At 37.9% G+C, this 72,089-nt stretch overlaps 1 protein-coding gene across 2 annotated transcripts; it reads right to left on the bottom strand.

Annotated features, from left to right (window-relative positions):
* Positions 1 to 23,325: 23,325 nt before the first annotated feature.
* On the bottom strand, positions 23,326 to 39,257 carry DIO2 (iodothyronine deiodinase 2; the record flags this gene model as incomplete). Of its 2 annotated transcripts, none has more annotated exons than XM_081939132.1 (2): positions 38,412 to 39,257; positions 23,326 to 24,762 (listed from the first exon to the last, which is right to left on the bottom strand). In XM_081939132.1, the coding sequence occupies exons 1-2, from the start codon at positions 38,631 to 38,633 to the stop codon at positions 24,142 to 24,144; spliced, it is 843 nt and encodes a 280-aa protein (XP_081795258.1). In that variant the 5' UTR covers positions 38,634 to 39,257. The 2 variants fall into 2 exon arrangements, with proteins under 2 accessions (XP_081795258.1, XP_081795259.1); XM_081939133.1 differs by having other exon boundaries at positions 24,187 to 24,762.
* Between the last annotated feature and the right edge of the window lie 32,832 nt (positions 39,258 to 72,089).

Below are 72,089 nucleotides of genomic sequence, written 5' to 3'. Positions count from 1 at the left end.
TATGGACTTGACTTGAGGGACCTTTACTTTTTTAATCCCTAGCCACCAGTTCAGTGGGCTCCAGTGTAGGTGAAATCCAGCATACCTGGAAGTTATCAGGTTGAGTAAGGCAACCCAGAGCCAGAATTTTTGATTAAATGGATGAAATGATTATAGTTTCTGCATTTGTGCATGCCTCATTTTGGGGGTCCCTCACCCCACTAAGTGTAACCAAGCAATTACAGTCTGAAGCACTATCAAGTTTTCCTTAATATTTTTAATGGATTGTGTGACCTTTATGCATCCCCCTTGTGTAATATGATCTCATTTTTGCCAGAGGAGGAAAAGCTTGTGTTCCTATGGAAACAGTTGCTTTTATACAAAAATAATACAAAGTTTAGTGTGATGCTATTGAATTTAGAGTAAGAATCGTAGCATACAGTACGTATGACATATAAGTGTTTCGTTTCTAAGTAGATGTTTTCCAGCTACCAGAATACAAAAGATGTTTTTGATCGTATGGATGTGAAGTAATTTGTTTTTTGTACTTACAAAGACATTTAAGAACATAATGGCAAGTCCAAGGTAGATGACACCAACTGAGTGGTGGGGCAGGGGGCAGGGGGCAGAGCTGAATGTAAGGTCTAGTGTTAATGTACTAAAGAAGAGGGTACAGAGGTCTGACCAGAACCTTGAACAGAAATCCAGCAAATGAAAAAGCCTATTCACTCAGGATGATCAATGAAAAAGGAAAAAGAAAGAAAGATTTCATTAGCAACCTATTTCACATCTGAGACAGATAGGCAACTTATTCACAGATTGCAATTTGAGCTCTAGAAAATACAAAATAAGTCCCACTTGTAAAAAGAGCTTATTGCTCAGGGAAGACAAACCAACTTTAATCCTAACCCTAATCATAGCCTTAGCCCTAACTAACCTTAATTGTTACCTTGGAAAGTATTTAGTTAGTTAGTTAATTAGTTAGTTAGTTAGTTAGTTAGCTTGTCAAACATGTATAAGATAGCAGGTATAAGTATAAACATAGACATGAACACAGGAAATGGTACAAATAAATGGGGACAGTAGGACAGGGATGGTAGGCACGCTGATGTGCTTATGCACACCCCCTTACGGATCTCTTAGGAAAGGAGTGAGGTCCACGCTAGACAGTTTAAGGTTAAATTTATGGGGGTTTGAGGATGTAACCACAGAACTGGATAGTACATTCAGGGCATTGACCACTTTGTTGCTGAAGTCCTATTTTCTACAATCGAGTTTGGAGTGGTTTACCTTGAGTTTGTATCTATTGTTTGCCCATGTATTATTGTATATGAAGCTGAAGTAGTCATTGACAGGTAGACATTGTAGCAGACAATTTTGTGTACTATGCTTAGGTCAGACCGTAGGCAGCATAGTTCTAGGTTGTCCAAGGCCAAAATTTCAAGACTGGTGGCATAAGGTATTCTATTGTGAGCAGAGGAGTGGAGGACTCTTCTCATGAAATACCTCTGAACTCGCTCAATTCTATTAATGTCAGATATATACAGCATGGATTCCAGGCAGATGAGCTGCATTAAGAATTGGTCTGTCAAAGGTTTTGTATGCCCTAGTTTGCAGTACAATGTTACTGGATAAGAAGTTTCACAAAATTAGGTTAACAATTCTTAATGCCTTTTCAGCAGCGCTGCTACTGTGAGCTCTGGGGCTTAGATCATTTGAAATGAGTACTCCTAGGTCCTTGACAGAGTGAAGGTTGTCTATGAGGTTGTATCCACCCAGCTTGTATTTGGTGTTCTGATTTTTGTTGCGAATGTGTAAGACAGAGCATTTGTTGGTTGAGATTTGGAGTTGACAATTGTATGACCATTTTGATACATAGTCAAGTTCGCTTTGTAGGACTGCAGTATTGTCGGTGATGTTAAATAGTTTTGCGTCATCAGTGAAGAGCTACTAAGAAAGTAAAGTTTCAAAATAATACATATACAAGTTAATTGATCAATTTGTTAATATATAACTGTCTAGTGGTGGGTTCAGCCTTTAAAGACACCTCATGTACAGCAGTCAAATATTCAGTTCACAATGTCTGTTGCTGTTATTTAAATCAGGAAATGTAGGAAGGAAACCTGCCCTGTTTCTATCTCAGATATGCATTATGCTCTGTAATAATTTTGTAGTTTTAAAATTAAATGCCTTTCATATGGGAGGCCAGTTTGCTTTTTCCCATGATTACATTGTACAATCTTGTCTTTTGATTGCTCCGGAAGGCATTGTGGGCCCTTTTTTGACTGAAATTAGAGAAGTAGAAAGATAAAAATAAATAAATGAATAAAAAAGGAATGGGAAATTTTTCAGACTTGAACAAATGTTTAACAGCTGTATTTTTAAAATGTTTATTCTTTTAAAAGTGTGATGCAACCTTCTATGAAACAAGTGTTAATCCCATCAAATTTGATTGGGGAAAAAAATCCAGGGCAGTGTTGTAAGGACACTGAATGTTCCCCTATGGGTGTGCCTTCGATGAATAATCAAGCATTTCTATCACAAAGACAACTGTTTTGATTATTACCAGAATTCAGGAATTATCATACATAAGAAATAACCAATGGTCAAATTACTATGGTTACCTGTGATGATCACATTCCATTTTCTGAATGTCAGAAACATTTCTGTAAAACACAAGGTCACATTATTTGTTTTATTCCAGGATGATACAATTGGCCATTAATAAGATCACTAATCTATGTTGTTGTTGTTACAGGAAATGCTCTGCTGATTTCACAGTCAAAAATGGTCCCAAAAGATTCTGGAGCCACTGCCCAAAAGGTTAATTAAAAGCAATGTATGAAGGAACAAGGAGAGAACAAAATATTAACCAAAAACTTGTATAGAAATAGTATCTCATAAAATATGTCGACAACAGAAAGACAGCCAATTATTTATGAAACAGAAAGAATTGGACTGGTATATATTTTTTGTGAATGGAGATCTCTAGGGAACAGTTCCATTGCTGAAATCAAATGAAAATAAGAATGAAAATTACTTTAAGTAGTACTGCTCAAGAATGAGACAGTGTGGTGTGGTGTGGCTGGGCTGTAGACTTTGGTGGTGAATAAAAATGATTTATCCCCTCCCTAGATAACTCTTCAATTTTTAAAATAGTATATAATTTATCAATTTCTTTTTAAGATATATTTTATTTGTTCCTTGGAGTGAAGGTAGCAGTGGGATTCTCACATTTTAAAATAAGGTTTTGCACACTGCATAAATCCACTCATTTCTTTCCTGTATCTTAATCTGTCCATGTCTGTTTGCATTGGTTCACTCCTTGTGGCACCTAGAAACAGGAAGATTTTATTTTCTCTATATCATTCTTTCTTTCCTGGTGCATTTGCCTATCTTCTTACTATACAATTTCTTAATTCCTCAGTGACATTAATGTATGACTTCTTAATAACTTAGCGACACTGAAAGAAGAATTGGAAAGCTGGGTGTGTTTGTGTTTTTTCCACTTGCATCACTACTATGTAGCAGTTATATGTTTGTTTTAGAAAGAAGGAGAATCCTCCATCATTCCTGTAATAAGAAAATCAGATACTTTAAGCACCAGATTTATATTCAAAGGGAGAACATTTAAAAATCAATCAATCAATCAGAATAGAACAGGAAGGGACCTTGGAAATCTTCAAGTCCAACCCTCTGCTTAAGCAGGACATCCTGTACAATTTAAGACTAGTAGCTGTCCAATCTCTTCTTAAAAAACCTCCAGTGAAGAAGCATCCACAACTTCTGAAGGCAAGCAGTTCCACTGGCTAATTGTTCTCATTCTTAGGAAATTTCTCCTTAATTGCTTCTTGCTTTGATTATTTCCATCCATTGTTTCTTGTCTTGCCTTCTTGTGCTTTAGAAAATAAGTTGACCCCTTCTTCTCAAATACTAGCATACTGCCATCATGCCACCCCTAGCCCTTCTTTTTTCTAAACTAGCCATACCCAATTCCTGCAACCATTATACGTTTTATTTTTACAGGCCTTTAATTATCTCAGTTGCTCTTTTTTGCACTTCAAAAGATTAGAGCACACATCCCAAAAAAAGAGAATTAAACAGCCTGTGCGCTTCAAGATGATGCAGGGAGCAGGATCATCATACATAGCCACAACGCTGCAATGAAACTGAGTCTAATGAAATATTTAGGGATGCATGATAAATAATCCATACAAGGCACTCTAAAAGAAGAACAGAAAGGAAACATAGGTAAAGGTAAAGGTTCCCCTCACACATATGTGCTAGTTGTTCCTGACTCTAGGGGGAGATGCTCATCTCTGCTTCAAAGCCGAAGAGCCAGTGCTATCTGAAGGTTTTCCTGGTCATGTGGCCATCATGACTAAACACCAATTGCACACAGAATTCCTTACCTTCCCACCAAAGATGGTTTCTATTTTTTCTACTTGCGTTTTTACATACTTTCAAACTGCTAGGTTGGCAGAAGCTAGGACAAGTAACAGGAGCTCCCTCCGTTAGGCAGGGCTAGGGATATGAACCACCGAACTGCTGACCTTTCTGATCTACAAGCTCAGCATCTTAGCCACTGAGCCACCACATCCTTAGGAAACATAGAGGAAGACAAATGAATACCCTGTTTAGAAATGCCTGATCATAATCTTAAGGGAAAAAAAGAAAACAGAATTGGTTCTGTAATGCAGTATTTTAAAAAGTTGCTAATTTTCTGGGTGCTATACCTGCCTTTCACTTTCAGAAATATTGATCTGAAACTATGACAAAGGTGAGTGACCTTTTTCAGATGAAGGTTGCTGAATAGTTTATAGGGAACGCCAATCCAAAAAAAGCATATACAAATACATATGTAACACATAAGCACACATAAGCATGCTACCCACATGCATCAGACCTAAAAAGGATGCCGCAACCCTTATAACAAGTTTCAGTGGCTCTAAGAAGAGAGGACTCTTCAAGCTACACAATGGTATTTGTGGTTTCTATTTAGACCTGGAGTGTAGTTTGCTCAGCTCTATTAGCATTTAGATCACTACCAAACACGCTTGTAGAAATAGCAAACAACATTGTGATCCTAGATACAGGCAGAATCACTGCTGACATTCCGCAAGCAGCCAAGTCTCCTTACAGTGAAAATGCCTTTGTTTACACAGGGAAGCAATATTTTGAAGCAAACACTGTACAACCTGATAGTCGCAGAGCCAAGATGTTACTGCCTTTTGATGCTCATGGGAAACTCTGCACACCATCTGCCTTAACCAGGCTCCCCAGCTCACCCTGTTGCTTTTTCAATGCAGCAATGCCTGTTTTAACAACTTTTGTTCATCTATTGTGCCCACATGGAGGGAATATACAGTGATGTACTTCCCTTAAATAGTCTACTTCTTCTCTCCTTGTACCTGTCTGTTTGCTTGTTCCAGACAAAATTTTAGTTCTACTTAAAAAAAAGGATTAGGGTTAGAGTTAGGGTTATGGCACGCTAGAAAAACAAAACTCTGGCCTAGCATCATCTTAATTTACAAAAATGACCCAAGGCCATGAATAGCTCCCCATAAGCAGTTTTAGCAATTGAAGGGGGAGAAATCAATAAAGCTTAAGGGGGTGGATTGTTTAGAAAGCATTCTGGGGAAATGAAGGAGTAGAAAATAGATTCATTTTTCAAGGGGCAAGATGTTGATGGATAGAAGTGGAAAAGAAAGACCTGAACAAAAAGCTAGGGGAAATAGAATAAGGACTATTAGAAGAATGAAGATAAGAAATGTAATAAGAATATTTATTATCCAATTAGATAAGGAACATAATGCAGGAATATCGAGGGGTGCAGATAACTAACAATCTGAACTGGTCTCTCCAGAAGTTGTCCTTAGTGAAGTGTGCAAACCAGTGTTTGCATTTCTTGCATTGGATGAGAACAGCACATCTTTCTCCTTCTGTCCTTTAGTCCTTTTTACAGAGGCACAATTGAGAGCATTTTGAACAAACTGCATCACTGTTTGGTTTAGTGGTAGCAGTGCCTCAGATAGAAAGTCCATACAGAGAGTGGTGAGGACAGCCGAGAAGATTAGAGGAAGCTTGCTTCATATTATTCAGAATATTGCTTATTAGTGCATTGTGCTTAGAGCTCAAAGCATCGTTAGAGACCCTACACACCCACTTTGCAATCTGTTTCTGTTGCTCTCCTTCTGGGAGGAGGTTTTGAAGTATTTCTAGCAGGATTACCAGTTTCAGCAACAGCTTTGTTCCCTATGCCATAAGTTTGGTAAACTCACAAGATTCGTTTTTCTTGTATGAATCTGAGCCAGTCTGTGCTGTTATTTATTTTGAGAGCTGTATGCAATGAAATTTCATTTTAATATAAACTGATTAGTGTATATTTAAAAGGGACAATAAAGTTATTCTAAGTCTAGGTCTAATTTCTAAATCCTTTCTTTCTTTGACTCCAGCAAAGAAATTCAAACGTTACTGCCCAATTGAGACAATTTGCAAACCCCAACAATCTGAATGTATCAAAATGTAATATAAAGCTCAGCATCTATCCCCATAGATTGGAGAGTCCCCACAAAACTCTTCGTTGTAATTAAGAGCCCTGTCAATCACTACAATTTCTTCTGGCGTGTCCTGTTTTCAAAGCATATCTTGCTTTGAAGACATGAGAAAGCTTTCAAAAATATAAGCTGTTACTTGTTTGTTCCCATATTTAAATGGCTAGCAAGAGAAACTTGCTTCCAGACATCTGCAAATAACTTTCTGATGCTACTGCTCATTGGCAGCTTTAAGTTTGTCTGTTTGTTTTTGCTTTGTGAGAGATTTGCATTCTGAGGAGCCAAAAAGGAAAAGAAAGAAAGAAAAGAAGAAACCCCTTGGGCTTCCTCTCATTTTTGTTATCCATGTTATTTTGAGAACTGTTAATATGTTTATGCTGTAATAAACAGGAAAGACAAAAGATTTAAGTTTGAAACTCTGAGATCAAATCATCCCGGAGAGCATGTCTTTTGTCTACAACATGCTGTAACATGTCAATTAACTGATCGCACAGTCTTCTATGGCACATTTTCCTTAGCCATGCTGAAATAAACATTCTTTCAATCTGCTGTGGATATATACAACTGACCATAAAGCTCTTCTGAAAGGTGTCATTAATTCCAGTGCTCTTCTCCCTGCAGGCAGTGAGTCTCTCTTCTTCAAGGATTCAGAAGTAGTGGAATTGAGAAGTGTCACACTATCATTCAGACCAGTGGTGGGATTTTTTAAGTTTTTACTACAGGTTCTGTGGGTGTGGCTTGGTGGGCGTGGCATGGCTTAGTGGGCATGGCTTGGTTGAGTATGGCAGGGGAAGGATACTGTAAAAGCGCCATTCCCACCCCACTCCAGGGGAAGGTTACTGCAAAATCCCCATTTCCTCCCGATCAGCTGGGACATGGGAGGCAGAGAATAGATGGGTGTGGGACCAGTCAGAGGTGTTATTTACCGGTTCTATGAACTATTCAAATTTCCTGTTTCCATACCTGATCTGAACCTGCTGAATACCACCTCTGGATGCAGTGGCTCAGTGGCTTAGACACTTAGCTTGTCAATCAGAAAGATTCGGAATGCAGTTCTGGGTCAGCTGAACAAATGGTTGAATGAGTGGATGGATCTTTATAGGTTTCTGTGACTTTGAAGTTTTAACTATTCTGGGGTGTGTGTGCAATGAAGGGGCTTATGTTCTGAATGGGTGTTGGGCAATTCCTACTGTGGCTGTCTTTCGTCCTGTGTTGGATCTTGGCTGCTTTTTAGTCCCACCATTCGTCTAAGGAGTTTTGAAATACCCTGTCTTGAATGGATTTCTGCCTGCTTTGCTTTGTATTTGCTTTGCTTATGAATAGAGCTATCTAGATATGTGTCTTCCTCTTTCAATAAGCTCCTTATGTCTTAAGTGCTGGCATCTGCTGTGGGCTATTAAGAAAAAATCGGCAGCTACTTTCTGTCTTTAAGAACATGTTTCTCCATTTCCCCTTTAGGGAAATACAATATTCTGCCTTTTTAATATTTCCCAAAATATTTCATTATTCTAGGAATGGGGGCTTCCCACACTGGTTTACCTGGGAGGGCTGACAATGGGTCACTCCCAGGGAATTAAGAACTGGGGTCTTTCTTTGGTATTGTGTTCTGCCCCCCTAAGTTCAACCTCATTTTCTGGTCAGTAGATCCTCAGAGGCCTGGGCTTTCACTTGCTACTGTCAATGTTTGTAATAAGGCTCAGCCATAAGTCATCATAAATGAGAAGTCTGGTCTATGTGAATCTATCTGCTGCTGATTTGGGAGTATTTGCTCTCAATGAAAGTTAATGTAAAAATAAATCAGTTGAGAAATGGTGATTATATAGACTGCAGACCTTGGTTAATTTATTGATTTCTGGGAGATGATAATTTAGACCAGACTACAATAAATATTGTTTATGATGCAAGTGAATATGTGCAAAGATCAAAACAGCATTTCTTCAAATGTTTTCCAAAAGTACTTTGATTTTTATTATTCAACGTAATACTAGAGTGATGTTTTCTAACGTTCTTTAAGCAATTTTAATAATGTGATCACCACCAGACAATTTGGCAAATAAATCCTCTCCAGAAGCCATGGGATGGGGTGGGGAGTAGAACTGTAGTCATCTGTCTCCAATTGTTGAGAAGTTTGGATAGTGAAGTTTGAATGGAAAAAGATCTAGCAATATATATGTATACTTATAATATATACATATCCATTTCCTTTTTCTATTACTGAGACAAATTGTACAAAAAATATATAAAAGAGACTTCAAAAAAAAAGACAATAGCAATAAAAATGAAGGAAGGAAAACTTTCATTTTTATACACATAAATAGTTTTATCAATTTCTGCTATTTCAATGTTGTAAATGGTAACAATAATATATTTAAATTATGCCTGTAATGGATTCTTCTTTAGAACAAGCACTAAGATTATGACATTTAAGTTACAATTTCATGGTTATTTGATTAAGAAAGAATTGTAGACACCAGGACTTTTGAGATGATTAAGTGTTACAAGGAAATCAATACAGGGGGTTATGGAACTATGAAGAGTAACAAATATAATTATACCTTAAATCAGTCTTGCCTACTCTGGTATTTTTGAGATGCCCTAGGTCACGTTAATTGGGATTGTAGGGCTTGTTGTCCGACTATATCCTACATAATTTTGAAGTTTATATTATTAAAAAATGTCTTCATTCATTTCCTTTATGTTGCCTTATTTATTAAAACTAATAATATAGTTTTAAAATATGAAGTATATTAAAACTAACCCCAAAGAAGAATGCAATCGAACAAACAAATAGGGCTACACAGCAATAATAGGAATTTGTCATGTTCATCAAAGTGATGAAAGTAATGCCATAGCATGATTTCTCAAGCTCTGTCCCTTTTGTATACTTGTTATGTCATGGCCTACATAGAAAAGGAGTAGAGCTTTCATTGTGAGTAACAAACTTCAAACAGAACCATAACAATAACAACATGCTACTCAAATGACCAAGCTCAAATTATTATACTTTAGATACATGCAGTATGCAAAGAGCTAACTCTCTAAAGAAGGCTATAATGATAGGTAAAGTGAATGGAAAAAGACAATAATTACCAGCAAGGCATATGGTCTTGATTACCTGTGGGTAGGGGTGGTGGTGGTGGTGAATGCACCAATGAAAACCTGAAGGGACAGATTGGGACAGATCATCCTGGAGAACGTCTGTCTATGTAGTTGCTAAAAAGTTGGTGTCCATTTGATATTTTTTTTAAAAAATCACAATGTTTTGCTTTCAGCAGTCTAGATGTATGATTTTCCATTAGCTACTGTTTCTAGACTGGAAGATTGCTGTAGTTCAACCTTGAGATTATGAGTTTATGCATCTCTATGCCTAGACTGTCCTGTACAAGGAGGAAATATTGTAGCTGGCAACCAAGACTGGCTTTGAGAAAGACATACAATAAATGTAGAAGTTTAAGCTTAAGCACCCCTGGGACTCTTTTGCTTTCTCTACAGGATTGCATTCTCATCGGCCAATCCTATACATGTCTGCTGAGGAATAAGTTGCAAGGTTCATTCCTTTTGTCCCTTTAACATTGAACGAATTCTCTGTGAGATGCCATCAATCTGGAGTGAGTAAATATGCTGATGATGATGGGAGGTGGTAGCCAAAAGAAATATTTCTTTATTAATGCTCTGACTTTCTGGAATGTGTTTCCCCAAGATCCAGGTAACCCCTGTTATAGTCACCTTTCAGAGTTATGAATTACATTAAAAATGCAATTTATTTTATTTAAAATATTTCTAGGTTATCTTTCAGAACTATTGTTTGTCAGGGCAGATTCACTTCATAATCTAGACCAAACAAATGTAAATGAAGGATACGCTTTAAAAAGATGTAACCCAGTATCTGCAAGGGAGAGATCAAAAAACATGAATCGACAGTTATAATGGCAGTGCAGTTAAAACATAGCAGATAAAGTTGACATAAGTACAACAAGGCAGGGCTTTGAACTTACTGTGGTGCCTGCTGATGACCATTTTGACACATGCTGCCTTAATAAATATGGAAGTTGCCACTGCAGCATAGGAAAGTTAGGGATAAAGAACAAAAAGTCCCAGGAGAACAAAAACATCTTTGCCTGGTGCCAAAAAGATAATTGAGACGGTGTCCACCCATGACAGATTTTCTGCTGGAGGATCTCTACAAGCCTCTGGAGGCACCTTTTCAGACTAACAAATAGCAAAACAATGGGCATTGTCTGATGAAGTGAACTGTAGCTCATGAAAGTTTATGACTTTTAATAAAATGTGTTAGTTTGTAGAGGTGCTACATGACTTCGCCTAATTTGGGAGAACCATAAACTCAGACAGCTCTTCTCAAACAATGCCCACAAGTAGGGTTACCCGTTTAGAATGGGGGCAGAGTAGAAAACCTGATGACTATGATGACTAGATTCTTCTCCCTTCCTGACAGCACTGATGAGTCCAGGCAACATAGCATTCATTATTTATATCTGTCAGAGACATATCAACTCTCACCAGCTGTCATTGCCTCTTTCTCATTGTCCTTTTCCTCCCATCTTCTCCAGCCATTGGTAAGACAATTTGTCTTAAAAGGTAACAAGGCCATTTCAATAGAGCTCATTTCTGGTGATTATATTTAATTAAAGGCTTATTGTTGATTTAATAGATTGTGAGTGATATCTGATTGTAGCTGAGACAATTTAAAAAGGGGTACCTGACTTTCTACATATCTGTCAAGTGGACTGATTTATCTCAACCATAAGTGAGCATCTGAGGCAATTTAATGACAGCTTAATAAGATGAGGCTTGATAAAACAACAGCAGATGGTATTATGGGTAATGATCCAGCCCATAATGATTTTAGTAATGGCTTGTCTTATCTACTTACCTGGCCTGGAACAAAGCACACTAACAAAGGAAAAATTAAAGAATTCAATTGAATTAGGTTGTCCCAGAGACAGAAGAATTTAAATCACTGAAGCACTCCATTTGCTTCTGCTACAAAATAAAATGTGAAATTGATTAAAACCCTTAAAGTGTTACCCTTGAGGGGCCAGCCAGCTGCTTTTGCAGCCCAGAAGGGAAGTAGGTTTTTCATTTTCTCTACTATGGATATCTTAAAGCCCCACAGCCTTAATGAGGTAGGGACTGTGGGAGAAATAGTTAAGCAACTAAGCGCAAAGCTATGAAGTGGCCACTGAATGGGTGAGGCACAAATCTTTCAGAGAAACATAGTCTAGTTATCTGACTTTTGCTTTGCCCAGTTCCATTTTTTTTTTTAAAAAAATTGAGAAATTCTAGCTGGCTGCTACTATTAAAAGTATATATGGCACTGTATTTAAAAATCCAATTGCTGGATTCTATCTTGCTTGGTACTGCATATCCATTTAAAAACTAAAAACAAGGATATTGGTCAGTTAATCTTACTACCTGAACCTCTGGAAACTGTTCTATGCGAAGTTACCTTCAGAGACAACCTGGAAGCTACAGCTGGGATAAATATGGCAGCCAGTATCCTGGTGGAATAACCTACCAGTAAATTATACATCTGGGTTTCTAGACACAGTTCAAAAAGCTGGCTATTATCCAGACAACTCTAAAAAGTACGGCATTAGGATATATCAGAGAATACTTCATCAATGCCAAATCTGCTCTTCTGGAGCAGTCATTCACAGAGGGCTTTTGTGACCCCCCCCTCTCCTATTGTAGTACCTAGATATGGCTGAGATGGCAAGATTTAGAGAGTATCATCTCCCAGAACTGAATGCCCACTATTTGCTAATGATTTGGACATAACTCAATGTAATTCTATTCCAATGAGTCTTTGGCCTGGTTGACCAACTGTGGGGCACCGATCTTGAGTTTTGTCTTGTGAAGGATGTTTGTATTGTATTTGTAATTGTTAGGAGGATTGCATATGCTTTGTATGTATTTATTGTATATGACAAGAGACCAGTTTATACATATTTGGAATAGTTTATACATATTGTGAATACATGTTGGTGTTTGAACTAGCTCAGTGCAGCTGAACAGAGAACTTGAGGAAGTGAGCACCTGCCCCATTTTTCTTATTCTGCTCCTCAGGGTGCAAACTTGAGTTGGGGACTCTGCAATCCATTGGCAGTTATGTGAAAAAAAAGAAGAAGCTGGAGACACTAAAAGAGATGCTGAAATGCTACCTGGTAACATTTGGCTTATCAATAAAAAAAGAGGAAAGAATGGTCATAAGTATTGCTTTGTGTTTTAATGGCTTGCAGGGGAATGAAAGAGGAGTGGCTTCCTTGGGTCATAGAGTCAGGAAGGCTGTAGAAGCTTTTATTAATAAAAACAAATTGTTTTATAAAAACTGCAGGTTTGCTGGAGTCTTCAGTCAATCAGCTAACAATACATAGGAGCAGTGTGAAGGCTGTTCTACACCCACAGTCTTGAAAAGAAAGGGAATCTCTTAATCACAGAGGAAGTGAATACGGCCTCTTATATTTCCAGTAACCAAAGTGTTTTTCCTCTTGCAACTCCAAAAAGAGTGACTTAAATAGAAGTGTAGATTTAAGCATTTATCAGAAGCACTGGGATTACAAAGTTTTTGTGCTGAAGATTTTTAATTTTATGGCAGCTTTCCTGGTCAGATTTGCAAGATTGGTGGCCATACAGTTTGGCTGAATGAATAGATGCATGTAAAATTGGTAAACTTTCAAAATGTATTATATTGTACTGAAAAGATTCAAAAGATTCACTTTTGTGAATCAAAATATAGTATGCTGTTGTCGTGTCAGACTCTTTGCAACCCCAGGGAGCATAGCACATCCATCCCAAACATCAAAATATAGTATTTGAGACAGTAAATTTTAAGTCAAGTATAAAAAGCCAAAAATATTATTTCATTTGTTCACTCTGTGTTCAAGAGAACACAATGAATATGATCCTGTGCATGATAAACTGATGAACCACTAAATTGTGATGGGGTTTATAAGCCCCATGCCTCAAACTTTAGAAAGTCTTCATTTAAATAAGAGCTTAGTGCTAAAAAAACAACTATGATACACCTTCTCCCACGCTGCCATAATCAGATATCCTGTGGAATCCTATATCCATGAGGTGGAGTTGAAGGGCTTTAATCAAGCTATTTATGCATCCAACTTCTAAAACTAATATTAGTTGACCAGTTATCTGTTCTGTAGAGGTGTGGTATGGTCAAGCAACTGAAGGCAAATGTAGGACAAACTAACAGAGTAGGGTGAGAGATTGATACATTCACACCTTAGTTTTAGACAGATCTCTGAAATAAACCTAGGCTCCTTGAAGTTTCAATCAAACCATCAGACCAATTTATAGAGTCCAATTTAAAAGATAAGCCATCTTGGCAGCAGAATTTTTGTCCTTTGGTTTGCCCCCACCCTCCTTCACAGGCAAATCTGGAACCAGCCTCAGCTGAGGAAGGTTTAACTGTTCTTTTCTTACTGTAGACAGTTTTTTTCCCCTTGCCCACTGATGTCTGTTTCTGAGGGAACAGCTTGGCTCTCAGTCAGAGGAGGTAAGTTCTTTGGAGACTTCAGTCAAGTTCTACAAACTAAATGGAAGAGTCTTGAAAGAGAGTGTTTTTCATCCTTCATTTTCTCTCTGTAACCTATCTGCTTTCATTATCTCTTATACACTCTTTCTTTTCCTCCATCCAAACACAGGTTTTAAGCATTAGTGAAACTTGTTACCAACAAAGCATTTATCATACATAATGAATGCCATCAAAGTTTCCTAAGCCACTCTGATTAAAAGATTCTAAGATTTATTTTATGGTCTGGGGAACTGGAACTTGTTAGCTACCCATTCTTTTTTCCTTTCTCCAGGAATGGCCAGACTAAGTTATCTATAAAGGTAAAGGTTCCCCTCACACATGTGTGCTAGTCGTTCCCAACTCTGGGGCTGGGGCTCATCTCCGTTTCAAAGCCAAAGAGCCAGCACTATCCAAAGACATCTTCGTGGTCATGTGGCCAGCATGACCAAATGCCAAAGGCGCATGAAACGCTGTTACCTTCCCACCAAAGGTGGTCCCTATTTTTCTACTTGCATTTTTTATGTGCTTTTGAACTGCTAGGTTGGCAGAAGCTGGGACAAGTAATGGGAGCTCACCCCTTTAAGTGGCACTAGGGATTTGAACAGCCATGCTGCCGACCTTTTGATCGACAAGCTCAGCATCTTAGCCACCGAGCCACCTCGTCCCTATAAGTTATCTATATTGCTATTTTATTCTGCAAGCCCATTTTGCTATGGTATCCCAAGAGAGGACCAGAATGATAACAGAATTCAATTCTTATCTCTTATGATAGCAGAAATAAATATGTCTGTGAAATCTGACTGACTTGACCATCAAACTTATAATTTCAGGTTCCCTCAAAGTGGTCTATGGAAGCATTAAATTGTAAAAATGGAAATGAAAAAAAATCAATTGCACAAAATTCTAATGGCATATTAAATATCAACAATCTCTGTTGAATCACATAAAATTTCCTGTTGCTTCTGGGGTATTGAAGAACATCATCTCTATGGCCCACTCCATTCTGGGTTAAGCTGTCTAAGGAGATCCTCCCAAGAGAAGCTGCTATTAGTGCTCCAGTTCTGTGAAATGAGGGGGAATGAAACTTTAAGTGATGTTTTTTTCCCATTGTATTGCCTATTTCTGGAACAATCTTCCCTCCACATGGCTAGCCTTAGTAGTGGCCTTCCAGCATGTGATAAAAACTGAACTCTTTTGGATGGCTGCTGAAGAAAGATTGTTCAATGTGGCCGTTCTGCTTTTGTATTGTTATACTGCACTTATTTATTGTCATCAATACTGATATTTGGATGCTATTTTTATACATTATGAGTTTTGTATAATGGAAATTCTATTTGTTCTATGTGTTTTTGTAAACTCATGGAACAAACAACCAAGTCTGTCAGGACTCAATGGGATACAATTTTAATATATAATGTACAAATAGAAATGGAGAGGGACATCATTTATTTCTTCAATTCAAGCAGCAAAATGATTAATCCTACCAGCAACTAAATGAATCTTTTGAAGAAGCCAGAGAAAATATTTTTAACCATCCCCTTCTATTTGAATTTGTTTTATTAAGAGAGCAAGAGATGACACTTATTCATCTATTACTCCTTTATTCATTAATGTATCAATGAATAAAATATTAAGATCAATTTGATCCATACTTAAATTCACTGAATGAGCCAGTGGCCAACAGGATCACTACCTGATTTCTCAAAAGTATTTAGCTGACAGGAAAACAAAAATCCTAATGAACATCTAATGTATGTTGGCAGCATTTATATCCTCTTATTTGCTCCTTATTCATTTGCATGACCCTTGATCTCCAGTAATAATGAATGATGGTACTCAGCATTAAGCTTCCTTTGATTTTCTGTCTTTGTGGCAAGGTAAGGAAGTTCAGTGGAATTTATTTTTGTATAGGATCGCATTGTTAAGTACTTCTAATTGAATTAAGAAATCTGGTACCTGTTTCATTTCAGGGAGGCAAAGGAGGTGGAATAGTATATTCAAAGTGCAGCATAGCTATATTACATATAAGCCATTAGATTAAACTGCATGGTTTTTTAAAAGTCACTTGTGCTGGATATCATGGTTCAATCAATTTAAAACATTTTATGCTTTATTGGTTGCAATTGGAGTATTAAACATGTGCTTAAATCTCTCCCAGCAAAATCAGTGATACTGAAAATGTAATGGGCTTGGTGTCAGTATGCATCATGGAAAGCCCAAGCATTTGATACTGAACTTCCTATTTAATAACAACAACAACATTTTATGCTCTGGTATCACAGAGAATTTTAGTTTAGGTCCGTGATGGCGAACCCATGGCACGGGTGCCACAGGTGGCACGTGGAGCCCTCTCTGTGAACACATGAGCGGTCACACAGTTCAACTCCACCATGCATGCGCACATGCCTTCCACCAGCCAATTGATTTTCAGGTCTCTGCCCTGCATACGGGAGATGCATGTGCATGCATGGATGGTGGGGGGGAGCACGTGGGTGTGGCACGCCCCCTGTGCCCCGTTTTTAGTTTCAGGAGGCTTTAGGGAGGACTGCTAGACCCTAAATGGGCTCCAGGGAGTGTCACACACATGTGGGCGGGAATGTGCATGGGTTGTGCACATGTATGAGGGGTTGGGGGAGTGTGGGGAGATCATGCATGCATGCTCAGGGGGAGCATGCATGCATGATCTCCCCGCACTATGGCATTATGGGGGTGGGCTGGCATGCACGTGATTTTGGCACACAAGGAGAAAAAAGTTAGCCATCACTGGCCTAGGTAGTTGCTCCCATTATGATCCCAGGCCTTGGGGTCATTCATGTTGCCTTAGGGATCAAACCCAAATGCATTAAAGATATAAACAATAGTGGTTGTTACTGATACTCCTAGACTCATAATACTAAACTAAGGAAAGATTGAGTAGCCAATTTTATATTATTGTTAGAAAGGTCACCAATCTCCTCTGCTGCCTTCTTGTCCTTCTAGCCAGTGTTTCTCAACCTTGGCGACTTTAAGTCCTGTGGACTTCAACTCCCAGAATCCCCCAACCAATTCCTGGGGAATTCTGGGAGTTGAAGTCCACAGGACTTAAAGTCACCAAGGTTGAGAAACACTACATCTAGCCCTTGATATTGACATTTAAAGCCCTGCCCCCCTCTACTCACATCAATTTACCCACTATGGCTCCGATCTTGATTATTAAATCTGAACGAATTGGCCTTCTTTTACATTAAATGAATCTATAATGTCACTTTTGGATCATCCCAAATCAGGTTACTGCAAAACTTTTCATCTTGCCTTCAGAAACACAACTCCTACAATAATTTTAAAAAGGAGAGACACAACATGTATTATTTTTCTTCCACTTTTATTAAAATACAAGGAGAAAAAACAGTTATATAAAGTATATGGTCCACACAGAACCAATATTGTAACATGTTTTGCTCATTTTTCTACAAAGAGTATTTATGACATTTAAGAATAAAACAAGCATACTCATAAACAAATGTTCTCCACCATATTGACCCAGGACTCATATCAAATGGATTTCAAACACATCCACATTTCTAAACCCAGAAATATAAGAAGAAAAAAGAAATGCCAGTATAGAAAGCATCTGATCACCAACTGAGCATGATGCTCTTTTGTTAGTGGTCTTCATGAAAACACCAGCATCTCTGTTTCATCCAAACTTCTGCACTTTGCAAACCAAGTCTTGGGTCCAGGTAAAATTTGGTCAATATGGATTCTGAATTGATTATGGTAAAGAAATGAATATGACTGGCCTGTGTTCCCTACCTGATACATCTTTTATTGCTTTGGTTATATTATTGAATGTAGATTTTAAAGATCTAAAGCCAACATCTGCCAACACAAAAGATCACACAGAACACCAAATAAGCTCACAAAAATATACTTTACCAAATACCCTTCATACAAGTGATCTCACCTTAAGCCTTCTCACAGATTTATAGTATATTTTATTTTTAAAAATAGTATGAATCTGATTCACTGATGTGCCTTGTTGTAAATGTAAAAATATAAGCAAAGTATACTGCTAGTTTAATGTTAAGATGCATGAAATCTGTTTTGCAGAGTTCATATTTTCACAGAGCTCAAAATACAAGACAAAACAGAGCTGGTTTCCTACGTAGCATCTAAAACTAAGTACTAGATCTGCCATTGTGTAGAATGGTTTGAATCTAGCTCTGATCATACTTGATTTCAAGTCAGACTGTTCTGGATGAAACTGGGGTCTCATCTACACACTTTCCCTGTCTCAACATTGAGATGGCCTGTTAACTATATATTGAGGACGTGTCCTCCCAAAGGAATCTCCATCTTGGTGTCAGACTGAGACTGAGGCAGACTGAAATTGGATCAGTGATCTGACAGAAAAGACATCTTTTCCACTGGAAAATGCAATGCAATTTCCCAAGTGAACATTCTGATTTTAGCAGGAGGAGCCTGAGAAAGTTTGACAACCTGCATGGCTCTAACAGGTCCACTCCAGGAGAGCCCCCGTCCTATCCAAACACAGAGCCTTGTGCTTCATTGGCCATGTGTACTGTAGCTATGGAGGCAAAATAACCTCCGATCAGCCCCCACTTGTTTTTTTCTTTTTTCCTAGCTTGGATCAGTATAGCGATCTGGAAGGCACCCCAGAAGGTCGGAATTCCTACCTATATTTTTCACTTTCTGGAAAGGAAAAAAAATCTCAGGAGACAGAGATCCTTTTGCCTTCCCTCTTTCCTGGACTTACTCCTATCACCATATTTTTCCCATAGCAGCGCCCACAGCCACATGTGAAGGCAGCCACTCATTTTGGAAGCATGGAGGAAGTGATTTTTGCAAAGAGACATGTGTTCCTCTCTTCCTGTGGCCAGAGGAAAACACATCACTGTAGGGTGGGGAAAAGAAGTAAATCTCCTTGGACTACATTGATCTTTTAAAGATTGGCCAGGCTCAGTGCCAACTTTGAATACAAACTTGTAGCTTTGCAAGTTTTTGATGAGGTGAAGGTAAGTCCCATACTGATGTCTGGGAAGTTCTTTGAACCCAATTGAATAATGGAATGGAATGCAAGAACACCACTCTATGCCTACCCTGCTTATACATATGTTGTTTGTGAAATATTTAAAGCACATGTTAAAGTTTAACTGTCTAAAATTTGAGAGCTGTATATTTTATTTTAAAGTCATGATAATCCAAGGGCTGCTTTTTTTCAATGTGGGTCTAAACCCCTCAGTATTTCATTCATTAATAGCTTTATCTGGGATAGAAATACATTTTCCTCTAGATTTTTTCCCCTTTCTTTTTCACAGGGAAGGGAAGAAAAGAAAGTGCTAGAAAACAAAGAGCTTTAAAATATTAGTTCTAGGTTGCTAATTAAGGAGAGAAGCAACCTAGAACTAAGGAGATAAATTTTCTGACAGTTAGAACAATTAATCAGTGGAACAACTTGCCTCCCGAAACCATGAGTGCTGCAAAACTGGAAGTTTTAAAGAAGAGAGTGAACAACTATTTGTCTAAATGGTATATGGTTTCCTGCCTGAGCAGGGGGTTGGATCAGAAGCCCTCCAAGGTCTCTTCCATCGCTGTTATTCTGTATCTTTATCACAATTATGGTACTGATTGATACACCAGATCATAATTTCTGAATGCTTTTAAATGTGCTAAATTGTATTAAAGGTTAGTCATTTTCAGCCCTTTTAAGTTAAGGCATATTCCAGGAATCAAACAAAATTTTTTGGTCTTTCTATCTTATAAAACTCTCATATAAAAGAGAGTTAATGGGGAGGAAGATGAAAGTTTGCAGTGCTCAAAAAGAAAAATAAATACACACAAACATACACACACGCACACACACACATACATACATGCATATGCTGGTCTTGTTGTATTCAGGTCTTTTCCCGTGTAAGATTGAGATTGTCTTGGCAACGTTTTAGTCTCACTCGCCATCTTCAGGCTGGGTTTTGGGCCCACGGGAAAAGACCCGAATACAAGACCAGCATACCTACACCCGTGAAAATCTACGAAAACATTCATATATATATATATATATATATATATATATATATATATATATATATATATATATATATATATATATATATATATATATATATATATATATATATATATATATATATATATATATATATATATGAATAATTTGAATCATTATTCAAAAACAGAATGATTTACACGAACAATAAGGTTTAAATGTATAAATCCGTGGAAAAATGACATGTGCACTAAATGTCTTCTTTTTCTTAAAAAGATGGCAACATTCTATAACATAGGTAATATAGATGTAATCAAATACATAATTTGGGTTTTCTCAGACTACTGTATCAATTAATCTGAGAGGTACTTGCCATTTTGAGATGTGTAAATGCAGGGTCAATACACATAGTATATATGCAGAGAATGGGATCTCAGAAGCAACCAGGAATCTTATGGCACCTGGATGACTAACAAATAAGTTCAGTTCAAGCTCTAAATTGCCATTCTGGTTTAAAAGTTAATTATTATCAGACATACAGTAGGGGAAAACGTCTTCATCAGCACAACAATTGTCCTGAACTGAGCCTTAAATGGGATCCAATCTTAAGTCAAAAAGGCTGCCTGAAGCAGAATGTTGTATTAAGTGGATTAGATAGCAATCCCAAAGTGTAATTCACCTAGAATCTAGGTGAATTCAATTGATAAATTATATAGGTAGTCCTTGACTTATGGCCAGTCAATTAGCAACAAAAGTTACAAAGGACATTGCAATTTAGGTCTGAAGTTCTGATGACAGTCTCCCCTCCCCCCCAAAAAATATTTACATAATTGTATTTTGGGCATTGGGGAATTTGCCTGCATTGTGACCATTTGTCCCACCATCACACAACTGTGATTTATACATTTTTTTGCCAGAAATCAGCATTTACAACTGGTTTCCAGCAAAAAAAAAAAAACCTGCCCATTACAGACAATGGTTCACCTAACAACTATGGCATCTACATACTAATTGTAGCATGCGCTTAATGGTTTCAGAGTTTGTTTTATGACCACCACATTTACTTAATTACTGCCACAAAAATGGTGTTAAAATTTGGTCTGTCCTATGGTGACCTTGACTTACAATCAACATGTCATATTGCAAAAATTCTAGGCTCCATTACAGTCATAAGTCAAGAACTACCTGTATGTCATGATGGCAAAGTAAGGAGAAGTTAGCAAAATTATTTGCTAAGAAATATGTTTTGCATCCCTGCCAACAGGTTACTATTTGAAAAGATGAGCACCTCACTTATATTAATAACTGCTTGTTTCATATTTTATCAATGCTCCCCATCCTAAATTAAAATACTACTTTCCTGCAACTGTCTGCCTCTATACCTTCACCAAGTCCTTAAATTTTTCAAACTGTAACAACATATGCCACCTCCTCACCCTCCATCTGTCAGCTTTTTAGTACATTCATTCTCAACTCCTCTGACATCTTTCTGTATAATTGTGTGCCCATGTGTTGTATACCTGTAAAAGAGAAGCAAAGAAAAAAGTGGATATAGAAAAAAAAATAGCTTTCATAACCCACTGTCAAGTTTGTATCCTTTCATTGAGGGGGAACATAATCTAAAATATGTGTTGAGTATGAGAAAAGTCATAACCAATATCAGAAAAAATGGTTCCATAAGGAAGCAGTGAAAACTTAAAGGAATTTTAAGTCTTTGTGGAATTTAATTGGTTGTTAATGTTTTCTTGCCTTTCTCTGAGTTTTGTCCTCAGAAAAGGACTTTTACCACTTCTCTTTTCTTTCACAATGTTTATGTACTTTGAATAAAAGTGGGCAAATGGTTACATTGTACTAGCAGGGCAACTCTACTCACTGTACTTGTTTCAATGCATTTTGTACAGAACATCTTTCAGGAAAATACCATCCAGCCGTTCTGTCAAAACCATTCCACTTTGTATACTTTTTCCAAATTCAAACATCCCAACTATTTCATTAAAACTCCTTCCATTTTTGTCACCCATTTAATGGGTGGGGTAGAGAGACAGGCAGATGAAGAGGGATGGTAGCTATGATGCCAGAATTAATATTTAAGAGGAATTTTGTTTTGTTTTTTAAATGGAAATTGGACAAAGGATTTGGCTTTCTACTGCTTTGCAGGTCATCAGTCCTAAAGCTGAAATCTGCAGGTCATCAGTCCTAAAGCACATTAAATTAATGTGATTCAAAGCTAATTTCAGGTTATTGGGTAGAAGGGCAAGCAATGCATCAACAAGAATTGTATCTAGCCAACCACATTAATTTATGAGTAAAATCTCGGTGCCAATGAAGTAGTATGTCTTCCCCTTTTCATTTTCTCTTCTTTATCTTCACAGAACGATACACCACTTGCACTATTTTCAAATGCAATAAATTATTTTTTTTTAAAAAAAAATACACACTAACAGCTAAGATTAACTGCACTGTTGTTGAATTTGTTTTTTAAACAAAGGCAAGTAAACCTGATAGTTTCCATCCATGCATCCAGGCTTAACATAAAATAAGTTTGTTTCTATATTGGATATGATTCTGGGCATTCTCCCATCAACGTTCCCAAAAGATTGTGATACACACAATTTTTTTTTCTTACACAGAGATAACCTTGCAATACATTGCTCAGACATTACCTCAATGCAGAAAGAACGCAAGGCAATGTTCTCATGATTGTTCCTTATGTGATCCAATACAAAGTACCAACCCATGCCACTTCCAAGATCCCAACCACTTTCCCCACATGTAAGGATCCACCAGTTGAAAGCTTCATGTGGGATCAGCAAAGGATGAAGATTTACAGGTAGTTTGAACCTTCTGAAATTCTTGTGTTTTCCCCCCAAAATAATGTGATAATGAGAAATGAGGTTGCCATGAGATGAGTCTTAAAGGCTAAGTTTAAGTTGAAAGAAAATACTTCAAGTGTTAATGTTTTTCACCTGAAGAGCTTGCTTTCAAAAATTAGTTTATGCTGGCAGAAAGCACAAGTTTGTTTGTTTTTTTTGCAATACGTGATATTTACTGGAGCATGTTTTTCACAAAACAGTTATAGGAATTGAATAGGAGAAATCAATTGCACACCTGATTGCAAAACTCTCCTGGATATATCCAGGCTCAGACATAATACGTCTAATAGTGAATTTTCACAACAAAAATTCTGAGAATTGGGTTAGGGCAGACAAAAGAAACTGTCAGTTGATTGAGACAAGTTTTTCAACATAAATTATTTCTTTTATAGACAACAAATGGTAGAAATCCATTAGATGCTAGATTCTCTGAATTGGTTCAAAACACAATAGTCTTCACTACTTCAAAATTGTTAAGAAATTCACTTTGGGGGATATAAACTAAGATTCAGAACAGCCCAAGTAATCTCTATGATGACTGTTGCTAGGAGATATTTCAGCTTAATCATGCAATGCAGAGTTAGGGTATAACCTGTTCTTGCAGAATTCTTTATCTTTGAAGCACTGAAAGAGTTAGAATCAAAGTAAAAGATTTCCAAATTGCAAGCTATACTACATTGCAAAAACAAAAAGCATTAAAGCAGAGTGAATACCAGTTCTTATTTTCAGCAATTAAGAAGGCAATTAACTATCCAATTTATAGAAGATGCTGGAATCTGGAATATCTACCAAATGGTACCTCACTACAACAAGCTAAAATAATTATTTCATGATAACTGGCAAGTTTTAGATTCTGAACATGCTATGATGGAATGTAACAGGATGATTTCTGGAAGGACAAAGTGATTTTTATCTCGGGGTGTGATGTATCATTCATAAACCTTATGGGAATAATGGTTTTGGGTGCTTCTACTATCTCATGGCACAAAAATCTCAGAAATCTTATTCTATGAAAATATATAAAAAAATATCAGCTCCTTTTTCAGAGAGCTATTGAGAGAATTCATTGTTGTTTGCAACCACTTTGTGCATTTAAACTTTTTACTAGGCCTGTTTTGTCCCGAAAGGCAGAAAAATCCTATTCAAACAAAATGCGACTTGTTTTCTTTTTGCATTACTTTAAAAGGACAGTCCTCTTGACTTCTTATCTAATACATTTGGATTTCATCTTTTCCTGAAGTTTTGCTCCAGCCAAAGTCGAACCTCTTGAAGATTGTAGAAAAAAGGGCCTTTCCCCCCCAGGTAAGCAATTTTTTGTCTTTGTATAATGCATACACGCTCAAAGGAAACTCCATAAGCCACATTGGCATTATTATCCATGCAATCAGCCACTATCTGGCACTGTGGTGGCAAAGAAAACTTCTTTAGAAGCTGGTGAGCAGCAGCACATCTGTCTTCTTGGTTCCTATGTTTCTTGACTTCAAATGAAGATGAGATACCAGGAGCAGCCCAGCCATCTGATGGGTGAGCCTCATCAATGTAGACTAACAGAAAGTCAGCCACACTAGAGAACTCTTCCACCAACTTGCCAAAGGCAGACAGCTGGTTTGTGAAGGGAGGTCAGGTAGCTGACCCAAAGTTGATTACAAGTGGACGCTCTGATTTGGCAAAGTCTAAGAGATGGCATTCACTACCATATTTTCCCATGGAGCTTTTCCATCTGCAGTTGCTGCTGCTTTCGGCAGTGCCATTAGGTATATGGATGACATTGGAATTAGGAGCATCTCCACCCAATTTCACCTATTAATTAAAACAAAAATATAATCAATTATGACTTGCTGCCATTTACCTTGCATTGTCCCCCTTATTAAACAAAAACTGTTAGCTTCTCCACCTCTGAGCCCATTCAGAAATAAATTCTAGCATGCACTTCCTGTCTTCCATTAGTTATCTGACAATAATTATACTATACTGTTGCATAGATATTAATATCAATTATAGATTAAGAATCAGACTTTTTTTTTAAAAAAAAAGTAAGTCTAATATTTCCAAGACATCTAATTGGAACATTTCATTTCTTGGCTTTAAAAAAAAATCAACTGTTGATGCTGACCAGGCTGAATAATATCATAAAACTATTTGCAGTATGGACTCCACCAGTCCACTGTCAGGCAGCTCAAGTACAAATCATTTTTCTCAATGAATAAATTGTGATGGTATTGAGTATTTCACAGTATAGTAGGTATTAATGAGTAAATAAAAATAAAGTATAATGTTTTTGATTCATATGCTGAATTGGGTCTTCTTTTTTCTAGTTTTAGGACTTGTGTGGAGGACATGACACATTTTGGGCCACATGAATGTAAAAATATTGAAAATTCACATGTGGTCCTAATAGAATCTGTCTTTAATCATTTTAATGGAATTATAGAAATCAGAGTGTGACCTACTCTTTTCATTTACAACTGCTATCATGAATCCCCTTAGTTTTCTGAAGACTAACTACTTTCATTTTTTAAATTTCCTCCCTAGGGTTGAGTTTCTAACTCCCCAATTATTTTCTTTGCCTTTCTTTGGTCCCATTTTAATTTGTCTTAATCTTCTTAAAGTATATTCAAAACTGGACTGCTTAGGTGAGGTGTGACTAATTCAAAATAAAATAGAAAGATTATCATGATTAATATATTGTACTTCTATTGATGCAGCCTGGAATGTATGCATGCATTTTTTTATTTTATTTTGTAGGTACTTTACACTGCTGACTCACATTTAGATTATGATAATCTACAATCTCAAAGTCATTTGGACATGGACTGCTGCCAGGCCAGGTATCCTTGAGCTTATTGCTGTCCATTGATTTCATTTTCCTAGGTTAAAAAAAAACAACTTCCCCTTTTTGTTCTATTTTTTTTAAATCTACTTTTCTCAGTTCTATCAAGATCAATTTGAACTTCATATCTCTTCAAGTGTTTTAATTATCCTATCCAATTATGTGTCATAGCCAGATTTAATAAGTATTTTCACCACCTTGTCATTCAAGTCATTAATAAAACTGGTAGAAAGTATCTGGTCCAGGACTGCACTCCTTGCCATCTCATTTAAAACCTCCCTCTAATTTGATGAGGATATGACAAACATTTTAAAGTATCCTTTGCAAAGCAGCTGTGGATCCACTTAATAGATGCATCATTCAGCTCATACTTAACTAGCATGCTAATTAGAACATTGATGTATTCTCTCTCTTTCTCTCTGTAGTATATACAGTATATGGCTAAAATGAAGATACTATTATCCATATGAAATTCAGTTCCATATCCTGGCAAAGCTATTGATGATTTAACATATCTTGTTTATTTCATTGATTCCTATTGAGTTTTTAGCTCAAAATACCGTATGTACTGTAGTTTCCTATTTCCCCCCCACAACTTTGTTGTGGCTGAAGAAAACCTATTGAACCTAAGTCATCCTGTGAGCTTCTAGACCAGGGCTGTCAAATTTCTGGCCATGCATCATGTGCTGGCTATCCCCATGCCCGGTTTAGGGGGGGAAAGTTTCAATACACCAAGTGACACCACCAGGACGATGTGAGTTTGACACCCTGGTTCTAGACCATGCTACATGGATATCCAAGACAATATACCATTCCATGCAATCAAAACCAGAATTGTTCTATAGTTATTTCTTTCTTTATTTTTATCCCATCTTTATTATTTTTATTACTAACTTGAGTTAGTAGCAAGCCAGACAGCAAACCAGAGATGGATTGCTACCGGTTCGGACTGGTTCAGCTGAGTAGGTAGTAACTCGGCCTGCTATGCCCCTGAACTAGTTCTACTGGAGGCACCAAAGGCACCGCCATTTTGGTCTTTGTTCCTGCACATGCACGCATGGTGCACATCAACTGCACGCAAAACGCATCCCTGAGCGAACCAGCAGTAGCAGAAGCCAGAACCAACCCCTGCAGCAAACATAACTAATATTCCTTCCTCCTATTTTCTACACAACAACAACATTGTGAGATGAGTTGGCTGAGAGAGACTAACTGGTCCAAAGTCACCCAACCAGCTTTCATGCCTCAGGCAGGAGTAGAACTCACAGTCTTCCTGTTTCTAGCCTGGTGCCTTAATCAGTAGAACAAACTGACTCTCAATTTGTATTAAATATAAAACTAGTTCTGTCAGTTGTGGCTTCCTGTTTGTTTTTCCAAATTATAAAAAGCAAGATTTGTATGATAGTACTCCCCTGTTGAAGGTTTCACTAAGCAATATTTAATGCCATTCTTTAAAAATTGGGAACCTAAAATATGGAAGAAGGAAAAACCCTATATCCAGGATTTTTGCTATAATTGTTTTTTCATTTATCAAACCCTCTTGATGCCGAGACATTGGTTTAATTATGTTCTAACAAAGGAACATTTAACAAGTGCCTTCCAATCAAGGAATCACAACTGACTCAGGAATTAAATAATACCAGTTTCACGTCATCACATATCTGGAAAGAAACCAGGACATCCCCCAGTATGGATTGCATCACTGAGTTTCCCACATCAGCAAAAGAAATTTTGTGGCCACAGGTTATCATATTAATTCTTTTTTTGCTGTTAGAAGTCCTTGTGTTTGTTTGGAAAAATTGTCCTTAATGAGACAGGCTTGCCAAACAAGCATTCACAAGGCCTCCTCTGCTCTTGCAACAGAGTAATTAGGTCGGTGCCTTGTTCTGTGCTAGCATTAGCCACTCCAAAAAGCCAATCCTGACTAGTAGTTAATGCTTAGACACAACTGGCTGCATCTCCTGCTAATTGGTCTTGATGAAGCTGTAACATTCCCAAAGGTCATCTTTATTCTAGCAGGTTGAGAGATGGGATTGACATCCATTTCGAGGGACTGTTTGGTTTCTTTGTTGTTGTCATTCATTACTGAAGAGGGTGGAATTAGCTCTTGGAAAAATACCTACAACGCGCCGCAGTGAAATGTCATCCAAAATAAATAAATAAAAAAAAATTTCTCTGCCAAACTTCTTTTGAAATTACAGACAAAGGCAGCAAGAGAGCAGTTCTGAGAAGGAAACCCTGGAAATTTCACTCACACGCAATATTTCTGGCTCCAGCTTTCTTTTCCTATAACCATGGACTTCTTTTCTAACAAGCTGGTTACATAGTCTACCATGGAGCTCTATGAAAATGGGATTGAATTTCTGTCTCACCAAGTTCTCCTCTGTAGGGGATATAGGACATTGCTCTTCCACCACTGACTCTGTTGAACCGAAAGCAGAAGTTCAAGTTATCCATGCTTTCTTTGACTTCTCTCCTTCAGTCCACTGAAGATTGTCCAGTGAAAAGGATGAATGCATAATTGATTTATTGATTTTATTGCTACAAGGTGAGCTGTGGTCACATAGTTTAAAATTGTACTGGGACACATTTAGCTTATACTGACAACTTCTGGTAATTTGATCATTTTTTTCTTCATACATCTAAATATCATCAGATCTAGTGGCAGTGAATTCCATAAGCCAATGACACATCAATGAAGTCACACTATCATTTATTTGTCTAGGGACTAATTCAATTCATATCAAAACCCAGTGAATCTTACCTATTAGAAACGGATCATTTGCCTGCCTAAATCAGAGTTTTCCAATCTTGGCAACTTGAAGACACATGGACTTTAAACTCCCAGAATTCCCCAGCCAGTTGGTTCGGAAATTCTGGTTGTTTAAAGTCCACATGTCTTCAAGTTCAGTGGTGGGACTTGAATAACTTAACAACTGGTTCTCTGGGTGGGTAGGTGTGGCTGGTTGGTCATGTACTGGGGGGTAATGTCACTCATCATACCTAGCCCCATCAGCCAGTAACTCGCCTCAACGGCAGAGGTAGGATTCAACCAGTTGGGGCTAATCCCACCACTGGCTGGCTCTGCCCCTGCCCATCTTTCAGCCTGTTGTTTTGCCATTTTGAGGCTGTTTTCAGGTGGTTTCCAGGCCATTTGGGGGGCTGTTTTCTGGACCATTTGGGGGCCATTTGTTGGACTACATTTGGCTTGAAAAACTGCCCAAAATGGCCCAGAAAACAGTCCTAAAAATGAGTGGGGGTAGGACCAGGCAGTGGTGGAATTTGCGTTGAATCTTAACTACCGGTTCTCCCGGACCAGTGTGAACCGGCAGCAGCTGACCTCTGTTCAAGTTGGGAACTTCTGGCCTAGATCATTGTCATTACCTTACTAGATAAAAGTTGCTTTGTAAATACAGTTCAATATGCAGTTTTATTTAATACTCTAAGTCTAAGGAATCCCTCTTTAATATTATATTCAGGAGCAAGACCATGATTGGCTTGCTTATGCAGGCAAAGTGAAAAATGAGGTGTCAAAGGCAAGGAGACAAGAGTCTGATTCATAAATCACTGACTGGAATTAGAATTACCAGTGTAGCATTCATGGACAAAATATTCTACCCTTTACACAATTTCCTCCCTCTTTAAGGAGCAACTTTAAGTCTTTTCAAATTCTCCATAGGGGTTAGACTGTCAGACTGTCTCAGTGCCTTGCAGAAAAGAGATGTTGCCAAATAATCAATGGGCCCAGGCACCAGTCATTTAAACCCAGACATAATATATTAGAGTTATATTCAGAATTCCTTTGAGCAGTCAGAAATATTTGAAGATTTACTCTTTTTATTTCGTTCCATTCACAGACATCCTAAATTCTTAGTAGTCTGTCATTTCACAATGATTCATCCAAATCTTCACAGCCACTGCCACGAGAACAGTTCATAGCTGCTATTGTGTTGTTGTTTTTCTCTGACAGGACCCACAATTTTGCTGTGCTCTTCAGTGGCCCTATTCATTACATACAGTTCCTGGAAAGCCACACCTCTAAAGAGCCAGATGCTGGAAATATACTTTTTTCCAAAATGGCATTTCCTTGCTCTTACCAGTGGCTGGAATTACTACATCTCTTTTCCCCTCACCCACAACGGACACTTCCCAGTGGTTCAAATGATTCCTTATGGTAAACACACAGTGGCCCTAAATGCTAAAGTTTCTTATGCTTCATCCAGAAGAGCAAACGGTTTTATGAGGACTTTAGAACTTTCTTGACTCAAATCAGAAAGGAATTTTTTTTATGGCCAGAGGCTGCAGCTAACATTTTTGTAGAGGATGAGGGCTAAAGTGTAAAGAGGTAATGAAGTTTGAAGTTTAGGGACATTTAAATAAAATTAAGCATATCACAGAATCTTTACAGCAGTTTCTGCATTTATTTATTTTTTGCTTCCAAATGATGGGGAACCTTTCTATTGTTTTTGGTACCTGACTGAAAATTGCATGGATGATTTTAAAAGACTAGGAAGCACTGGGGCTTCAGGCTTTTGATTCCTGGCTTAGATATAATGATTATTTATTCATAGATTCAATATTTTTGTCAAAAACAGTATCAAAGAAACTCAAGCAAGTTGTGAATTATTTGAAATGACATAAACTGATCCCCTTCTATATCAAAGTAACATGCAAAACAATCTGAGGTATTGTTTTTCAGAAACAGTTTGTGCATATTTTTGCCTGAATATTCTACTAAGATCAATTCTCTTGCAATATACATTGTTCATGACTCTAAATGTCATCTCTGGAGAAGTTAGCCACTGTTATCAATTAAGCATCCAAATATGGCTATTTTGGACTTAGAACTACTGGAGAAGATTTTTTTAAAAATAGAGTTTCTTTCACAAATTTCCCACATGAAATGCAAGGAAAGACACTTCCTTGAATTCCAGGCTAAAATAAGCAAAGATGATGAAATCAAATGGTTATAGGCTAAAAGGCTATGTTCTACTGCCCTAAAAACCTGCTAAAACATTTCTGACCAGTATGTCAAACAGACGTGTTAAAAAGAACCCCATTCACTCTTCTTTACAATATTTCTTCTATCTTTATACATACTGCTTCTACAAGGATTCTATAATATTTCATATTAGTGATATTTAGTGAGATGTCATTTAGGAAAGTATTGCAGAGACATTTTCTCCAAGAAGCAAATCATGAATAGACATTAACCAAGAACTATTTCTCAGACTTGTACATTCTGACAACTTTCCAAAAGTACAAACTTACACAGAATCTCATGTGAATACATGCTTATGGTCATATATCAATTTAAGGCACTGAAATGCTTTACATTTCATTTACAAACATAGAAAGTGTTGCCCAGGGGGGAAGTTCAAGGTTAACATTGACAGCTGAAATGATCCTTCCCCCACTGTTGGAATAATTTACTGATTTTCTTTACAGTTCCTTAAATACTTCTAAGTTCCAGAGACCAAGTCTTTTCTGAAAGCAGCAGTTATGCATTGTTCAACTGACAGAGGTAAGGGGACTGCTAAATTATATAGTAAAAACATGTTGGCTTGCCCCCCTGCCCACTTCCAACAAAATTCTTTACATATAGCAGCACTTGGTACAAGAGTTGCCCTTTGACAATTTGATAGGGATGTTCCAAACCAGGGCAATTGTCTTGGCTGATGGATTTTTCTTCTGTTCCGGCTCATAGAGAGTAAGCACCTTGAATAGCTATGCCAATTGGCACCAAAGAAAATAATAGAGTTTAGAGTAGAGTAGAACTCCTGTTTCTAGGAGTTAATGTTTTCTCCTGATGTGGAGAACACACATGCCTGATGTGTACAAATATATTATTGTCTTTTGGACCTTCAGACATTTTTTTCGTAAGAACGTCCTGATCTGAAATACAGGTTAGTATTAGTAGTATCTGAAATACTATTTAAATCCTGGAAGCCTTACAAACCATGAGAGAAAAAAGTACACTCATTTAAGTAAATTTTGCTGCAACCTTTCACTGACTTAATGCCCTTTAGGTTAAATTTCAGTAAAAGGCTTCTTTGTACCTTGAGAACAGAATGCAAAATGATTCAATTCCTGATCTATAAAGATGACACTTTGGTCAACTTGATCTTGTGTTAACAAGCCCTCAAGTAGCATTTCTGACTCTGATCTCAAAGATTGTTTGAGGTATCTGCAATCATTGCAGGGCTTTCAGTAAACCATGAAAAGCTGTAAGAAGAGTCATAGTAACCTCTAATCATATATAAACAAAGACATACACTGTATATATTGCACTTTCTCTTCACCCAACTGTATCAGGTTTCTTGACCTCTGGCTCTGGTTCTTAAAATAAAACTATAATTTAAGGCACCATTTTTTACTTCAGAAATCTTCAGAAACCTTTGCACTGACCCACAAATGTCCTCAACGTTGCCATGTGAGAGCTAGTCTGGTATAGTCATTAGTGTGTTGAAGTTTTAACAGAGAGCTACATTCTACTCCACCATCAGCCATGGAAGTTCACCTTTGGGTCAGTCATATTTTCCCAGCTCAATCTACCTATTGTTGGGGGGGAAATAGCTTTATGTACAATGCCAGAACAAAATATAAATTTAACAAATAACATAATTTCTAATTAAGTTAATCAGAGCTCCCTCTGACCAATATGGAACCATTAAAAAGTGGCATCTTCAATTAATCCAGCACAACAAATTAATAAATAGAGTGGAGCTTTTTCTCTTTTAAAAGCCTTGATATGTGATATGGTGCAATGACACCTTAAGCCCAAAGGGAGTAGAGAATTTGAATCTCTGGATGATAGGAGAGTGCTAATGCCCATCCCCATGTTCCTGGGTTTCCTCTACAATGATTTACAATGATTCCTTGTTTACTTTAGCCCTCCACAGTATCACTGAACCAGAAATAAAGCAACTGTACTGCCAGATATTGCCATGGGACCATACTATTGATTAAAATCTATTAAAATGTGTTGCGTAGTTGTAGTATATAGCACATGCTTTGCAAGCAGAAAATCATGTGTTCGATTTCTGTTACTGTACTTCTACTTTCAACTACAAAGTCAGCTTTGGAGGTCATGCTGACCTTTACAGAATAGTAATATAGCCAGAGTCCTATTTTTCTACTTTTATGACTCAAACACTAGTTGCTCAGGGATGAGAAAGGCATAGAGCTTTGGCTTCTCTTCTCTTTGGTGAATTTTCCAGAGATCCTTGACCAAATAGGGTGCTGGAATAGATAGGCCTTTGGTCTGGTCCATAAAAAAGATCGTATTTTATATTCATATTTATATGAAATTACAGTTTAAGCCTGAATGACCCTTTCTTTGCAAAGGAGAAAAAAAAATATGTTCAGGAAAATTCATACAGACCTGAAGATCAAACAAAGGAGATTTCAGTGTCCTGTATATTGCATGAAACTTTGGATTCCTTCCATTTTCTAATAAGAATCACATCCTTCCCATTACCTATCCATAATAATAAACTCATCCTATACTTTTATTTTCTAACCTCCCACTTAGCAGAGATATCTGCTTTGCAAGTAAAAGCTTCCTTATTAAAAAAATTATAAAACTGGACATTTATAAGTGCCAAACTATTTATGCAATTTATGCGGAATGATAGCGTCCCTGAAAATGAAATTTTTCTGAATATTATTCCTATCTTTATTCATGGAATTTATAAAGTGAGATTCCAGGCAAGGTTGAAGCACCATCTTATGAAAAGGATGGCATTACCTCATCTACAGCTCCCACAAAAGTCCAGCAATGACTTGAATATTGTTTGTAGAGTTTCTATACAAATATTCTACATACAGGTCAAACATGGTGGCACTAAGCCTGTATTGGATGACCTATAGAAATGACAACAAGTCATTTGCACATATACATTAGTTGGGGGTGGGGGTGGGAAGCATTATGTTTCCATAATATATGATAAAATACAACTGCCTTTTCCATTCTAATAGTTAAGTACCTTTTGGAGCAAGTATATGAAGTGCTCTCAGAAAAAAGCCCTTTCTTTGACCTCTTCTTCTAAAGTGTGAAGTGATCCAGTGTTATAAACCCTATAAACTCTATTAACCCTCATTATTATAATTAGCTTTGTTATAAAGAACTGTTCTATGCAACATAGGGTGTGCTTGCCTCCTGGGGCTGCTTTTCAAATGACAAGGAGGGAACAGTTCAAAACAGAACCCCATTGAACCTGGCAGGTGTTCAAGACTGAAAAGCAAAGTTCAACAAAGTTCGATGTAGAAAGTACTTGCTAAAGCTGGATACCCAAAGGAAAAAAAAATGAGCAAATAAAAGGGAATCGTCAGTAACTCTATCTAAAGAAACATAATCTGTAACTAGCAGTTTTAACAACAAATTGCTCCATATTATATTGGCCAGTAAGCAAATTTATTGTACTTTGAATGTTAATTTCAGCATGGCTTCTAACAGAGTTTGCCCACTATGCCAGCTTTCTAACAACACAACTAAGTTCCTTCTTTCTGCTCCTGGCAGAGATAGCTTGCTGAAGAGAAGGGAAGAGGCAAGTGCTCAACTCAGAACAGGTGCAATGTTAATTACCCATCTTCAATATAGTCTGAACCTCCACTCAATTGCTTTTAGTTATTTGGCTGTGTTATTCTAAATCATATTCATACACATTCTAGGATGCTCCAGTGCAAAATGAGATGTATAAAGTATTGATTTATTTTAAAGCTTTAATCTTTCTTTCTTGGCACCCTGCTCTCACAAGGGAGTTAACAAGATGATATAATCAAATGAATAAAATATAGCAATAGATAAGCATTTTTATACTAAGTCTAAAATGTGGAACAGAACAAGTATTTAAAGAGTACAGTGATAGGAAAATCTTTATTTGGTGATAGGGCCACCAAAGAAAAGGCCTTATCTTGGATGTCTACTACCAAGGGATGTTGTGATGGATCAGAGTATAATAATTGATGCTGATTTTAATGCTGCTAGGGATTGAAATAAATACAGATCATTTTTCCATTTACATGGTCTGAAATATTTTTTTAAAGAAAACCAGCATTTTGCATCAGGTCTGGAGGCAAACAAGTCTCCGATATAACCCCTGTTGAATAGATATAATAAAATCTGAGTAACTAGCACCCACAAACATTCTTCTTGCCAATTGTAGCTTGTAAACTAACTTTAAGAACAGTTCATTATGTATCATATTACAGCAACCTTATGTAGACATTACAAATACATACTGTATGTCACTATAGTTAAATCAGCTTTCTCTAGATAGGATAGTCAAGTTTCTTTAACCTAATATAATTTTTTTATCATCATTTCAATATCAGATCCAAGAGTATTTCAAGACTGGGTACCTGGTCCTTTAATAAGGAAGATGTTTCCATTTGATGCATGAAATATCTAATTTATAGTATTTTGACATAGATTGCTGCATATATTTTTTAGACTGGAGCAGGACAAGCAACCGACATCTACAATATGGCTGCAAGAAACTATCAAATGCAAAGATTCTGCAGAGCCAGAGGAAATACCATTGGCTTCTTCCACTGACCAGCTAATTGGCACGATCTATTGACAATCTGAAAACAAATTCTTAGTTTTCTGTTGCCATTAGTGGTGGAGACAAAGCATTTTTTTTCTTACAGGCAACGGAATAGCCTGACTATGGTGACTATGGAATAGGTTAGCTGGGTTTTGCTCAAAAACATTAGTGATGCAGTTGAGTAAAAAATGGAATCACTTTATGAAAATGAGACTCAAGCATAGTACATCATCCTTTTTCTCCTTATTGTTGCATAGGGAAAATACAGACATCCCTTTGTAATATGTATGTTCTTTTCATACAAACATCACTGGGAGTTATTAAATTAAATTATTTGCTCATCTTGTCTAGTATAGACCTTTGTTTTGTTCTCCCATAAGCATCTTGCAGAATAGTATAACCTTCAAAGAAATATCACCTCCAGTATTTCTATGAATGATAGTCTTTGTGTCTGGTGCAGAAATGGTTATCCTTTGTAGGGGTAAAAATGAAATAGAAGAAATTGAGGTTGATTTAGAATATGCAGTGTCAAAGAAAATACTTTTCATATGTTCATCTATGTATGAAAGTTGGGTATTAATCAAAATATTCAATGAATAATTGTTTTTGCTTGAAATATTCAGATGCAAAAAAATGCTTCAAAGAATGCATTGATGAACAGGTGTTTATTAATATATTACAGAGTAGGAGTAGGAAGAACTGAAGAACTGGACAGAAGAGTTTTAATAACATAATAGGGAAAATGCTATTATTTGCCTAAGGGAAATATTTGCTTGTTTGCCCGTCTACTGGAACTGTTAGTAGTTAAGAAACCTAGGCTGCATTTCTTGTAAACTACATTGGAGGAAGGGATTCATGATTACAAAATATATTTTACAGGTTATTGTATTAAAGCCAGTATGATATATGGCATAATTCTCCTCAGCAGAATGATGAGCACCTGATACCCAAAGGAGTGGGTCATTCAAGTGCACAGATCAAAACAGTCAGGATTTATACTACTTCACTATACTACCAGTGTTGTGGTATGTAGTTCTTCAAACAAGACAAATACTGTATGGGGTTTTTTTTAACTACTCGAGGCAAAATTTTAATATAGGTCAAGATATTTAAACGTCCCCAAATAAATTCATGTTTGCAATTTTAAATAGTCATAAAATATGATTCTCTGATTATTTTTTAGCACCAATACTTTCTGTCTTTTGGGGAAAAAATGTCAGCTCAGTGAATTCACCAAATATTAATGACTCAAGCCTTTTTTCCCCCTTGGGAAGAAAGTTAAACAAAGCAACTGACTGAAATCTGGGCACAACATTCACTACAGTATATAATAGTATATAGGCCTGCCCCTACACTATTGCCGTGTAGAATGTCTACACTTCTGTACAAATTCTGCAGTGAAAGAATTTCGATATGCATATTCCCAAACTTCAAGATACCAATAACATTCTGGCAAAATATTTCCTACCACAGGACTATACAGAAGCGGAAAAATATTTCTAGAGAAATGTAAAAAATGTTTTGTTTATCTAGAAACATTTATTGAACATTGTGAGAGTTATTTTATTAAAGAACAATTCTACCTATTAAGGGGAAACATATGCAGAGAGTTATCCCTGGGTACCTAAGACTCCAATTTACTCTTGATGATACTATCATGGGAGCTCTCCATGGTGCAAGAGATCCCTCAGAAGTATATATACCACAGAAAAGGCTAAAATGGAAAAAAAATATGTTGAAAAACTTTTTTGGCAAATATAGAAAGCACCTTTGATACCAACCAAAAGCAAGTGTCTTCTATCTAAGGCAGGGGTGTCCCAACTTGGGAACTTTAAGACTTGTGGACTTCAACTCCCAGAATTCCCCAGCCACCCATGCTGGCTGGGGAATTCTGGGAGTTGAAGTCCACAAGTCTTAAAGTTCCCAAGTTTGGACACCCCTGATCTAAGGTAATGAAAAGGTTGGATTTATCTATCTCAAGTAACAACCAAGGCTTCGTTGAGTTTTGTATTCAAATTCTGTATCACATGCTCACCCTAGCTGAAAGATGGCTATTATTCTTTCAGAAGTCATTTTTTCTTTTTCAGAAAATCATTTTTTTAGGAATTTAGGTTTTCTGCTTTGTCAGCAACTGGGGAAATACCAAGCCATAAAATGATGTCAATAGGACAGGTTCCCCCCAATGATGATTTGGAGGGGGGGATCAGCCAATCAGTTAATTAACCACAAGTATTGAAAATCTTTGTACTCTTCTGAAAATTTTTATGCTGCTCTTGCAAAATGCAAGAACAACCTGCAGTTTCTTGCAAGGGATGTATGCATTAGTTCAAAAACTTACAATTACCTTACCCACTTCACTGTTTCCATCTGCAAAATGGAAATTGGGCCAGAAAAACTGTGTATGGCTACTTTTGCAGATGGAAATAGGTGAGGTGAAGAAGTATAGGTGAGATGAAGATGATTTCCTATTAATTCTGCCTACCATTTTAAATAGTGACAATACATATATTCTCAGGATTGCTTAAATTTAGTAGCTGGCAGTATGAGAAATTTGTCTGTTAAATCTGAAGTTCTACATATCTTTAGACTCATCTAACTTTACCATTATATTCACAAAGGAAAGACAGGAGAATTTGTTACTCACTCTCTCTGTGTGTGTGTGTGTGTGTGTGTGTGTGTGTTTATATGCACCAGAAAAGAAGTGTTTGGAGGGCACAAAGAAAATCACCAATAAGGGCAATAGTGCAATCTCTGCTTAGATTTTAATATAGTGCTATTAATTACTCAGGAAGTGAACTCAACAGAAAAGGTTTTAAAACAGAATAGCTAGACCCAAGCAAGTAAATTAGAATATGAATGTATATCTCTTAATAAAACAACACTGAAACAAATGAGATGGTACCAACATTAGATGGCAACTTAATACATTCTGCACTAAATGCCTAGGATAGTAATATTTACAATTCTTGTCTTCATTTAGTAAACGTTACATCAACTTCACACACATGCTGTCTTAATACCTCTTCAGAGGTTTGGTCTTCAGCCCATGCTTGTCCACACACACCTACCTGCTTGTAGGCATCTAGAAGAAAGCTATTCCAGACGCAGCGCAAGCCCTCTGATGTGAGCATCCTTCGCAATTCACCACGTGCAGCCTTGGAGCAACTCAGAAGAAGCACCATGTGCTTCAATAGGACCACCGAGTCATAGAGGGCGAGGAAAAGGCAGTTGGAGAAAAAAACCGGCAGGATCTGAAGTGTGATCAACAGGTCAATGCTCAACAAACCCATCTTGCTTGCTCCTCTTCTTCAAAGGGTTCCTCGGAGTTCCCTTTTCATACCCTAAGTGCCCTCATGAAAAATAATAATAATAAAAATAATGAAACATAAGGGGCTTTTTAAAAATTCATAGTGCTCCGTTAGCTCCCTTTCAAAGTTGGCTCAGTTCTCACTTCAGTGGAGCTGCTTAAAAGAAAAAGGGAAGCACCACGCCAACATGAACGTTTTTCCACCCTGAGCTGCTTTTAATTTTTAAAAAAACTCTAACTCAAACTACTGTTGTTTTTACTTATCCAGAAGCCCTTTGCAGTCCTCTAAACAGAGAGAGAGAGAGAGAAAGGGAGTGGGGGGAGAGACAGCTGGGCTGCCAATTGCCTGTAATTCTAAAATTGAAATGAAACAGGCTAACTTTCCTCTAATTTTCTCCTATTTCAGTAATTTTCCTCATTCTTTTATTACCGGAGCTACCAGGTGAAATACTTTTTTTCCCTGTCAAGGGAGGGCTCTAGAGGAAAGTCTTTGCACACAAACTTTCTGCTCTTCCCCTCCCTAGCTGGGCTGGCTCTGCTCAGCCTCTCTCCCTGCCACTCTTCCGTCTCTCTCTGCCTCTCGCTATCTGCCTGTGGTACAAAGTGCTTTTCCTCTGGAGTCCTCGCTTGGTTCCCTCAAGCCTTTTATACATTCCCTGGCTAATTGCTGCAATAGAGAAATGAAACCCTAATCTTAGTAAAGATCTTGACGTCAATGTAAAAGAGGGCTTTACTTTGGCCAGGACTACAGTGAATAGAAAAGTAAAATTCTCAAAACTTTCTTTCTTTCTTTCTCTCTCTCTCTCTCCCTCCCTCCCTCCCTCCCTCTCTTTTAGAACAAGAAGGGAGGGGGAGGGAAGAATGTTGCTTTGTTGTTCAAAAAAAAATCCACAAACTAGATACCTCAGATGCACATTTCTCGGTCTTTTACACATGCTTTCAAACTTTGGGAAAGCATGTTCAAATGACAGAGAGTGACACAGAAAAAGGGTATACTATTATCTAGCATTTCTCTCTAGCTCTTTCTCTTTTATGGCTTTCCCCCATTATTATTTTGCCCTTTGTATTTTCCAGGAAGGTGTAAGGACTGATACATTCTAGAAAAGGGCACATTTTGGTGCATTTCCCTCCCACAACTATCAACTACATCAGTGTGAGCTGTTTTAAATATCTTTTGTTGTCTTCTTGGTATTTAAAGAAACACAAAAAATACCCAGTCTGACTTCATCTGTTAAAGTAAGAGAATAAAAGAACAGGAAAGAGAAGAGCAAATTTAAACTGAGCATTGACTAATACTTTATTTCAAAGGCAGCATTGTCATTCCTTCTAGATTAAATGCTTCAAAACTGCTATTTTACAATTTTTTTAATTTATCTTCACCATGGCTATTTCCTTCTTTACTTAAAAAACAAACAAACTTACAGAGCTAGTGTCTCTGGAAAAGTGACCTGCGGAACTCAGATTATTTTGGATTTCTCTTGCATCAGGATAAAATCTGTTAGCGGAATCCTCCTCAGTGTAGCTGTGGAAACAGTTGGCTCCACCAACATACTTCCCAAAGGTTTTGTTATAGTGAATTGCCTTCTTCTCTGAAGGAATAGAATGGCTTTTTTTTTTTTTTTACTAAGCCCATATATAAAGAGTGGAATGAATTCTCTTTTTCTCCCATGCATCCCTGGGTGGTACACCTGAAAAGGGCATAGGCTAATATTATTTTCCCCTTCATCATTCATCTCTTAGATCTATATATTATTATACTTTCTTATGACTCTTCTTCTGTATATTCTAAACAAGTAGTTTTATGCCACATGTAGCCCTGTAGCATTCTCAGAAAATTAACTTTAAAACAAGATTGCTGTTGATACCTAGAGACTGAAAGGCAATTAGATCTGTACATTCACTATGAAACTATGACATGGACAATACAACCATTCTCCTGCACCATCCCATCCAAATGTTCATAAAACAGAACAGTATCTCAATATCTATAAGAATCAAATGCCAAATTCACCAAAATGCGAAACATAAAATACAAAATGCATTCCCTGCCCCAAATATCACTGCATATTCCCAGGAGTATTTGTGAGATGCTTCCTCTTGAAAATTACATTCGAATAAACATAATTTAATTATAATTGAATAAAGATCATTTCAATCTGATACCGAAAGGCAATCTAGAACAAAACAACAACATCAAAGAGACTTGGCATACTTTATCAGATTAAACTGGGCCTCTCCATATGCCTCTCAAACCACAAACATTCTGACCAATTGAACGTATGAGGGAAATGTTTATTGGAGAGAAGGAGTAACAAGTATGCTTAATTTCCAGTACTGTTAAGATACTCAGTCAGAAGAACATTGGACAAATGACTCTAGAGTGCACAAATGATATCTCTTTGCCTCAAAACTAGGATGGGCTTCAAAGTTTTTAGCAAGGGGTTCTCTGCCCGGTTGCAGGGTGGGCGTGGCCATGGTGGGCGTGACCTGGTCAGCCTTCTGCACCATAGCAGAAAGTGTCTTTGCCCTCCTGGGCTCCAGAGGCTTTCCTCAAGCCTCCAGGAGGGTGAAAACAGCCTCCCCAGGCTCCAGAGGCCCTCCGGAGGCCAGACACGGGCCCGTTTCCAGCCTTCCCAAACTTCCGGCAGGCCCATTTTTCACTCTCCCCAAGCCTCCGTGCACGCCCTGCACTTACCTGCATCTAGAATGGGCACATGGAGACTCCTGGGAGGGGCAGGGTGGGCTGGATCAGCCAGGAGTGGGATTTGGGGGTTTTCCGAACTGCACAGAATCTTAGCTAGAGGTTCTCCCAAACTCCTGTGAACCTCCAGCAGCCCACCCCTGCTCAAAACCTACGGGCATCCCTGTGCCAATCACTACCTTTCTCTACATCACTTTACAAGACTGTTGTGACAATAATCCATACGAAAAGATAAAATTATATATGATGTCTTGAGCAATTTGGGATATAAAATCCACCCATCGATCAATCTAAATCAAATCAGTTAATCAGTATTAAATAAAGGCTAAGAGCAGATTCCATCTGAAAGATTGACTGTAGCTGATTAGCTTTTAAGATGTTGAGAGACTAACAGAATGTTTGCTACCTTAATCCATGTCAGTCATTCTTTGTTTTTTTCCCATCCACATGCCAAATAAGCAGGAATGTGAAGAGAGAACCAAAATATTGAAATAAGCCTTGGGGTTTTGCTTTAATTGTTTTTATTTCTTTGAATGACAGTGATCTTTCTTATTCAAATACTTTACCATATTTTGGACAGGATCCCTTCCAGTTGTGGGCCTGGGGAAATTGCTTTCAATTTTCTCTTCAGATTCTGCCTGAAAGTAAGGAGTAAAAGGGTTAATTCTTTTTCCAATCATACTTGATTCCTGGCAACATCATGGTCATATATGAAAATAACTTGCCACTTTTTCTTTTCTTCAAATTCCCAGTCTAATCTAGAGTTTTAAGATATCTTGGTGGATCCTCGAGCATCCTACCCTGCTTAGTTTTCAAGATCAGCCATGATTCATACTGCCACCTGATTGGGTCAAAAGAAAAAATGACCCAAAATGCAATTTTTAATTCCTATCTTAATATTTTTTTAGTTTTGCAGCTTTAACTCAATAAAAAAGGACTCCAGAGATCATGTAAAGAAGATATTTTTTTTCTTTAAAAGGTTTATGAATAATGGATCTGGTCACTTCAAATTCCTCCATTTTTTAAAAAACTTCATTTGACTGTTAAATATTGTATAGTTTTAATTTGCCATATTTCAATTTATTATAGAAAAAAACTTTAAAGTACAAAGCTATAGGGGACAGAAGGCACACAATGCAATAACCAGGGTCCTCTTCCCTTTAAAATGTCTGCACCTGTATTCTAAATCTGTCAATTTTTCACTAACATAATTTTCTCTCTCTCCAAAGAATTCTGCCAATTGCCGATTAATTTTATTGCACAGAATATAGTACCAGCTGCTGACATTAAGAATCAGAGATGTTCTTTTGGGTGTAGCCCTATTATACTCAGTTTCTTGGTGATGCTATAACAGAGAGAAAGAACTTCAGTACTAGCACTTAGGATCAGTAAAGTCATGATTATTGTAACAAGGGGGATAGATATGCAGAAAGACCAGTATATTGCCGAAGTTTGTAGAAATAGACCTAAGTGGAGGTTCAAAAATGTACCCCATCCTAAATTATTTAGAGGAAGAAAAAACAGATCATGTCCTGTTTACACTGGTTGTAGAGTCCAATGTGAGAATCCCAAAGGTGCTTATTTCAAGAGACAACTAGACTTTTTTTTGAAGAGGTTTTGCTTCTCCTCCAAGAAGCTTCTTCATCTCTCATGTGAGAAGTGCTACCATTTTAATTTGCAAAGCATTCCGTCAATTTTGAGTCATGTTAGAAGATATCAAAGAGTAGGAATAAAAAAATCTTTTAAAAATCTAATTTTTTTTAAAATGTATAATCTTTTCTCAACACATCTTTGTCAAGTGGATAGCCATGATTTTGGGAGAGCGGAAGGAAGGGAGAAAGGAAAGGAAGGAAATGATATAGTCACTAAATGTTCCTACTGAGTGTCCAGTGAAGCCAAAATCATAGAATATCCATTTTTATTTCCATATTATTTATTTTACTAATTTGTAACCAGCCCCTACGAAACATAGCAATGTGATATAAAGTAACAATAAAAAACAAATGGAATTGGTTAATTTTAATTGTCTTGGATTATGAGCTTCAAATAATCTCATATTGACAATACATAAGAGCAATACATAAGAACCAAGGTGGTCCAGTGGTTAGAGTGCAGTACTGCAGGCTATTTCAGCTGGCTGCTAACTGCAGTTTGGCAGTTCAAATCTCACCAGGCTCAAGGTTGACTCAGCCTTCCATCCTTCTGAGGTGGGTAAAATGAGGACCCAGATTGTTTGAGGCAATATGCTGACTCTGTAAACCACTTAGAGAGGGCTGTAAAAGCACTACGAAGCGGTATATATGTCTAAGTGCTAGTGCTTGTACTTTACCAATTAAACAAAACTTGGCTACCTTTCTCCATATCTCCTTTTAAGAGTCTGAAACTTATAATGGACAAATTTAATTTATAACCAATTAACACAGTGAGTGGTAAGTACAATAGAGCAAACAAGATAAGTAATGGACTGCATGGCAGCCTGAGCAAATATAGAAATGTTCCATGTAAGGAAAATTCCTTCACTAGCATCAAGAGTAAGGCACTGAATCTTCCTATCATGAGAGTTCTTCTGTATGCGAAGAAACAGATGTATTTACTTGACAGAATAAAGATCTCTGTTTTCCTGGGCCTATAAAGTTCATTTTCCATCATAGGATTGTGTGTGTGTTTATGCATGGTTAGAAAGCATGGGTCACACATGTGTTATGGATACAGAAACATTGTCAACTTAGAAAGGGGACTTTGATGAGCCAAAAACACCAGTGAGAACTAACCTAATCTCTGGATTCCAGTGGATACAACCTACAATGAACTTTTCTTCTACTTTTGGGAAAGACAGCAACTCCCTGAGATTGAGACATTGTACAAAATGTACCTTCGCAAAGGACACCATATTCTGTGAAAATTCACTCTGCAAAGTTTTAATAGAGAGTTGAGAAATGTGGGCCTTCCCATCTGTGCTGCTGAGGAGATTGGATTTGCTCTGCTATGTTATGTTTCTGGTTTATTTGTGATGTTTTATTGTATTGTGTTTGCTACTTGGGGGTTGGGTTTTTTTTGGAGCTGGTAAGATTTGGGCTGAGCGTAGCGTTAATGCTATGAAATAAATAAACAAGCAAATGAAATGCAACAATAATATAGTATATACTAGATCTCTGCTATAAATATTATTTGTCTTGCATTACAATTACAATCATCGGACCTGGGCAGCCTGCTTTATGTGACTCTGCCCTCTGTGATTCATCAAGCAGAAGAGATCCTAAGCACTTTCCTTCATTCCACCTGGCTTATTTATTAGTTCTGTTTTTTAGAAAATTACTTCAACAAAAAGAAAATGCTAACATTATTCTCAATGATATGCTAACTTTTCCCTCAAGCACAAAAGAATCATAAACATTGCTTTTATTCTTGTAAAATTAAATTCTTCAAATTATTCTTAAAAATTAAGAACTGTGGTGGCGCAGTGGTTAGAATTCAGTACTGCAGGGCTAACTCATTGCTCACTCCAGGAGGTCAGTTCTGAGTGGTTCAAGGTAGACTCAGCCTTCCATCTTTCCAAGGTTGGTAAAATGAGGACCCAGATTGTTGGGGGCAATAGGCTGACTCTGTAAAATGCTTAGAGAGGGCTGTAAAGCACTGTGAACTGAAGTGGTATATAAATCTAAGTGCTATTGCTATAAAATATGCTTGAAGATCTTTTCTTCTTTCTGCTAATTAAAGTAACCTTCAAAGAGGAAGGATTAACTTAATCAGATGGTCTTCAAAACCAGGGCCATTCCATGTATGGAATATAATTTTCTTCCTTGCCATAAAAAAAAGCTCATCTGCTTTGAAGCCCACAGGCCTGGCAATGTATTTTTTAAATTAATATTCTTGTATATGCATATCCTTTATTTATATAGCATGGCATATAATACATACAAGAGTGTTGTCCTCAGCTAAAATCATGGTTTTACTTAAATTCATATTTCTGTGCAAAATATTCCTGAGAAAATTTCTTTGTGCTTTTTTCCTATTAGTTTCTACTAATGGGGAGAAGCAGACAACAATTTCTCCTTCTATCAGCAAAATGTGCTCTGAAGCCAACAATGGCATGCTCCCTCCTCTAGGGGTCATGCATTTCACTGTAAGAGTGTGAGAATATGCTTCCAGCATATCATATTATTCGTATGCCTTTGTGCAGGAACTTGCTTGTCCTGTAATAATCTTGGGAAGGAGAAAGGCATTCAAAGCATTTGGGCCCTAATTATAATATCACTTATATCTTGTCTGTAGCCAAACAAGATGTGACAATTTGTTGTGCTTCTGGGTCCTCAAAACAAATCTGTTCATTTGACGTGAAGTTCATCTGCTTAATCTTAATGATACAGGGAGCTCTGTATCTTGGACAAAGTTGTACAGAATACTAACATGAAGAATGTGAAAGTTACATGGAAGAATGTATATGATAATTATACGCATTGAAGCATTTTAAGCCTATACAGTAGCTTCATTGAAACTGGGTACATTGGCATAGTTCCTGGCCTTTTAAAATCTATCCGGCACACTAAAATTTAACAAGTGAATTTGTTAGCTGCTTTGCTTGCTTTGGCTTTCTGGCAAAACTAGATTATTGAATGACCAGCTGCTATTAAACACAGAATTTTTGATTTCTTAAAACGATAGTAAACAGAAAACAATGTATGCAAAGATCTAGGTATTTGAAACAGATTTGTAAAATGTAAATAATAAGCTCTTGGAATAGATAAGTGGATTAAGAAAAATGAAGTGGGGAAATATTTCCCAACTGTTCATAGAGGGAAGTATCCAAATGATTTTCAGACCAAGTTACTATGATAGCCAAGAAAGCAGGGGCGAAATTGTTGGGGAACAAGGATATATGACCACTGAACACAGACTTTGCACATGAAACAAGAAAGGACAATATATAAGCTAAGAATATTAACAAACAGAAGAAAGTAACAAGAAAAGTAACCTTAGGTGTTTTTAAGAAAAATCAGGAATCATATGAAATGTTACATGATATAGGACTAGTCAAGAATAATCATGGAAGAGCTCTAGCAAAACTAAATTAGGTTAAATAAGAGTGGAAGACGATCTGAAATGAAACTGTAGAACAAAATAAACAATTGTAGGGATAAACTATTTGGGGGAAAAGTGTAATGCAAAGGCATAGAAATACTGATAAGAGGCAGTTAAACAGCAGTTAAAGTGCTAGTAGTTCTATGTAAATAAATAGAATGGTATATATAAAAATGTATATAAAATCAATGTATGTAAAGGATTAGTGCAAAACTGCCTATACCAAACAAGACAGGTGCAAGAGATTGTCTCACAGGAATTCCTCACACAGGCAAATTTTTGGCTAAAGTTTTATATAAAAAAATAGCAATGCCATATGAGCAAGCAAGTTTCAGTAAAGATAAAAGTACAACAAATTGGATAACTAACACAAGATGGGTAATGGTGAAAGTAGGAGAACTTGAGAAGGAAATCTACTTATAGAATATGTAATGAATATGTAATTATTAAATATGTAATTATTTTTCTGGGAAGTGTTGCAACTGAGAAGGAACTACTACTATAAGAAATATGTTTGAAAACATTGGTTTAAAAGTGGAAATGGGACAAGAATGCATCTGTTTAAACTGTGAAGATAATGTGTTGGAAGAAATGTCCTTCTGGGTTCGGCTCCAAGTGGGGAAAAAGACACTGGAGACATGGAGGCTGCTTGGAAAGATGGTTTTAATGGTGGACAGGACCACATGGCCTGAGTCCTGAACAGAAAAGGTGATCACATGCTTCAATGTTGGTGGAGAAGAAGAGAAGGGCCGATGGAGGGGCTTGCTAGGCTTTTTATAACCTGTTCAGTCCCACCTCTCTGTTTCCTGTTCCTGAATAAGAAATGTATTCTGATTGGTTGTCAGACTCACATGGGCCCATGCAGGGCAACTCTCTAGGCTGAGTCCAGGTTTGGTTGAATTCTCAGAGTTCTTAGATGCCATTTGGTCAGTTGAATAAAGGCTTATATGCCTTCATTCCCAACCCCCTGGAGCTGAAAGGGAGAACTCTTTATTATGTAAAGGGACTGGCTTGGCCTTCTTAATGGCCCTTTGACAAAGTGGGTGGAGGCAGGAAGCTACAGGGAGCTATTCTCAATTTAAAACATGTTTCTTCCTTTTCACATCCAGGGAAATATAATATTCTGCCTTTTCAATATTTCCTAGGTTATTTCATTTTTCTGGGAGAGAGCTGGGTGATAACTTCCTACAAATGTAATATAAAAATGACAGGACTGGAAGAAATGACATTTTGAATCATAATTGGAGCAAGAAAAACTAGCTACCTGAAATGTACAGATGATGCTACTTTGTTAGCTGAAAGTAAAGAAGGCTTAAAAAAACTCAGTAGCAAAGTGTAAACAGTGTAAAATGTGGGTTATCGTTAATATTAAGACATCAAAGACTATGTCAACCAGCATTTTTATCAGATTTTTTAAATCCTTCTTTTATTACTTTATATGTAACTCAAGGTAGCAAATATTCCTTCCTCCTCTTATTTACCCTACAAACAACCCTTCAAGTAGGTTGAACTGAGAGAGAGTAACTGCCCAAAGTCACCTGGCTTTCATGGCTAGAATTCACAGCTTCCTGGTTTCTAGGTCAGCACCTGAATCACTCTTGATGAACTCAGACTTAATAGTGAAGAAATAAAAACAGGAAATAATTGGTGTCAAGAGAAGGACAGTGTAAAGTAAAGAGGAAATTAATTCTAGCGAAGACAGGAATGACAATTTGAAATCATGAAGGGTAAGGATATTTCTGTGACAACAAATATCAGAATAATTGAAAGAAATCAGAACTTGATATAATGTATTTCAAACACAATAGAGCAGATTTCTGCAATTATTTATTTAGTTAAAATATTTAGCAAATGATGCAAATTACATCATTTCTGTCAATTGTGTCACTTGCGTACTGATATCATTTTGCAAATTATATAAAAGTATGCAAATAGCACGATTTGTGTCATTTGTGGAATGTCATCATTGTGTAAATCATGTGAGTTGACTCAAATAACATAATTTGTAGAATTATATTATTAAGCAAATTCTTAAACATTCTTATTTGATGTACTCTTGTTATTAAATAGACATCAATGAATAAAAGACATTTCTTCTGATTACTCCATTAAAATAGATTTTATTTTATTCCCTTTAGATTTTATTTTATTCCCTCTGGAATGAGCTGCCCCCGGAGCTCCGAATAATCCCTGACCTCCGGTCCTTCCGACGCGCCCTAAAAAGTTGGCTTTTCCAGCAAGCCAGCCTGGCCTGTTAATGTTAATGTTAATTTTAATTTATTTTAAATGTATTGTTTCTTTTTTAAAAAATCGGTTTGGTCTTTTTGGAAATGGGTTTAATCTTTTTTTAACTTTTGTGATGTGTGTTTTTAATGTTGTACGCCGCCCTGAGTCCTTTTGGAGAAGGGCGGCATATAAATCCAAATAAACCTAAACCTAAACCTATTGTAGTAATGAATGGCTTGGGAAAAATAGTAAAGGTAAAGATTCCCCTCGTTCCCTACTCTAAGGGGCGATGCTCATCTCCATTTCAAAGTCAAAGAGCCAGCGCTGTCAAAAGAAATCTCCATGGTCATGTGGCCAGCATGACTAAATACCGAAGGTGCACGGAACACTGTTACCTGCCCACCAAAGATGGTTCCTATTTTTCTACTTGCATTTTTACATGCTTTCGAATTCCTAGGTTGGCAGATGCTGGGACAAGTAACGGGAGCTCACTCCGTTACGTGGCACTAGGGATTTGAACTGTCAAAATGCCACCTTTCTGATCAATAAACTTATAGTCTTAGCTACTGAGCCACCACATCTCTACTAAAAAGAAAGTACCTTTAAAAAGAAAGTAGACCCATTCAAATTATGAATTTGGAGAAATTCATAGAATACCGTGGATTACAAAAAGAGGTCAAATAAATGGACCAAATAAAAGATCACTGCTCTCTGATGTGACGGCCACCAAACAGAAATTCATATAGTTTGTGTATATGTGAGTGGATAATAGATGAGAAAAATACTATGTGAGGCAACTTTCAGGGAAATGAAAGAGAACAAAGCCAACTGATAAAATGCATGAAGAGGATTAAGATCACTAGAATGTCCTTGAAGGGTTGATAATTACAAGAGATAAAGATGCATTCTGTCAACAAGGCAAGGCCCATTTGATAGTGCCTCATAAACTAAAAGAGTGAAACTATGTAATCCCAACCTTAGTCAATGATTCACTGAAAGCTGATTGTATAATATTATTTGGATTCCATTAGGGAATAGCTTTTATTTATAAAGCCTTACAACAGCAATGACATCTTCAAGAATTCTCTGAGACAGAAATTTTGCATCCTAGGAAAAGTATTGTACAAATGTAGTGATGGCCTGACATGTTGACAATGTACTCATTAGGCAGATCTTCTTGATCAAAACAGGGGAGATGACAACTCCTTTTGAATTGTGGTACTTGGAATGGACTTTCACAACCTTGGTATTCCAAATGTTGCATAATTTCTCTTTCTCTTGAGATTAAGTATATCCTACTATCTCTGTGCCAAATCATGGGAATATATGAACACTCAAAGTCACTTCCACACAATTCAGAACCTTTATTCTCAGATATTATTTTTTTTAAAAAAACAGTCTTGTTTGACTATCTTTTAAAGTTCAGCATTAAGCAGATACAGAAAATTTTCAGCCAATTAAACTTCTCTGCATCATCACAGTTTTTTAAAAAAGGTAAAGGAGTCCCTGTGGATTTTAGTCTGTTAGTCGTGGCTGACTATATGTAATTTTCATAATGGTTAATTGCAATTGAAAAATTTCAATCAATAAGCAAATGCACAAATACTATAAAATACTATAACAATTCAAATGCAAATTTTTTGAATTGTTGACACTATTGCTAGAAATCGTGTAAGAGTATTCGTTCACCCTTATTTTCTTGGTATCTCAGGCCAGGCATAAGCAATTCCAAGTAGTGTCAATCATTAGCAAATGCTGGTATTTTGGGGGATCATACAGTCAGTTTCTTACTTCAAGCATTTGGCCTGAGTTTTCCCCCAAGGAAGGACTGAGAGCCTCTGCTGCAACTTATATACATGTGTTCCAAAATGAAAGAATAAAATAATTTTGCAGAAGCAAACTAATATTTTGCTTAGCTTGCATCACAAATAAGTGTTTAAGAAAAAGCTACAAAATGAGCAATTGAGATATATGGAAACAATGCTTTTGAGACTATTTTCAGTCAATGTCACTATACTAAAGGGGAAAAACCAGTTGCTGATGTAACAGCTAATCAAGACAGCTGTTCTGAAAACAAACGAGTGTCAAGCAATATTGTTCAGATTAAAACATCAGACTAGAGTGAGTAGCTTTACATATTCTGGTGCAATTTGGCACCTGGTCACATGTGAGAACAGAAGTTTAAGAAAGGCAACCTATGACTCTAGATATTACGAAAGTACAGTGCCTTGGAAATAAGGCCAAAAGGTTGCTTTGGAGCAGATGTTTAAATAGCACCTATCTGCAATTTCTCTTCAATGCACATTTGGGGAAATAATTATGTGCAGGCTCCTACATGTTCTGAAGCATTTTTTTTGCCTTCAGATCCCAAAGTGCTGCAGAGCTTGTTAGATGAAGAGCTAGTGTAGATGGAAGGAATGGAATCCACAATTATTTTCAGAGCCTAAAACTAAGGTCAGACCATGGGTGGGTTTCAACTGATATGGATCGGTACGGGCATACCGGATGGTGAAATTTAGCGTGCTTTCCCATACCCGTTGGTCAGGAAGCCCCGTACCAGAAGGCTCGCTCCCCTCGTTTGCTCTTTCACTCACCCCACCCAACCTCACCATGCTGCGGAAAAGTTCTCAGAAGAAGAACCAGAAGAAGAAAGAACTTGTGAGTGGCTGGGGTGGGGGAGGATGCTGGGGAAGATGGAAGAGACAGAGAGGCTACTAGAAGAGTGTGTGTGTGTGCACAGGCTGTAGGTTTTAAAAAATGCCTGACTGAATCCAGGAAGAGGGAAGAGGCAGAGGGGCTGGAAGTGTATGTGTAAGGTGGTCAGTAATGTTGAAGACCAGCAAGGACAGCCATATTTCCTCTGTAAGTAGTTGTTTTATTGTTTTGTATACTTATTCTTATTTAAGTAGTAAGTGCACAAAATAATAAATTTCCTTTTTTATATCTTCTCTTTGTAGGTCATTCTTTGGAGCAAAGAATTCAGTGACATCGACTTGGCCACTCCCACTCAGTCACATGACTGCCAAGCTACTCTCACCCGGTCATATGATCAACAAGCCACTCCCACCTGGCCACATGACCACCAAGCCACTCCCACAAAACAGGCCACACCTACAGAATAGGTTCTAAAAAAATTTGAAACACACCACTGGGTCAGACATAATTAAAAGGCAAACAAGAGCACTTGCAAGGGCAGATTTTAAAAAAATCAAAATAATGGCCAAGACTATGTGACCAAAACCCTGCCCCTGTTTACCATGTGGTGCCTGAAAACAGTGACAGGACTTTGATTACATGATGCTGGCTGATCAAGTACTACATGGTGATGGCTGCCATCTTGACTTTTGGCGGTTGCGCCTTAAGATAAAAAAAACAGAAGCAAAAACATGATCTATATAGAGCAGGTAAAGGAAAAAATAAGAATTTGAAGCTCATTTATTTCATTCCTGGTGAATGCTGAATGAAAAATCTGCCATACTTACGGCTCTACCAGATCAGTTGCTATGGAAGAGAAACAGTAGTATTTTAGTGATATCATGATTGCTGGAATCTATTTATTAAAAATAAAAAGCCATTAGCTGATTTGCATTTGAAAGTGGCAGGTGAAAAGCTGCAAAGGACATTCCTCCTCTCTGACAGATCTCATACTATATGCAAAATAAGTCTACTAATAAAGTGCCTTCAAATCAGTATTTGACTCCTGGTGGATTGCCTGGATCAGTTCCTGAAGCTTTATTTGCAAGATTTAAGAAGTGGTTGGCCTTTGCCTGCTTCCTAAGATTGAGACGGAGCCCAAAGTCACCCAACTGGTTTCACACCTAAGATGAGACTAGAACTCATAGTCTCACAGTTTCTAGTCTCATGATTTAACCTGTACACCAAAATGTAGAAAGAACTACATTTATCTTAGTAAAAAATAATACAAACAAACAATAAAACACATCTCAATAAGTCAGAACATATTGTAACACACAAACTAAGCATCCTGCCCAACCCAATAGTCATTCAGTTTATAAAAATAATAAAACTGGGATATAAATAAACCACTTAAAATGATGGACATACAGTATATAATATTCCTCATATTTGTTGCATAAGAACCCTGTGAGGTGGGTTGGGTTGAGAGAGAGAGAGTGTGTGTGTGTGAATGGTCCAAAGTCACCCAGCCAGTTTGTATGTCTAAGGTGGAACTAGAATTCACAGATACTAGTTTCTAGTCTGGTGCCTTAACCACAAGACCAAATAAAACAGTTTCTTCCAGAAACTGGGAGTATGTTTCTAATTATTGGAGTCTGGGGGAATATAATAAATAAAATAATAATAAAATGAAATTCAATGGTGAAAAGAGTAAGGTTCTACATTTAGGCAACAAAAACGGAATGCACAGGTACAGTATAGGTGATACCTTACTCAGTAGTAGTAACTGTGAAAGGGATCTTGGAGTCCTAGTGGACAACCATTTAAATATGAGCCAGCAGTGTGCAGCAGCTGCCAAAAAAGCCAACACAGTTCTAGGCTGCATCAACAGAGGGATAGAATCAAGATCACGTGAAGTGTTAATACCACTTTATAATGCCTTGGTAAGGCCACACTTGGAATACTGCATTCAGTTCTGGTCGCCACGATGTAAAAAAGATGTGGAGACTCTAGAAAGAGTGCAGAGAAGAGCAACAAAGATGATTAGGGGACTGGAGACTAAAACATATGAAGAACGGTTGCAGGAACTGGGTATGTTTAGCTTAAGAGAAAGAAGGACTAGGGGAGACATGATAGCATTATTCCAATATCTCAGAGGTTGCCACAAAGAAGAGGGAGTCAAACTATTCTCCAAAGCACCTGAGGGTAGAACAAGAAGCAATGGGTGGAAACTAATCAAGGAGAGAAGCAACTTAGAACTGAGGAGAAATTTCCTGACAGTGAGAACAATTAATCAGTGGAACAGCTTGCCTCCAGAAGTTGTGAATGCCCCAACACTGGAAGTCTTTAAGAAGATGTTGGATAGCTATTTGTCTGAAACGGTATAGGGTTTCCTGCCTAGGCAGGGGGTTGGACTAGAAGACCTCCAAGGTCCCTTCCAACTCTACTATTGTATTGTATTGTATTGTATTGTATATCTCCAAATGAAATCAATAATGCAATAAAATCCATTTTGGTTGTAGAAAGCAGCAGTTAAAAGCCCATCAGCAAACACCTATAGGGTAAATGTCTTATAACTGTTTCTTTTATATGATGAAGATGGATATTTTATCTGCCTGTCAATTATTCTCAAGTAATTTTTTTTGTCCCCTTTCAGACAAGCACATTAAATAACAGGTTATGGTCATTGGTGCTTCTGACATTTATGTCAGATTAGCTGAGCTTTAGCTAAAGAGTCAGGGTTATAGTGGAAGGTCACAGAGAGGATCAGTTCATGTTGATTATCTAATATTTCAATTAGAATAAGATTATCTAAGCCCTGAGGTTACTCTTATCTGTGAAGACAATTGTGTTGCTTGTGGAAATATGATTAAACTTTTAGAGTGAACATTCTGTGTGGGATGAAAGATTTAGAGGCCGATGCATTTCAAAACTAGGTGAATTGGCTCCTCAGAAGTGGACTGGCCTTTTATTGAAGATTAACTAGGCACAGAGGGATCTTCCAAATAAAGCCACAGTTCCAGTTATAAGATGAATCCCACACTGATCGCACAACATCATTATTGGGAGCCTGTTATCATGAGCAGTTTTGTTTGTGATACTCAATCCATGGTATAGAAAATCCTTATCAAAGCACCAAATATCTGAAATGGCAGTGTATTGATAAGCATAACGTCATAATGCAAGCCACAATGCAAGCTTATGTATTCATGTGAGAAACTAAGAAACTGGAATCAAGTACAAAAGATCAGGATTTATATTTGATCTTTTTTACCATTTTCACGTAACTGGGCACCAGATGCCTATGTTCTTAACAGAAAGGATTCTTGGGTTTTAGGATCTGATCATAGAGACTACTGTGATTTGATAATCATTTGCAAACACTAGCAATTTATTCTTCCTTATATCTGTGATAGCAGACAGGAATGTATGTTTAGACATGATGGAAGGTTAGGATGCAATATTCATTAACTGGACAGAAATAAACACTGATTGGTTAGCAGTTCTCTGTGTTTTACTATTGATCAAAAAGAGAAAGTACAGACTGGCTGATAGTTTTTCATGAACTGTAGACTTGGAAAGTCATAAGTAGAAATCTGTTTATCTTAATGAGAGCATTCAGGTCAACATCCAAGCAACCTGAAAGAGTATAGTATTTTCTTCTGGGTAATGAAATAACATGGTTATCTCTCCTCATATTGTCCCTGTATATTTGTTTTATACGTCTATGCACTTGGAGATTGCACACTTTCCATGTTGGATTGTGTGATTAGGAAGAAGGAAGAACAGAAGCATATAATGGAGGAGTCAACAGTTCTTGAGCAAGTTCAGGCTCAAAGTTCCTTTTGCCAGCTTCTCTCACCATATCAAATTTGGTTCCATTCCCTTCTGTTTTCAAAGAATTATCCTGCTGATGGAGGCCCAAGCCTCTTTAAATATTCTTTCCAACATTCCATTAGATTGGAAAACATAACAAGGTTGAGAAAATATGAGGAGCATGATTTCTGGGATTCTTTCCAATGCCTTCATACACGCTCTGTCCTGGGTCACATGGCCAGAACAAAGAGAGGGGATTCAGAATGGAGCAGCAAACAACATTCCGAGCTGCTGCTCATTGACTTCCCCTATAGGGAGGCACTGAATGAATTTCTTCAAAAAATTTTACCTCCAGCTTGATCCAGATTATTTTCAAACACAGTCGTTCTTTTGCTGGCTTCCCCCAATACACAACATTTGGTCTTCTTCTGTTTTTGTTGGATGGTTATATCATTAAAGTAGTCCTTCCCAAGCCCCTCAACAGAACGTCTTTGCAACATTTTTTGGATAGTAAAGAATAATCTCCTGTTAATTCTGTAATTAACTTCCTGTAAAATTCCTGTAATAGAGTAGCCCCATGGTGAGATAGGCAGCAAATAAATTAAACAAATTAATGTTCATAGCTATCCACATGGATATTTTTTTAATGAATTGCCTAATTGGGTCATCACAACATAAAGCCTTCCCTTTCTTTTTTCTTTTCTTGTAACAGATATTTAAAAATGTAACCCAAGAAAAAGAACAAAAAAGTGATAGAAATTGAAATTTACAATTTGAAGAAGTTTTGTATTTGCAATTAATGAAAAGGTATTTATTATTTATTTATTTATTTGAACTTATTAGTCGCCCCCTCTCCCCCCAGGGACTCGGGGCGACGTACACAAGCAACAGTCAGCACAGTGTCATACAGAGGAGGTAAAAAATAAATAAATAAATTACAATACTCAAAAAGGTTAAAACCCCAATAACATTAAAAGTTTAAAAACTAAAGTTAACAATTAAAATGACCAAGGGGTGGAAAAGTTGTCGAGTTCTGCCAGGCCAGCTAGCCGAAACAGGTGGGTCTTCAGTTTACTGCGGAAGGAGCGGAGATCGGTTGTTGTCCTAATGTCTGGGGGGAGGTCGTTCCAAAGGGTAGGGCCCGCCACAGAGAAGGACCTACTCCTGGGCACTGCCCTCTGACAATCTCTAGAGGACGGCACCCGGAGGAGACCCTCTCTGTGTGAGCGAATGGGCCGCAGGGATGTATGGGGCAGGACACGATCCCGCAGGTAACTAGGCCCTATGCCATGGAGCGCTTTGAAGATGGTAACTAACACCTTGAAGCGCACCCGGTAGGCCACAGGAAGCCAGTGCAGCTCGCGCAGGAGAGGTGTTATATGGGAGAACCTTGATCTCCCCATAATTACCCACGCAGCTGCATTCTGGACCAACTGCAGTCTCCGGGTGCACCTCAAGGGGAGCCCCATGTAGAGAGCATTACAGTAGTCCAGGCGAGACGTCACCAGCGCGTGAGTGACTGTGCGCAGGGCCTCCCGGTCCAAAAGGGGTCGCAATTGGCGCACCAGGCGAACCTGTGGAACGTCCCCCTCGCCACGGCTGCCACATGATCTTCCATAGCCAGCCGGGCATCAAGGAAGACGCCCAAATTACGTGCCCGTTCCACCGGGGCTAATTGTTCATCCCCGATGGCCAGCGATGGAATGTGCTGGTTGTACTGGGTAGCCGGGAGCCACAGCCACTCTGTCTTGGAGGGGTTGAGCCTGAGCCTGTTGTCACCCATCCAGACCCGCACGGCTTCCAGACAACGGGACATCACTTCGACTGCCTCGTTGGGGTGGTTTGGGGTGGAAATATACAGCTGAGTGTCATCAGCGTACAGATGGTATCCCACCCCGAAACCACGGATGATCTCACCCAGCGGTTTCATATATGTGTTGAACAGGAGAGGCGAGAGGATCGACCCCTGTGGGACCCCACATGTAAGGGGCCTCGGGGTCGACCTCTGCTCCCCTGTCAACACACATTGCGTCCGGCCAGAGAGGTAGGAGCGGAACCACCGCAATACGGTGCCTCCGATCCCCAACCCCTCCAGACGGCGCAATAGGATACCATGGTCGATGGTATCGAAAGCCGCCGAGAGGTCTAATAGGACAAGGATGGAGGAACAACCCCCATCCTTTGCCCTCCAGAGATCGTCCACCAACGCGACCAAGGCCATCTCCGTGCTGTGACTGGGCCGGAAGCCGGACTGGCGCGGGTCTAGATAATCATCTTCCTCCAGGTGACGTGGGAACTGCTGAGCCACCACACTCTCAACAACTTTCGCTAAAAAAGGAAGGTTGGAAACAGGACGATAATTTGCTAGCTCCATTGGGTCCAGAGAAGGCTTCTTGAGCAGGGGTCTCACCACCGCCTCTTTCAAGGCGGCTGGTAAAAGGCCCTCACCCAACGAAGCGTTCACCAGTCCCAGTAGCCAGCCTCGTGAAACCTCCCAGGAAGCCAGTACCAGCCAAGAGGGACACGGGTCCAATAAACATGTGGTGGCTCGCAGTCGTCCGCACAACCTGTCCAAATCTTCGGTGACAACAGGGTCAAACTCCTCCCAGCGTGGAATCTCAAGGCTAGCCTCGGACGCCCCCTCTGGAGCACTGGAGTGGGTCCACCCCCTCCGGATCTGATCAATTTTATCCTGCAGGTATTCCCCAAACTCCTCTGCCCTGCCCTGCAATGGGGGATCCCGCCGTCCCTGCGCCAGCAGGGAGCGGGTCACCCGAAACAGGGCAGCAGGGCGGTTCTCTGCGGACGCTATAAGGGTGGCACAATATTGACGTTTGGCCACCCTTATTGCCACAAGGTAGGTCCTTAAGTAGGCTCTTACCTGTGTTCGATCGGATTCGGAGCGGGAGGATCTCCATTTGTTCTCTAGGCATCTCCTGTGGCGTTTCATCGCCCTTAGCTCCCCGTTAAACCAGGGGGCCCGGGTCGATCGTTGCCATCGGAGAGGCCGCAAAGGCGCAAGCCGGTCCAAGGCTCCGGTGGCTGCACTGTTCCACGCGGCTACCAGGTCCTCTGCCCGGGAGCGGGACAGGTCTGCAGGAGGTGGCCCAAGCTCCGCCTGGAACCTATCTGGTTCCATCAGACGCCTGGGGCGGAACCATCTGGGACAATCCGGTTCCGCCTCCCCACGGCGGGGAGTAGCGCCAGGGAAGTCCAGTTGGAGAAGTGAGTGATCTGACCATGACAGGGGCGTGATGACTACATTCCCTCTTCCCAGATCACTCGTCCACTGGTCGGAGACAAACACAAGATCCAGTATGTGGCCTCTCTCGTGTGTGGGGTCCCGAACTACTTGAGTCAGATCCATGGCTGTCATGGAAGCCATGAATTCCCGGGCTGCCTCGGATGCCTCTCCCGTCGACGGCAGATTGAAATCCCCCATCACTAAAAGCTTGGGGGTCTCAACCGCCATCTCCGCGATCAGCTCGAGGAGTCCGGGCAGGGCCGTTGATGTATGGTGGGGAGCCAGGTATACTATCAACAGACCCAACTGTCTCCCTGAGCCCCATTTCACGCCCAGAGCCTCACAACCAGATGTCTGCGACACAGTGAATTCTCTCGGAGCCAAATCTTCCCGGATGATTGTCGCTACCCCACCGCCCCTACCCTGGGCCCGTGGCTGATGGAATACCCGGTAACCTGGAGGGCACATTTCCCCGAGGGGCAACCCCCCCTCCGGGCCCAACCAGGTTTCCATTATTCCTGCGAGGTCCGGCTCCCCCTCTGAGATCAAGTCCCTGATGAGGGGGGCCTTGTTAACCATGGACCTAGCATTACATAACATCAGCCTAAGGCCCAGGCTCTGCCGGTCCTGTCCACCTAGACTGCGGGGGTTGGTACAAGCGACCGGGCGTGTCCAACAACCCCGGTCTCCCAACCGACCATGCGTTCTTCTGATGTCCTCGCGCCCGCCCCTCCCTACGACCGTCGCTATAGGAATCCCCCCTATAGGAATGCTGTATCCTCTCACCTCCCCCACTCCGCTCCCCTCCGTCCTGATCCCACCTGTTGACCTGGCTGTATCCATACCCCCAGGTTGAATAACCCTCCCCCCCTCCCTGGAACCCCTTAAAAATTTTAAAAAACATTTTGCTAAAAAACCCCTAAGGTAGAGTTTGTGTTCATTTTACAGTCCTTGTGGTTAAGTGAGGTAAGGTAAGAATGACAAGGCTGGGTTGGGATAATAATCTGCCTGCTCCACAGATGATTTGAGAACATCAACTTCAATGCCAATTGTGGTCAGAGGAGTGATCCCAAGGAGGAGATTAATTTCAGTAGCTCACTGGGATGGACATGTATTCTGAAGAAATCTGGTGGAACACCTTTGAAATCATAACATGTTATCTATTGCTTGGATCAGTTGCATAATTTATGAACACATGGGGTGTGGTCCACCAGGTGGATTCATCATGGAGATCAACATATGCAGGCCAGTCTAGAATACAAGATAGCTGAATTGTCACCCTTGTGAAATCAACATAGTAGTCTTGCTTCATTGCTAAATTACCTGCCTCCCACTAAATTATTTGGCATACAATTGCCTACAATTGCCTAAGCAACAAAGGCGGGTTTCTGGTGCCTGCTCAGTCTGAGTTAATCCAACATCTTAATTTTAGCAATATGTCATTGGGGAAGAAACATGCTATACAGGTAGTCCTCAACTTATGACCACAATTGAGCCCAAAATTTATGTTGTTAAGTGAGACATTTGTTAAGTACGTTTTGCCCCCTTTTATAATCTTTCTTACCACAATTGTTAAGTGAATCAACGCAGTTGACAAGTTAGTAACCCAGTTATAAAGTGAATCTGGCTTCCTCATTGATTTTGCATGTGAGAAGGTTGCAGAAGGTGTCCACATGACCTTGGGATGCAGCAATGGTCATAAATATAAACCGGTTGTAAAGCATCTGAATTTTGATCATCTGATCATAGGATGCTGCAAAGGTTGTAAATGTTTGTGGAAAACGGTCATAAGTCATATTTTTTCAGTGCCATTGTAACTTTGAAGACTCATTAAATGACTGTTGTAAATCGAGGACTACCTGTAGATCAGTATAGTATCCTTGTTGACCTGTGTATGGAAAACCATTTGAATTAATGCTTAATTTTCATCTCTCTGTAGTTTATTATTTATTCAATTATGCCTATTCCAATTTGGAATCTTCAGGGAAGCAAGAGCATATAATTTGTTTTCCAAGGTACACCTACCTGTAAAATTAGGATATTTTGATTAATATATTTTTATTCATTCCAACTGAATGGAACATTGTAAAGAAATTATATAAAGGGGCTCTGTCCATCAGCAAGATAATGCTCTGAAAGCAGAACAAAATAGGGCCAGATGTGGTGCTAGGGGAGAAGCTGCTGAAAGAAAACTTGAATCCAAAAATGTCCAAAAGAAAAACATTTCTAGGAAAAAAAATCTCTCAAAACATTTCTTTGGAAGAGGCAGTTGGACAGCAGTTCAGAATCCTGCTGACTGATCCAATCTAAGCTGCCCCTCCTTTGTTTTCATCACCTGATCCAACACTGAGTATATGCAGCTTGCTCTGTACTTCCCAATTCAGAAAAACCCAGACGCAACACAAGGCAGAAATGCACATAGCGGCAATGCATACGCACCCACCCTAGTTAGGCTCTCCCTGAGATAGATAGGCACACACTTACAGAGGCAGCATCCTTACACTTACAGAAGATATCCTTTGATATACTGTACAAATATACTTGGATAATTGGATACACTTGGATAATCGGATATACTGGATAATTGAACATAAGAAGAATAAGACACTCCTTTGGCCACTACTACTAATAAAGAAGCTGGCAGGGGGAGACAAATATCCCAGAAGCAATGTTCTCTGTGTTTTCCCTACTTTCTTAGATATAATGCAATATTTAAGTCATGGACAAAAACAAACACCAGTAGCAAGACAGCTGTCAGGCCTGTAGTTATGTTTCTTTTAGGATCTTTGGCCTGCCACACTTTCTTATAATTTTCTATGTGTTTCATTAGTGTAGTAGTTGGGAGGGGGGAATAGAAAGGAGTAGGATTTGTGGAATATATTGTTGTCATTCTTTTCTAGAAGCTCAAGGTCATCTTTTGTCTCCATACCTCAACACCTGACCGGAAGCAGAGGGGTGTAGATGCCAGCGTGGAAGATGATGATTGGAACATGTGATGAATTTGTGGGTGTGGGGATAAGATCATGAACTTTCAACTGGGAGGAATTCCAGGAAGAACGTTAGAGTTGGAATTCCATAGACGTGCTAACTTGCCTGTATGAATAAATTGGACCTTTAAGGATGATTCTGCCTTGGTCTCTGATTGATTTCATGCATGGTATTTAGAACGCTGACAACAGCATTATGAGGTGCCCTATTTGATGATCTAGCATTTGTCTGGACTTCAAAGCTGGCATGATACAAAATGTGGTAATAGTCTTAATTGGAGCATAGTGGAATGGCTTGATGAGAAACTTCCCTATAACTGTCTACAGAGTCTACCTTTGGAAGACTAATCTAACATTCTTCATCCAGCCCTATGGTCATAGAACAATACATCAATCCTTCACTATGAATCTGATCTATCATTCTTAGCCATATTTTAATGCATACAGTTAAAGATCCATACAACCTCTATATATGACCCCAACACACCTAGTTCAACAAATTCTCCAGACATATTTTGGTTCATCCCACCTTTATGACACTTCATAAACCAAATTTTCTGAAAAGGTCTGTGATATACTTAGAGTGTATTTAGTCCAAATGGAATAAGAAGTTTAAACTAACATTAGAACAATTGCAATGGAAATTTGTTTTGGCAATATACATGACTATGACTTATCTTTGAAAATCATGGAAGAGAAGATACTCTTCAGAATACTCTAAATGTCTGTTGGTTCTCTCAAATGAGCAACCAAAGAGATATCTACAGTATTACTAATTTCTCACTAATCATAATCCCTAATTTTTCCTCTTTTGCACTCCTTTACCTCTCCAATTTTTCCTAAGCAATCACTTATTCTCTGGACAAACACAGGAAATTGCATAGGTGTTTTGGGGTAAAGGAAAACTGTTTCACTAATGATGTGCCTTCTGGTGCACAGATACATTTAATATAGTTAAAAACACAGAACTTAACAAATGTTAGTAAACTATGAGTAACAAGAGGAAACTATGTGAAATTGATCTTTATAAATGTCCTGTTTTTCCTATTGTATACTTCAGAAATATTTTTTGCTGTAAAACCCAAAAACGTTTTATTTTATTTTTTAAATCCCCCACTATATAGAGTTACTACAAAGAAACAGGGATTACATATAACTGAAAAAGAAAACTGATCGTCAGGCTTGAGATAATTTTACTGGTTAGGTAATGGTTTTGATACTATTTTAGGAAGGGAAAAAGATCTGTTCAATTGAAAACTTATGGACTCCATTAACAGGAACAATATAAGAATATTTAACAGCCTCTGGTATGCCTCCTGAAATGGTAACCCTTACCTAGATTGATTGATCTGAAAAGCTATGCAGCTTAATATTTGGATAGGGGGCCATAAGAAAAGTTACACTAGAAGAAGACAACGGCAAATCAATTTTGTAACATTGCCAAACAACATTGATGCAGTCACACGGAATTGAATGAGACTTAAGGTGTATTGTCTTTACTAGCTTGAGGCAGCAATCAACTAAAATGAAACAATGATTGTGTTGGATTTGCTTACACAAATTAATTTTAAGAACATACAGTATTGCAATTATTGTAACATTGCTCATACACTGATCTATTACTTTTCTAGACACCATATAATTTGCTAAGGTTTTCATTGCTTATCACTGGATGTAACCTTATGAAGGCCAAAGTAATCTAGATTTGCTGCTCCATTATTATTATAAGTATTGTAATAAATAAAATGTTGACTTTGTGCAAACTAAGATAATAACTTACCAGTAGTAGTAAGATAGTAATTTACTACTACTATGCTACCATTGCTACTAGCCTCCTACTAATAGGAAGGATCCCAATCTAATGAAAAATTTGTTCCTATGCAATTTGTTAATAGTGGCCACCTCAAATTTATCTTGCAGGCAGTCAGTACTGTGAATTTGCGGCAGATTTTTCCCCCCTGTCAGGGCAGGGATCCCTTTGCCAGTGCCCCATTTATCTTCCTTCTACAGTTTGCCTTAAAATGTTCAACAGGCAACAGTTTTTGAGATGGAAATATATCTCACTTTGTACAATTTTATTCCTGATTACGATTCAAGATGAGTCCTTTTTTCCATTCCAAAATAAAACATCAAGGCTTACACTTTTTTATTACATGGTTCTAAATAGGCTCTATTTTCATACCAAATGAAAAAGAAGTTAAAATTGGCACCGACCTTACACAAAATTGGATCTGTGTAGTAACATCAACACAAATAGCCTCAATTCAGCAAACAAGTTAACCACATGACTAAATTAAACCTGAGAATCATCTCAGTGGTTGCCAGAGAGTTTCTTTAGCAGTGAACTCACATGTAGCGTCCAATAAGTAATAAAATATAATCATTTCACCATTACTCTTTTGCAGCAATTTGTTTTTAAAGGCCAGCATGATTTTCTTGCACTGTTGGGCACCAAAGGGCTAAATGTTCCGCATCATTGAACTTTATGGAAGGTATAAAAAAGTAGTAATGAACTTAATATTACCACTAATAATAATTAGGTAACACTACACCACTCTGTAGTGACCTACGGATGTTGAATTGATCCAAACTAAATGATGGGGCCTTGTGGTTTTTAAAGGCATATTGAATTTAGGAGAAACATTTCTTCTTTAACTTATTGATCCTTTTGAAAGAATTGGTGTTAGGAATGTTTAAAGGTTGACCTTGAAGTACACTGGGAAATAAGACATGTACTTTAAAAACAAAATACATAGACTGGAGCATGCTTTTTAGGATCAATCTTACTGAAGATAATAAAATTGGATCCATGATATCAATCATGTTTAATTGCCTCCAAGACAGCTATTTTATGCCATGAAATTCTCAAAATTTATCGGTGCCAAATATATATTTGTGTGTGTGTACGTATATGCGTGTGTATATATGTATGTATGTATGTATGTGTATGTGTGTGTGTGTGTGTATATATGTATATGTGTATGTGTATGTGTATGTGTATGTGTGTGTATACACACACACACACACACACACACACACACACACACACACACACACACACACATATATATATATATATATATATATATATATATATATATATATATATATATATATATATATATATTATTCTGTTTGATTTACCAATTGTTCTTATCCAGCATTCTCTTATTTTTATAATATAATTATTCATATTGTATTTATTTGATACTTTCCAAAACCATCCATAAATAACTAATCTGTTACTGTGTGTAGCATAATTGGCACATTTATAATGATTATAATAATGATTCTAAGATGAACCATGGATAGATTTTGGGGGGCTTACCTTTGTCTGAAAAACAATTTTATGATTATTATATTCAATATGAGTCTAATTTTTTACAGTTCATATCGCTTTTTCTAAGACTATCCCATCTTTTGGTACGGCCCTCAACACCATTACTCACCCTTGAACACAAAGAAAAATTAAGATGTTATTTTGTCAAAATAGTGAAGGCTATAGAAACAAGTGAGGAAGCAGCATTATATGTTTGGAAAGAAGAACACATCCACTTCCCATGGATGTGACTCAGAGTTGGAGACAGCGCAAAGGATAGCATAGTATAGGTTGACTGACTGACTCTCCCTCATATTAGATAAGATAACTTGAGCACTTGGTACTCAACTGTGTTAAAAACCCATTGAATTCAATACTCATTGCATGTTGACACTAAAATTTTGTCCTGGTATTTATCATTTGTTTGGTACTCAGTGCACAACTAGATCTTGTTGGTGTTGCCTGTCTTGTAACTCACTACATTATTCTTTATGGGAACTCATTGTTTTTGGTACTCATTGCACATCCTGACATGAATTAATGATGGATACTGAGGTACCACTGTATTTACTATTCAGGAAATGTCTTATCCCTGAGCATCCGGACAGTAGAATATAATCAACCAGTCAAAGTCAAGAACACACTAAACACAAAAGAAAATATCTAGCAAAAAATAGGCAAAATCAAATCCAGAGATCAAAAATAGCAGAAAAGGGATATTAAATTCAACAGATTAGGCATACAACAAAGTCAAGGGTGAAGCTAAGGTTCAGAAGTCCAGTTATATAAGCTGAGCCAAAGCATTGGTTACACAAGACAAGAGTAGAACAAACATTGTTTGCAGTACAAAACTCTTCTAATAGACAGTTTTCTGAACTAGAGCTCTGAAGTTTCCACCAGATGGTTTTGTATCACTTATTTGGAAATGCCAGCTGCATATTTGCAGTTAAGATATAATATGAGTGTCTGGAAAAATAAGATAGGGATGACATAATAAGAATTTATAAAATGAAGCATGATTTTCTTGTTCTTTCGTACTAAAAAACCTTGAGCATCAGGTAACATTGAATGGTAAGAATTCAAAACATTACTCTTACTCGGGGGGAAATTTAACTTTGGATGAATTTAAATGTCTGGGACCTCTTTTATTACATCTAGGATAAAAAAGGACCATGCTGATTGTCTGGCTAGGCATGTATGTATTATGTATGAGAAATCTTGGAAATTCAGGGAAATGCCAGATGGGAAGGGGCTGAAATTGAATATCATATTTTCAAAAAAGACGAAAGAGGAGAATCCGGAGAAATAAAAGCCACATCAATACTTGGGAAGATTTTAAAGCAAATTATTTAAAAAAACATTGATAGTAAACAATACAGTATTTGCCAGAATCAATTTGTCAAGGACAAGACATGTCAAATCATAGCTATTTCTCTTAATTGGAGAGCCTCCTTATCAGCTTGTTGGGAATGCTATGAGTATAAGATATTTTAATTTCAACAAAACATTTGACAATGTGTCCCATGACATTTTGATTAGCAAGGTAGTTAAGTGTGGATGCTTTGACAATAAAATGACTACACAGCTTACTTGAAAATCATACTCAAAAAGTTTGCAAAAAGTCTTCATCAGACTGGAAAGTCATTATCAAGTGGGCTGCTCTAAACTTCAATTGTCTTCAGCAGTTTTATTAATTAATTCAATATGGAGGTTAGAAGAAAGGTTTATTATCAGCTGATGTGAAATTGGATGGAATAGCTAATAAGCTGGTAGAAGGAAGAAAAGTTAACATGTTGTTTGCAGGTAATAAATATCAACTGACAATAATAAAATGAGAAATGGATTTCTCATTTTCAATCAAAATCAAATACACAAGTATAGAAGGTGTATATGAGGATCTGTAATTTGGTAATAAGCAACTCAGAACAGTTATTTCAGATACTGCAGTTTTTTTGAAGTTTCTGGTTCAATTTTCAGTTCAAAATTAACTACAAAACATGCATATATTATTAAAAGTCGCATACCTTTTAACTGAATGAAAAATATCTACATGGTGGGAATTTTGTTCAGTAATAATACAGAATTCCTTTATAATTTTGTTTTTATGTTGAATACATGTGAAATTGCCTCAGATTAGAAATTGGGCTGCTTTTATTCCATCTCACTGCAATACTATGTTATGTTCTCCTCCGTTCCATATATTTGGATTCAGGTTTGGGCCTCGTATAGAGATAGCATTGATCACTCTTGATGATACTTTCTGCTGGAGGTTGAGGATGGTGTAATATTTTGGTTCTGCATTCAATACCATCAATCATGGTACTCTTCTGGACCAGCTAACCAGATAGGAACTGGGAAGCACAGTGTTGCACGGATTCTCCTTTTTTCATTGTGGGCCTTTTCAAATGGTATTAGTGGAAGTGAGAGATTCAGTCCAAGACCTCTGGTTTGAATCCCTCTAATCTCTCTTCTTTAATCTTTATATAAAACTGATCGGTGAGGTCATTCAATGGCATTGATTCAGAAATTAGTAAGCTGTCAAGCAACATCATCAAAGTGTTATCAACACTTGAATAACAGGAAGGGGAGCAATGAAATGAAATTCAAGTCAGGCAACCAAATGGCTTAGGTACATTGATAATCTGGTTTCTGAGCATTTACCAACTTTAGCTGTGGGGACTGCCACTTCTCTACATAGAGCTAGCAGGAATATTTTTGAATTTTTCTAGACTTAGATCTCCCATTTTGAAGAGTTAGTAGCAATTATGCCTTTTTGGATCTAGAGGTGCTCTCTCTCTATTCGTGACTATTCGTGCCTTAGTCACCACACATGTGGATTGTTGCCTGCACTCCACAAAGAGCTGACCTTAAAGGCTGATCCTCAATTGCAACTGATCCAAAATTTGCAGCAGCACAAGCAGTTAGGAGTAAGTTTCAGTATGCCCATACAATATTGCTGCTGTGCAATCTGTATTGGTTACATGTTGACTTATAGATGCAACTTCAGGTGCTGATTGTCATATGTAAAGCCCAACATGGTATGGGATCTGGATGTTAGTAAAACCATTAAATCTCCAATTGGATCTGCCTATAAGAAAAGATCTGACAAACTGGGTGTGACTCAGCTCTTGTCTGTTAAGTAGTATCAACTTACAGGAGCCAACAGGCATGGCTTCTCTAGTGTCACACCTGTCCTCTGGAACAACATTTGCCCCAAGAAACACTCAGCCCTAAAATGTTTGTGCCTTAAAAAAGAAACCAGAAGAGAAGTTCCCTGGTGTGCATGCGTGCACTGAGAAGCTCAACTTTTGGTTTCTGGCATGCATGCACATGCAAAGACCAGCTGGCCGGTGCACATATGTGCACTGGAACCCAGAAGAGCAACAAATGATGGCTGGGGTGTCCATAGAAATGACTGTGTGTACCACTTCTGACAGGCACGCCATAGGTTCACCATCTCGAGGCTAGAATATTTAGACTGCTGATTATTTAGACTGATCATTAGGTTGAACATTCTGGAATTATTTGGATTTTTTCTTCTCTTGTTTGGCCATTGGAATTCTGTTTCAATCATAAACAAAATTCATAAAGTCTGTGCACTTTGTATTAACAAAGTCCTGCATGTTTCTTTGTTCTGCTTAAAAGCATTTCTAGGGAACTTTAATTTCCAAGGAACTTTAACTTTAATAAAAAAAGGGGAAAGGAGATCATCAAAATGCACAAGGTAAATGAAGTATATTACATTTCACTATGCACTTGTGGATACCAGTAACTTAGTTAACAGAAAGGTACAAATCATACCATCAAAGATCTGGAAGAGTTGAGACTATTAACACTAACCCATAGTTAATGCAGAAAATAGAATAAATTATCTTGACCAATAGCTGATCGCATACTGCTAGTTAAAAGAGCTAACTAATAGATAGTAGATTTTGTGGTTAAAGCTTTTTATAACAATCAATCCAAAATCCACTTCATGTAACTCAGCACTATTTTTACACTGAATAATTAGGAACAAAGCTAGTTCATAGACTGAATGGTGGAGCTCTTTGGTCATTCTTAATTATGACCTTTGTAGAATCACTTATTGTGCATTAGAATTGTTTCTTTAAGTCACAGGTCAGTTAACTGGTGACTCTCTAACATAATTAAAGTACTGTGAACTACTGGTATGATTAAATCAAATTCATAGCACTATATCTGTTTACTCAGAAACCTGTCTTTATTCAACAATACTTATTCCTATGTAAAAAATATGATAGAGCAAAATTCCAACCTGTCTGGTGTAATCTTATTCACAGTCAGGAATTCATGTAGATTCTACAATCCTACAGATGAAACCAACACTTTTGTTCAAGAGTTTGGATAGAGGTGCACTACAGTTAAAATCTTTGAATGCATTAAGAGACGAAAGGGTAATTCAAATCTGGTTTCAGTATGGTCAGTTACAGGCAAGATGGAAAAAAGACCAGAAATGCAGTATTATCCAAAATGAGGATAACTTGATAAAACAAATCAGGGACCAGGATCAAATGCACATAAAAAGGTTGTATAATGTATTGATAGAAATAGACTCAGAAACAGAATTAGTTAAAGATTGTATGATAAAATGGGCACAAAATTTTGAAGAGCCAATAGTGATGGAAACATGGGAAGAGATTTGGATAAGAAATGTAAAGTTTACACAAGCTCAGAACTTGAGAGAGAATTTCTACAAGATGTTGTACAGATACCATTTAGATCCAAAAAGGCTAGCCTGTATGTATCCGAATCTACAATCTAAATGTTGGAGATGTGACTGTGTTGGTGCCACGTACTACCATATTTGGTGGACTTGTAAAAAAGTTAAAGCATTTTGGGTAAAAATATGGTGGGTTATTCAAAATATTTTGAAAAAGAGGATAAAGTTCACACCCCAGTTGTTTTTGTTAGGCATAGTTTCAGATTGTACCGTTATAGAGACTAATTTGATCTAACGACGGCAGCAAGATTGTTGGTGGCGCAATACTGGAAGAAGGTAGAGTTGCCCACTATCCAAGAATGGACGTTAAAAGTAGTAAACTTAGCAGAGATGGCCAAAATTTCAGTGTATTTGAAGGACCACTTAGATGAGAAGTACAAGATGGACTGGAGAAGATGGATTGACTATATTCAAAACAAATACCGGACTAAAAACTTTCAGTTAGCTTATGAATGAAGTCATAAGGAATGTTACAATTTATTCAAAGTTAGCTTAATAAAGGGGGAGTTAAAGCACAAGAATAGTAACATGTTAAAATTAGTTAGCTTATGTTAGCGTATGGTTGTTAAATGTTTATACCCTGTATTTTGCTCTGGGAGGTCGGAGGGAGGGATGGTGGGAAGAGGGAAGGGTAAGGGGGGTGATAATTGTAAAATTTATTTATTTATTTTTTAATACAAAGAGTTGGGCATGGGTACTGTTAAATGAAACACAAGAGACACAAAAAGAAAAAAATGTTCTTCAAACACAGCATTTCCTAGAATTGTTTCATTATTACTTACATACTTTTTCTTCAATGACAATTCATCATTAGAAGTTCTCATTTATTTTGAGCTTGCTTAGTTGGTTATGGTTAAGTCACCTGGATAAAATCTGATAATAGCAAAATTGACATTTTAAAGAATATGCATGCATGGAATAGGATTGCAGTAGCAGACAAGACCAATACGATGTCTAGATTGACTAGTGCTTTGTGCCATACATGGGATCATCTTTCAAAATTACCTGGAAGCAGAGGTGGTATTCAGCAGGTTCTGACCAGTTCTGGAGAACTGGTAGCAGAAATATTGAGTAGTTTGGAGAACCGATAAATACCATCTCTGACTGTCCCTGCCCCCATCTATTCTCTGCCTACCGAGTCCCAGCTGATAGGGAGGGAATGGGGATTTTGCGGTAACCTTTTCCTGGCGTGGGGTGGGAACTGGCCACGCCCACCAAGCCACACCCACAGAACCAGTAGTAAAACTTTTTGAAGTTTTGTACCTGCCTGGAAGGTACAGGTAGTACAGATTAAGTGCAAATAGTTTCAGACCACTTCCTCAGGTAGATAGAACCAATCCATCTGGTTCATTCTCCCACTGTGGGAAGTGAAGAATCATTGCTTATATGAGGCTTAGATATGGAGGGAGAGGGAAGGAGACAATATTTAAAATCTTTGTTTTAACCCATGGGGATGAAAGTCTGAATAATATTCTTGATTATGATCAGAAAGGCAGTAAAAACAAACCTCTTTTGTGAAGCCATTAATATGGAAGATAGCTGTGGGGCTAATAGATGTTGGGTGGTGGGAATAGATACTCTTTTAATTATTTTATGTTGATGTTTTTATTGATTTTATATGATGACATTGTAAACTCCTGCCCGTCCTTATTATAATTAAAGGGAATAATGCAGCTGTCCTTTCCTCCACATATATTCAATAAATATCCGAAGGGAACTTGACATTAACCAATAGATTTGTTTAGAAGAATATTTATATATCATCTCTTAGCTTTTTTTCAAATACAGCTTCTATTGAAACATTTAAACTAGATAAAAAAACAACACAAAATAATATAAAATAGGCAAAAGGAAGGAAAAGAAATCAAAGAAAAAGGCAAAAGTGCAAAAAAAGAGAAATGTTTAAGAAAAATTGAAAAGAAAGATAAAAAATGCAGGCTCTTGTAATATGTTATTTATGGTTTTGTTTGGGATTGTGCACATACAGAAGGCATCACAGCAGAATGAAATGAGTTTGTGTCACTGCATCAGCTTTTATTGACAGTTGTGAAAGGGCTGAAAGAGAAGTTCTGAGATTATGCCATTTGATGGCAAAAGGAAGGCTGACAAATCCACTGATAAAACAATATAAATCCATAAAAGCTATTCTGAGATCACAATGCAAACATATCCCGAATATAATGTGTCCAAGGTCTTATCTGACTATTCGGCAGTAATACAGCTTGGTTAGCCTTAGTTTCATAGTAGTAAATTCCTGCTCTATTTCCTCAAGAAAAGGCGAACTGGACATTTAACAATGGATGACTCCCCCCTGCACTTAGCACAGTCTTTAATTATAAGAATGTATTTAGAATACATTTTAAAGGAAAGCTCTTTATTGTACCTGTTCAGTCAATATTATGTCTTGGAGCCCAACAGTCAACGTCTGACCGGAAAAGTAAAGTATGTAGAGCAAGAATATTGTGTTTTCTTAGACTTTGGCCAGCCTATTCTGGATCTCCCGAGTTTTGTTCTTACCGTCTATTGCGCATGCTGGATACTAGTGCTTGGTGTTGGTCAAGACCAACCGTCCTGCATACCAACCTGATGATGCTCCTTGAAGATGAAACTCACATGACACCTAAGGGATTTGCAGATTGGACAGTGGGATGAGGGTTACTAGGGGGAGGAGATGGATCACATATTGATA

This window comes from Natrix helvetica (assembly GCF_964273705.1).
Source record: "Natrix helvetica genome assembly, chromosome: 1".
NCBI classification, from domain to species: domain Eukaryota; kingdom Metazoa; phylum Chordata; class Lepidosauria; order Squamata; family Natricidae; genus Natrix; species Natrix helvetica.
Note: the sequence above shows the minus strand (reverse complement) of the source record. Positions and strands in the feature narration are given on the sequence as shown.